The 72089-nt window shown below is 39.6% G+C and overlaps 1 protein-coding gene and 1 pseudogene across 1 annotated transcript; one reads left to right on the top strand and one right to left on the bottom strand.

Annotated features, from left to right (window-relative positions):
• Positions 1-24163: 24163 nt before the first annotated feature.
• SLC19A2 (solute carrier family 19 member 2) lies at positions 24164-49838 on the bottom strand. Its single transcript, XM_029230929.1, has 6 exons — positions 49448-49838; positions 42738-43340; positions 29622-29844; positions 28336-28528; positions 27855-27996; positions 24164-25644 (listed from the first exon to the last, which is right to left on the bottom strand). The coding sequence occupies exons 1-6, from the start codon at positions 49649-49651 to the stop codon at positions 25516-25518; spliced, it is 1494 nt and encodes a 497-aa protein (XP_029086762.1). The 5' UTR covers positions 49652-49838; the 3' UTR covers positions 24164-25515.
• LOC114900181 lies at positions 37646-37751 on the top strand (annotated as a pseudogene).
• Positions 49839-72089: the final 22251 nt, after the last annotated feature.

The following is a 72089-nucleotide window of genomic DNA, read 5'->3' as shown; positions in this document are numbered from 1 at the left end:
CTCTATTTCTGCCTTGCAAACTGGTCCATCTGTACCATTTTTCTAGATTCCACATATATGTGTTAATATATGATATTTGTTTTTCTCTTTCTGACTTATTTCACTCTGTATGACAGTCTCTAGGTCTGTCCACGTCTCTACAAATGACCCAATTTTGTTCCTTTTTATGGCTGAGGAATATTGCATTGTATATATGTACCACATCTTCTATTTTTTTTTTATTTATTTATTTATGTTTGGCTGCGATGGGTCTTCATTGCTGCATGCAGGCTTTCTCTAGTTGTGGCGAGCGGGGACTACTCTTCGTTGTGGTGCATGGGCTTCTCATTGCGGTGGCTTCTTTTGTTGCAGAGCATAGGCTCTATGCACGCAGGCTTCAGTAGTTGTGGCTCATGTGCTCTAGAGTGCAGGCTCAATAGTTTTGGCGCACAGGCTTAGCTGCTCCGCTGCATATGGGGTATTCCCGGACCACGGATAGAACCCATGTCCCCTGCATTGGCAGGCAGTGGATTCTTAACCACTGTGCCACGAGGGGAGTCCCTGTCTTCTTTTTTTTTAATTAATTTTTTTTTAATTTGGGTATAGTTTTTTTACAATGTTGTGTTAGTTTTTACTGTACAGTGGAGTTCCCTGTGCTATACAGCAGGTTCTCATTAGTTATCTATTTTATACATAGTAGTGGATATATGTCAATCCCAATCTCCCAATTCATCCCACCCCTCCCCCTTGGTGTCCATAAGTTTGTTCTCTACATCTGCATCTCTATTTCTGACTTGCAAACCAGTTCATCTGTACCATTTTTCTAGATTCCACATATATGCATTAATATACAATATTTGTTTTTCTCCTTCTGACTTACTTCACGCTGTATGATAGTCTCTAGGTCCATCCACATCTCTACAAATGACCCAAATTCTTTCCTGTTTATGGCTAAGTAATATTCCATTGTATATATGTACTGCATCTTCTTTATCCATTCGTCTGTCAGTGGACACTTCCACGTCCCGGCTATTGTAAATAGTGCTGCAATGAGCATTGGGTTGCATGTGTCTTTTTGAATTATGGTTTTCTCTGGGTATATGCCCAGTATTGGGATTGCTGGGCATTATGGTAATTCTATTTTTAGTTTTTTAAGGAACCTCCATAGTGGTGTATCAATTTACATTCCCACCAACAGTGCAAGAGGGTTCCCTTTTCTCCACACCCTCTCCAGCATTTGTTGTTTGTAGATTTTTTGATGATGCCCATTCTAACTGGTGTGAGGTGATACCTCATTGTAGTTTTGATTTGCATTTCTCTAATGATTAGTGATGTTGAGCATCTTTTCATGTGCCTCTTGGCCATCTGTATGTCTTCATTAGAGAAATGAAAGACTATGGGATTTTACAAATAGCGATCACTGTGTATATGAATAGTGCCATGTGTTTTCCCTCTCCACTGGTTAATTTAATACTAGTTATAACTATAAATTTCAAATGTCCATTCTGAAAAAAAGATCCAAGAAAGAGATAAAACTCCCCCAGTTTTCTGTCATTGTTCATTATACATGGTATAGAAATAAGTACACAAAATGAGGAAGAGAGCAGCATAAAGTTGAGCAACTCTCTTTCCATAAAAAAAAATACTTTGAAGGCTTTGATTTAGAAAAACCAATATTTATTTAACTTAAGTACCCAGAAGAGATTAAATAAATGCCAAGAATTAAAAAGACATGACTGTACATGTCTTCTATAAAACTGTTCAAAGTAATACACTTTACAGACGATATTCAGATTCTGTATAGAGTCACGATATTCTAAATCATTCAACAAATATTACTCAGCACTTAAATGGCAGACACTGTTCTAGATACTTGGAATATATCAATGAACTATCATCTTCCCTGGAAGTCAGAGTTCCAACTATCTCAAACACCTAGAACCCAATTGCCAAAAAAAAAAAAAGGTGCAAAAGTCTCAGAGTCCTTTGCCTTACTTTATTCTAATAAGTTCAGATCTCTGAGTTCCCAGCCCAGAAATTAGAATGTTATCATTTGAAAGGAAGGGAAAAAGAAGAGGTGAAATTTTAAGCATGTATTCTTCTGAATTTTATACCTATACGTTCCACCTTTAAGGCTCATTTATTTACAGAACACAAGGGCTTTATAATGTTTACATACATGTATTTGAAATCGATACATTAACATCTGGATCTTTTGTAAATTAAAAAAGCTATTTTATAATGTAGGGAATATTTTCTTTAGGAAGTGAAAAATTCACCGCCTTTGTGGAGCTCACCTTCTAGTAGGGAGAAAAGACAATAAATAATAAACATACTAAATAAGTAAATCATATTGTATGTCAGAAGGTGAGAAATGATATATAAAACATAAAGCAAAGAAGAGAGGATCAGAAGTGTGGGGCTAGGTTGTAGTAATGGGGCTGCTATTTCAAATAACTTAGTCAAGTTAAGCCTTATTGAGGTGACATTTGATACTTTTAATAGTAGTTATACACAGATTTGATGTATAATAATATTTATCAATTACATATATATTACATATCAGATATATCTTATATCTGGATATAGTTATAATAAAAATATAGCAACTGCTGAAAAAATCAAGACATTCTTTCTGTAGTGCACTATTATGAGTGTGTCACAGTAAAGGCTGGAGAGCTTGAGTTTGCATATGACCCTTAGCAGCAGGACAATCCCTTTTTCAGCTTGTATGCCAGCCATAAGTACATCCCTTTAACACAAAAAAATTATCCAGCACTTGTTTCATGTGTTCAGCACTTTTGAGTGTATGCCCAGCCCCCATAAGGCAGAAGTTTCAAGGGATCTCCTGCTATGAGGCTCTAGCTTACTCAGTATGTGATTAGAAATTCTGAAATCTGGGAGAAGGATTTTATAGAAATAAATTATAAAGGGAAAGAAGCAAAATGAATCAGAGGTTAGCCTTTGAGGAAAAACAGCAAACATAATTTACCTTTTAAATTATTGACAGGAAAACCCTGTGTTTATAAGTAGTGTTTTATTGCCTCATTGAATAATTACTCTGAAACTACCCATATGGTTAAACATTAAGTGCTGTTTGCTAAGCTGTCCTATAGGTCTAGCTCTTTGCAGTTTTATAGCAGAAGTTGCACTTTCTTGACTTCTAGACATACATATTTAATGTGAAAAGCAAAAAATAATTAAATATGAAAGCTAAACTACAAAGGCTCTATTTAAGGTATACAAATAGTATTGATGAGTAGTGATAAGAATGACCCTGCTTATCGTCTGCTCGAGGTCAAATAATTGACTCATCAACATGAGGAAATGCACTTCAGGTCACTCTGTTGTCATAAAAATACTTTTAAATTAATAATCTCTATAGTCCTTCATGTTCCACTTATATTCTTTACTATTAACATCACCCCATAGAAAGGCAAAGTACATTTTGGTTTATTGAAGGTAATATACAATTAGGCATAAAATTTTCCTGTGATTAAGTTTATACTCAACATGTTCCCAAAGGCATTTGAAGCTGCTTGCATTACCATCCTGGATACAATGAATGGTAGATATAGATGAAGCAAATGCCAGTATGCTAACACTAAGAGTCAGTTCAGTTTCTGTAACTGAGTTTTCAAGTTTTAAGCAGCTAATGTAAAAATGGAAATAAAGTACACTTTCTATTTCTTCAAAGAAATCACATGTGTTCCTCAAGAAAAACCTGTTGTCCTGGCATTTATTTTTAAAATAATTTCTTTGGTGGGGTTTTTAGTAGGAGTAGTCAGTGATGAAAGGGCCAAGGCCTTCAGTAGCATTTTTATAGGAAAGGTATAGACAAGTTCCCTAAGGCTGTTCCAATTTTCTTGAGAATAATAATTTTTAAAGCTATACTTCAAAACCATAAACTTAAAAATATTGACTTTGAATTCTTCCAACTTTTTCTCTTCACCTATGCCTGGTGAATGTCTCCTGCCTTAAAGTGACAATCCAATAGCAATGATGGCTGTCTCTCTTCTCTGGGGATGGCAATATCATTAAAGCTCATTACAAAACTTGGATATGCAAGAGTACCTATGCATTAACTGAAAATGGACTCATCTTGTCTTCTGAATCTACATGCAAAGAGTGAATGCCTCCCAAGTACGTATATGGCCACAACCAAGAGGTTCATGTCAGCAAGCCACACTCTTCTAAAAATGTAAATCAGACCATACCCCTCTCTGACTTTCCAATGCTATTAGAATAAATTTCAAATTCCTTACCTTACTTCCAAGATTCTGCATAATTGGGCCCCATCCTGTAATCTCACCTCCTACCACTTTGCTGCTCATTCATGATACACCAAGCACCCTGACCTCTCTGTTCCTCAAGAATGTCGAGCTCTTTTCCATCTTTGCTATTTCCTCTGCCGGGAATGCTCTTCCCCAGATATTTGCACTGCTAAATGCTTCTCATCCTTTAGGTAAGAGTGGACATTCTTGCCTTGTTTTTGATTGTAGGGAGAAAATGCCCAATTTCTCACCATTAAGTATGATGTTAGGTGTAGGTTTTTTGTAAATGTTCTTTATCAAGTTGAGGAAGTTCTCTCTATCCTTAGTTTACTGAAAGTTTTTTTTTTTTTTATCGTGAATGGCTTTTGGATTTTGTCAAATGCTTTTTCTACATTAATTGTTATGATCACATTATTTTTCTCTTTAGCCTGTCGATATGGTGGACTACATTAATTGATTTTTTAATGTTGAGCCACCTTGCACACCTAGAATAAATCCCACTTGTTTGTGGTGTATGCTTCTTTTCACTGCTGGATTCAATTTGCTAATATTTTGTTGAGGATTTTTGCTTCTATGTTCATGAGAGATTTTAGTCTGTAGTTTTTCTTTGTTGTAAAGTCTATTTGTTTTTGGTGTTAGGGTAATGCTGGCCTCATAGAATGAGTTAGGAAGTGTTCCCTCGGCTTCTGTTTTCTGGAAGAGATTGTGGAGAATCGGCATTATTTCTTCCTTAAGTATTTGGTAGAATTCACCAGTGAAACCATCCAGGCCCAGTGCTTTCTATTTTGGAAGGATATTAGTGATACAATTTCTTTAATAGTTATAGGCCTATTCAGATTGTGTTTTTCAAGGAGTTCATTCATTTCATCTAAGTTATCAAATGTATGGGCCTAGAGCTATTTATGTTATTTCTTTATTATTCTTAAGTGTCCATGTAATAATCCCTCTTTCATTTCTGACATTGGTGATTAGTGTCTTCTCAGCCTGGCAAGAGATTTATTGATTTTATTGATATCTTAACAACTGTGTTTCATTAATTTTCTCTGTTGATTTCTTGTTTTCAATTTCATTTTTTTCTGCCTTTTAAAGATTATTTATTTTCTTTGGCTTGCCTTAGGTTTAAATTGCCCTTTTTTCTTTAGTTTCTTAAAGTGGAATTTTATATTACTGATTTTGGATCTTTCTTCTTTTCTAATATATGTCTTTAATGTTATAAACTTCTCTCTAAACATTGCTTTTGCTACCTCCCACAACTTTTGATAAATAGTATTTTCTTTTAGTTCAAAACATTTCTAAATTTCTCTCGAGATTTCTTTTTGACACAGGTGTTATTTAGACATGTGTCTTTTAACTCCAAATATTTGGAGGTTTTACAGTTATCTTTCTGTTATTTATTTCTAGTTTAATTTCATTGTGGTGTGAGAATATAATTTATATGATTTCTATACTTTCAAATTTGTAAACGTATGTTTTACAACTAAGAATGTGGCCCATCTTGGAAGTTGTTTATTCAGGTTTGGAAAAAATATGCATTCTGCTGTTGTTTGATGGAATATTCTATAAATGTCAATTAGATCAGGTTGATAGTGCTTTTCAGGCCAACCATATCCTTACTGATTTTCTGCCTGTTTGATCTATCAATTACTAAAAGAGGGTGTTGAATAATTTAACTATAATAGTGTATTTTTCTATTTCTCCTTTTAGTTGTCAGATTTTGATTCATATATTTCAGGGTTCTGTTGTTAAGTACATTCACACTAAGAATTGTTATGTCTTCTTGGAAAATTGGCCTCTTTATCATTATGTAAAGACCCTCTCTATATCTGCTAATTGTCCTTGTTCTGAATTCAGTTTTGTCTGAAATCAATATAGCTACTTCAGCTTCCTTTTAATGATTGTTAGCATGGTATATCTTTCCCCAGCCCATTGCTTCTAATCTATTCATACATGCGTCTTTAAAGTGGGTTTCTTATAAATAAGTTAGGTCTTATTTTTTATCCACTCTGACAGTCTCTTTCCTTTAATTGTTGTATTTACACCATTTACATTTAAAGCAATTATTGATATGCTTGGATGAATATCCTCCATGTTTATAATTGATTTCTATTTATCGCATTTATTCTTTGTTATGTTTCCCCCCTTTTTTTCTGCCTTCTCTGGTTTTAGTTGAGCATTTTATATAATCTATGTTATCTCTTCTCTTAGGATAGCAATTATACTTCCTCAAAAAAATTTTTGGGGGCGCAGTGGTTTAGAGTCCGCCTGCCGATGCAGGGGACATGGGTTCGTGCCCTGGTCCGGGAAGATCCCACATGCCGCAGAGCGGCTGGGCCCGTGAGCCATGGCCTCTGAGCCTGCGCGTCTGGAGCCTGTGCTCCGCAATGGGAGAGGCCGCAACAGTGAGAGGCCCGCGTACCGCAAAAAAAAAAAAAATTTTTTTGGTGGCTGCCCTAGAGTTTACAGTACATTTTTAACTAATCTAAAATTAATTTCAAATAACACTACTGCTTCATATGTAGTGCAGGTACCTTATGAAAGTATTCCCAGTTCCTTCCTCTGATCCTTGTGACATCGTTGTCATTCATTTTACTTATCCATATGCTATAATCACTCAATACATTGCTTCTATTATTACTTTAAACATTTTAAGGTTTAGTTTTTAATAAATTAAGATTAAATAAAAATTTATTTTACCTTTATTTATTCCTTTTCTAACATTCTTTCTTTCTTTATATAGATCCAAGTTTCTGACCTATGTATCATTTTCCTTCTCCCTGAAGAACTTCTAATATTTCTTGCAGGACAGAACATTTTAATACTTCTTGCTTGCACTGAATTCTCTCAGTTTTTAATTTTCTGAGAAAGTCTTTATCCTGAACAAAAGGATAATTTTGTTGAATATAGAATTCCAGGTTGATGATTTTTTTCCTTCAATATTTTAAATATTTCACTCAACTTTCTTTGTGCTTCTATGGTTTCTGACAAGAATCTGCTGTAATTCTGTAGGTAAGATTTTCCTGCCTCTGGCTTTTTCAAGGTTGTTAACTTTGTCTTTGGTTTTCTACAATTTGAATATGACATACCTTAATGTAGTTTTTTCTTTCTTCGTGTTTTTTTTGTTTTGTTTTGTTTTGTTTTTTATCCTGCTTGGTATTCTCTGAGCTTTCTGGATATGTGGTTTGCTGTCTTTCATTAATTTTGGAAGGTTATTCGGCTATTATTACTTTGCATATTTCTTCTGCTCTATTTGTTCCTTCTCCTTCTGGTATTCCAATTACATGTATGGTACATCTTCTATAATTGTCCCACAGTTCTTAGGCATTCTATTCATTTTTTAATTCTTTTTCCTCTTTGCCTTAAATTTTGGGAAGTTTCCATTGACCAGTCTTCAAGTTCACTGGTTCTTCTGCTGTGTCAAGAGTAGTGATGAATGCCTTTTATAGAGTCATCAGTTCTGTTACAGTGCTTTTGGTTTATAGCATTTCCTTTTGATTCTTTCTTAGAGTTTCCATATCTCTGCTTATATTACCCATCTGTTCATGCATGTTTTCTTATACTTTCCATTAGAGCCCTTAACATAATGACCATAGTTAAATTCCCAATCTGATAACTCTTAATATCTCTGTCAAGCTGGGCCTGGTCCTGTTGCTTTCTTTGTCTTTTCAGACTGTGTTTTTTCTTGCATTTTAGCATGACTTGTAAATTTTTTTGTTGAAAGCTGGACATGGTATATCAGAAAATAGGGACTGAAGCAGATAGGCCTTTAGTGTGAGATTTTATGTTAATATGGTTAGAAGTTGGGCTGTGTTTAATGTTTTCCATAGCTGCATGTGCCAGAGGGTTCAAATTTCTCTAGTGTCCTTTTTCTCTCTCTAGTTTTTGGGCTTCCATAAGAACTCCTCCTCAGACAGCTTGCATCTCCTTCAGCTGTAATTCACTGTTATTCTACTGGAGCCCTATTGGTATGGTGCTAAAGTATGGAAGAAGAGAATTCATTCTATAATCTTATGATTAAATCTCACTCTTTCAGTGGGCCTTGGTCCCTGGGCTGTGACCTTCACAAGTGTTTGTTAGCTTCCCCCTCTATCTATTTAGGTGAGACAGAAAGGCTAGAGGGAACTGGAATTGAAGAAATGCCCTTCCCTCACATAAGATAAGGCTCTGGGAAAGTCTTTTTCCCTGGAGATTAGGCCTTTGTTATGAAGAATGTCTAGGCTTAGATATTCACAATGGTTACTTTCTGCCTCTAGCTACAGAACTTTTTCATCTTCCCCAAATGAATATTTGTACCTGTTAAACATTAACTCCCCATTTTTCCCTCTCCCCAACCCCTGGCAACCACCATTCTACTTTCTGACACTATGTAGCCTTTTGCATCTGGCCTCTATCACTAACATAAAGTTTTTAAAGTTCATCTGTTGTGTAGTATGCATAGTATTTTGTTCCTTTTTAACACAAGATAGTATTCATTGTGTGGCTATACCATCTTTTGTTTATCCACTCCCTGGGTGATGAACATTTGGGTTGTTTCTGCTTATAATGACTATTATAATGTTGCTTTAAAAATGTGTGTAGAAGTCTTTGTGTGGGCCTTTTTCATTTCTCTTGGTTAGATTTCTATGAGTGGAATTATTGGGCTGTGTGTAATTTTTAAGAAACTACCAATCTGTTTTCAAAAGTGGTTGTGCTGATACATTTCCACCAGTAATGTATGGGAATTCCAGTATGGTATTTTCTGCTTTTTAAATTATACCTTCCTAGAGGGTGTGTAATGGCATCTCATTTTGAAACTGCACAACTCAGATGGGATTCGAACCCAGCCAAAACTCAGATTGGTTCTTGAACCCACAGGCTTAGACTTTTACTCAGCCAAAACTCAGATTGGGCCTCGAACCCATGAGCTGAGACTCAGGCCCACTGTCTTTTTTTTTTTTACGGTACGCGGACCTCTCACTGCTGTGGCCTCTCCCGTTGCGGAGCACAGGCTCCGGATGCGCAGGCTCAGCAGCCGCGGGCTGGGCTCACGGGCCCAGCCGCTCCGCGGCATGTGGGATCTTCCCGGACCAGGGCACGAACCCATATCCCCTGCATCGGCAGGCGGACTCTCAACCACTGCGCCACCAGGGAAGCCCAAACCCACTGTCTTTTAATTGAAATTGCACACCTGGTCTCAGGACTTAATGAAGCTCAGGTTCTTTATGTCTCAGCACAGAAGGAATTCAGCGAGAGGCAAAGTGATAGGTAAGAAGTAGATTTATTGCGAGAGATACACATCCCATAGACAGAATGCAGTCTGTCTCAAAAGGCTTGAGAGTGGCCCAAAATACGGTGTGGTTAGTTTGTATGGGCTGGGTAATTCCATAGGCTAACAAGTGGGAGGATTATTCCAACTATTTTGGAGAAGGGGTGGGGATTTTGAGGATTTGGGCTACCACCCACTTTTTGGCCTTTTATGGTCAGCCTCAAACCTGGTCATAGCTCAGTAGCATGCTAATATATTACAATGAGCATATAATGAGGCTAAAGCTCTACTGGAAGTCAAATCTTCTGTCATCTTGGACCTAGTTGGTTCTAACCAGTTTATGTTGTATCCACAATGGCTATGTCATTTTTTTTAAATGCTCCCTTCCTTCCTGTTTCAATTTGGTATTAATTTTCATTTCCTTAATGCTATTAATTTGAAGTACTTTTCATATACTTGTTAGCCATTAGTGTGTCTTCTTTGGTGATATGTCTATTCAAGTCTTTTGTCCATTTTTAAACGGGGTTATTTGTTTTAGTATTGAGTTGTAAGGATTCTTTATATATTCTGGGTACAAGTCCTTTATCAGATATTTGACTTATAAATATTTTTCCCCAGTCTGTGGCTTATCTAATCTTGCTTTTGGTTTTAGGTTTTCCTTTGTTTTTCTTCATTAATCCACCCACCAGCTCAATCTTCAGATGATTCATAAATCAGCATTACCTCTGATCCAATAGGGAATTTTTCAAGGGAGAATTGAACTCCAGAAACTACTACCTCTGGAGCCAATCTCAGCTGAGTTATAGCCCTTCTTACAGCACAGTGGCACCCATCACAACTTGAGGCAGTGTTCTTTTCTAAATTGTTGATATTTGTACATAGCAGACAATTTAGCAGAGTAAGAAATCAAACCATCAGTGGTGGATTGGCATATATTAAGAGCTTCACTAGTATATATTCTATCCCTCCCTGAGAGTAGCTCACAGATTTATCAGTAATAAAGCCAGAATTTTCTTCAGTCACTGGCTTTGAGTGCACAAGATCTAAAGCATATTTCCCAAAGATATTTCTTCCATGAATTCATATCATCTTTAGCAAAAGATATGAACCTTAGAAAAACTTAAAAATCTCCACTTTAATCAATCAATTCAGTGAACATTTATAGGGTGTTGTGCTGGGTACTAAGAGACAAACAATGAACAAAACAAGTTTCTCCCCTCAAAGAGCTTAAAGTGGATATATATACATACAAATAACTGTAATACATAGCTGTATGTATATGTGGTAGCGTAGAAATATTGGAGAAGGCTGCCTATAAAAAGTGGCATTTGAGCTAATCTTCACAAATGTGTTGGATATCAAAGTCAGAAATTGGGATGAGGGCATCCCAGACACAGGGACTAATATGTGCAAAAGCATAGAATCTGAGGCTCCTGAGTAATGTCAACAATAGCAAGTATTCTGGAATAGTGTAGGATGTTGTCGTGAAACAAAGCTGGAAAATCAGGTAGGGAAAGGCTGTGAAGAGTCTTAAATTCAATCCATTAGAGGTTTATTGACCACCTACTGTTCCCAACATTGCTAGGTAATCTGAGGGAATGGTTCACAAATTTTTGTGTTTGTATTATCCCACAGTTACTATTCTATCAAAAACCAAATCTTCCTCTCAATTGTAATCAAATTCTAATTTTTATGAAGACATTAATGAATTCACAGGTACTATATTTGTCATTTATAATTAGTTTAAAAGGTATTAAATGTGCAACGTAGTGTACCTGATAGTAAATTTGTAACTGTGTATTTTTGAAAAATTAGTCTTAAAAATTATAAGGAAAATTTTAATATTTTATGATAATTTCCCAGATTGTCTATAAAGAAGGCCCACTTTTTTAGACATTGATAAAGTCTTCTCTTCACATATTTTGCTAAAGAACACTTCAAACATGTTACTATGAGACTGATTTTAACAAAATCTATTAGATGTGTATCAACTAGTTACATACTATATTCATGGTTTTTTGTGAATCATTAGCTTTGTTTAAAAAGATGGCTTTTGTATAAGTACATTTCTGTTTTTGTGGGGGGGAAAAGGTGACTTTAAAACTGCCCCAGACAGAAAAAAAATGGCTTGTTAGGAATATGTTTTGTGTTAGTATGAGTTACTGTTACTGTATTTGTTTATGGTAAAGGTGGTTGGTTAATATTCAGTGTACTTTACAATAAAGAGTAATAAAAATTTCTAAGTCCTGAAATTCAAGAACATCTCAATGTTGATGAAAAATTAATCAATAGATCAAGAAACAAATGGATAAACACCAAGATCCTACTGTATAGCACAGGGAACTATATTCAGTATCTTGTAATAAACCATAATGGAAAAGAATATGAAAAAGAATCTATATTCATATGTATAACTGAATCACTTCGCTATACAGCAGAAACTAACACAATGTTGTAAATTAACTATATTTCAATAAAATAAATTTAAAAAATAAAATAAAACAAAGCAAAAAGAAAAAAAAAGGAAAGAAATGGAAAATTTTGAGCCAAATTTGATGATTATAGCCCAGGAACAGCATCTCATAAAGCTCTGAGAGGACTTCCCTGGTGGCACAGTGGTTAAGAATCCATCTGCCAGTGCAGGGGACGTGGGTTCGAGCCCTGGTCCGGGAAGATCCCACATGCCGCGGAGCAACTAAGCCCGTGAGCCACCACTGCTGAGCCTGCGCTCTAGAGCCTGGGAGCCACAATTAGTGAGCCCACGTGCCACAACTACTGAAGCCTGCATGCCTAGAGCCCATTCTCTGCAACAAGAGAAGCAACCACAATGAGAAGCCCACGCACCTCAAAGAAGAGTAGCCCCCACTTGCCACAACTAGAGGAAGCCCGCATGCAGCAATGAAGACCCACACAGCCAAAAATAAAAAAAAACAAATTTATAAAACAACAACAACAAAAATCTATTAATAAAAAAAAACTCCGAGAACTGTTCTGCCCGTTAGAAATCAAGGCACAGTTATATAAGTTTGTTGCTACAGAGGGCTACACATTAAATAATGTATTATTGACAGTTTACACAATCTAGATCTAAGCATCATTGTGGCCCCTTACAAGATCAAGAAAGAATGTTATCTTTTAAGGAGTTGTCTTGTTGATGCTAGGAGAATGTTGCTCTTTATGGTTGAGCAAGTATTTCTACCCATGGGGGAGGTTTGGTTGATGCCTAATGCAGATACACAATGCATAGTAGAGGGGGAGAGAGGAGGCCAAAGGGCAGAAAAAAGTATCTACTTGAGGTGTTAAAAAGCAACTAATTTTCAAATAACCAATCTCTAACTCCATTACTCCTGGGTTCAAACATAAGCAGTTGTTGTTTTCTATATACCTGTTCCATAACCAGATTCAAGAATACTGACAATTACCTCATGTGATAAAAAGTTTAATTTTAAGAGTAGAAATTAGTATAAATTTTGCTGTTATAATAATTGTAGAGCACAAAGATAAATAAAATACAGTAGCATTATTAATAAACGAGATTGATAAGAGGTGGCATAGAAGTAGAAATCCTATAGGCTGAGTGCTTGAAATTCGTAACTACTCTTATGCCAATCTTTATTTGGCCTAATATGGCAGTGAACTGAATTAATTTTGATGAGCAGAGAGGAAGGTGTTTTGATGGTTGCCACTCTCCTTTTTTTCTTCTCTTCCTTTTAAGGGAGCAAGAAAAATGTAGAGCAAAACAAATCATTTCTGTCCCAGGCTCTAGCCCATTCACTGATTCTAGACTAACCAACTCTCAGGTAAGAAGTATAAATGAATGACTTCACAAAGAATTACATAATACCTGAGTTGATGCAATAAGAGAAAGACAGTATGAAAAGATGGGGAGAAATATTGTCAATAGGATTTGCTATCCATAGACTGAGGGGAGAGTGAGAGAAAAATAGGAGTCACGAATGACTTAATGCTTTTGTTTAGCTTGTGCAAATGAAAGAATGAAATGGCACTTTACTGAGATCTAGGACAAGCAGGGTACAAATCAAGAGTTTGTTTCTCCAGTTTTGTTGTGATTAGTTAGGCAATCAAGTAGAGATGGAACTGAGCAGTTGGATATAGAGCCTGGAATTCAGAGAATAGGAAAGGGATATACATGACACACAGGGAGGGGATGTAGATGAGGAGGGAAACAAAAGTTCAGAGAAGTAAGCCTGAGAGTGTTCCAACATCTATCTAGCTGTCAGGAAGAAGAGGAAGAGCCAGTAAACAAGACCCTGGTGCAACCAGTGAGTTACAGAGAATCAAGAGAGAGTTGTGTTCCAGAAGCCAAGGGAAGGTCTTGTTTAAAGAAGGGATGTTCACTGTTTCAAATGCTGCTGACAGGCCAAATACAATGAGGACTGGGAACCACAGTTTTGACAATAGTTGTGTTTTTTTTTTCTGTGACCTTGGGCAAGTTAGTAGGGCACTTATGCTCTGGACCCTGTTTTAAAATGGGGATGGACATCTATTAAGGCTGTTGGGAGGAATGACTAATACATGATTGGGGTATAATAGAGGCGGGGCAGGTGCAGGGTTGATGGCAGTGACTGGTAGCGTCCTGCTCAGCCATTGGTCGGCCATTGGTCACAGTGGGCCCCTCCCGGAAGCAGACCACCGTTGGTGAGCAGCCATTAGGGAGCAACCCTTAGAAGGCTACCGTTAGCAGTCCCAGTCAGCCATTGGTTGGCATCGCAGTGGGCCCCTCCCACTCTCCTTCCTCTGTATAAAGGAGCCCGAATTGGGACTGAGGGAAGATTTTGTTGGGGCGGACTCTAGTCTGCCATCTTCTTGATCTGCTAGCTTTCTGATTAATGTCATTATTCCTTGCCACAACAGTTCGTCTCCCGATTTATTGGCCTGTCTGTCGTGCAGCGAGCAGAGTGAGCTCAGTAACAGTTTTAGAGGAATGATGGGATCCTGAACAAAATAGAAGAGAGAAAGCAGAGACAGCAGCATTGCCAGTTCACTTCAAGGAGTATTGTTATAAAGGGAAGAGAAGAAAAGGGACAGGAGCTAGAAGGACATAGAAGTTCAAGCAGAGGAGGATTTATCATGAAGCTAATAAAGCTTACATTTCAGGGCTTCTCATCGGCACCGGCTTCTCCTATGGCCCTAGGAAGGGCCCTAACAATGTGTTTCTGTGAAAATATGTTTTTGTAAAATTTCCCAAGATAAAATATTTTAATGACAATGAACCAGTGCCTCCTTCCATTCTAGCTTCCCTCCATCAAGTGTTCTCTACTTTTGTCTGGCTGCAGACACTGCTGGTATTTGAGTAAAGGAGAGTTAAGTTAGGAATACAGGTAATTTGGGTTCATGTTTTGTTTTAACTCTGAACAACAAAAGTGTTTTCAAGTATAACAAAAACAATGATTGCATTGAATTGAGAATTACATTTCTTCTTCTCTACCACTTAAATCCTGAAGAACTTGAGTGAGAAAAAATACAACTACCTATCCAACCCTAATGTACTGTGAAAATAGAAGTACCAAGAATTGCAGATTTCTGGTCACAAAGTTATAAACCAATGCAGTTATTCTGGGCTCTAGATGCGTTAATTTTCATTTTTTGAAGAAATGTGTAATCATGTGAAGCAAAATAAATTTGAGAAAGAATGTAAGGATTTAAAACAAGAAATGCTGTGAGATAATAATGAGACAGGCTGGGACCTGGAACCTGAGACCCTTTACTCAGTCCTTGCACCTGGACAAATGTCTCCTTGAGCAACAGAATACAAAGAAACTATAAAGGACTAAAGATATCCACACACACGCACAGTCGGGACAGTTATGAACAATAGGATACAAAAGGCCAAAACCCAGCTGCTACTTCTGAGGTGTCAGGAGCAAAAGCAGGGTACTGCCGCGATCCCTGCACACAGCACCACCAAGAGGGTGGTCAGACCACCTAAGCCACGCCTCAGGCCCCACCTACAGATCAACCTCTACCCTCACCCCATTTAAGGAACTAGCTTACCCCGCCTCAGGGATTGTGCAAGTGAACGTGTTACTTGTTTTCACTCCCTCGTGCTGCAGCAGTAGTCCTTATAAAGTCTTGCGTGAATTCCTTGTCTGGTCTCGTATCAATTTCTAGTGATTAAAGAGTCCAAGAAACCAGGTCAGTAACAGTAAGGAAGGTGACTCAGCAAAATATGCATCCTTTTACAGTAAATGCCTACTCGGAGAACCAAACCTCTTCGTTAAATACAGTAAAATAGAAAAGAAGAAACTATCAAGAAGTTATATTTCCATTAGAATTTTTAAGACTTTCTGAAATAACTTGACAGCCACAATTTCGTTAATGTTAATTTGAACCACTCAGTGGCAAACCAGTATCTCTGTAAAATATAGTATTGTGTGAACACTACAATTTGACTACCACTTTGTTGCAGGAAAATGGGGGGCTCAAGAAGATGGTCATGTCCCAGGTTTCAGGCGAGTGAGTCCATGGGGCAGGCCACCAAGTGAGGGTCCTTGGCCTCCTTTAGGAGAGAATCCAAGAGCAAGCCACGGTAAAGTGAAAGCAAATTTAGAGCGATACACATTCCACAGGCAGAATGCAGTCATCTCAGAAGTCGAGAGCAGCCCTGGGCTGAGGGTGTGGTTAGTTTTATGGGCTGAGTAATTCCATACACGAATGAGTAGGAGGAATATTCTAACTATTTTGAAGAAGGAGCAGGGATTTCCAGGACTTGGGCTGCCACCCAGTTTTTGGCCTTTCATGGTCTGCCTCAGAACTGTCTTGGTGCCTGTGGGTGTGTTATTTAGCATGCTAATGTATTACAATGAGCTTCAAGGTCTCCTAGAATTTGAATCTTCCACCATCTTGGGCCTAATTGGTTCTAACTAGTTTATATAGTATCCTCAACAGCTGTGTCATTCTTTTAAAGGTTGTGCCCTGCCCCCTTTCCTCCTGTCTCAACTTGATGCACATTAAGTAGTAATAAATGCGAAACTTTATTTCCAGAAATACTGAAATAAATTTTCCTAAACTGCGGGATTTGTATACAACACTTTCCTAGTGTAATATACAAATACATGGTCGCTCAGCCTCTCCTAGAAGAACATGAGGGACACAGAACAGCCACTTTCACAGGGGGCCCGTATTTTTGTTGCTTACTTACTCTGCTTCACATTATAGCAAGGAGCTTCAAGACTACAAACATGGAGCAGAGTCTGTAACCTTAGAGAGGTTGCTCCCAAACTCACTCTCCTTTTCGTTGTTACTCTTCTCCCTCCTTTCTTCCCAGTTCTAATCTTTTGTTTTGTACAGGCATTTGGGGGGGGGGGCGGGGAGTGAATACTAACATAAATATTTAAAAGAGCATAAAGTGAATGTCCCTTCCTACAAGTGGGCATCTTCGAGGAAATGCATTCCTGAAATCTTGATCACTACGATAGGAGCAGGAGAATAAGACATCTGCATAGCTAGGTGAATTAATTTTGAAATTACCTTCACCTTGCAGTGGTGGGCTTCTTAAAGTGCACCAGACTCCTCCATCTGTATGACACATGTGGATTCTCGATAACCTTACTCAAGTTGTTGCTTTTGGCGTCTCTTCCTTCTTTAGGACCCAATAGATGCATTCTTGAAACAGTTGCAAACCCACAGCTGACGTTTTCCATTTTAAGAATGTCTTTTCATTGTTTTCATTACAAAACAGCCTTTTTTTTTTTTTTTTGCAGTAGTCAGACAAAAGCATAACTTCTTTTAGATGTATTTTTTCACTGCATAATGTTTTTCATCAGGAAAAAAATGAAATCTATATTTCAATACTATTGGAGTCCAAAATAGACAACCAGGAGATATGGATATTTTGTCTCCTTACCCTACAGGATGAAAATACCCTCACTTATTTGCCCACTTTAAGTAATGTGAAGTTTCTATGATTGTAGGTAATTCCACACAAAATTATTTGCCAACTCTAAAAAAAAATTACAAAGATAAAATATTTTCGTATTTTTGTGTTTGTTCAGATACTTTGCAGAATTGCTGCATTAATTGTGGTTTATATTTGGGGGTTAACCAGACATTAGGGAGAAATTAAAAGCTTACAATAAAAGAAGGCAACTATTAGATTTCTCCTACTCAGGAGAAAATGTTTCCTTCAGGGTCTCAACTATAGTTGATTTGAATTCTGGCAAGTGATGCAGAAGGATGATAGAAATACTGATCAAAATTCGCAGGAAGTTGGCAATGATTCTCTCTGAAAAAATATTATATTTGATACACACGAAAGACTACATATACAATATGTATGTAAATTACAGTGTAATAAAAGTCACTTACCAAAATAAGAACATTACAAATATTCATGATCTACCTATACCATCTCCCTATCTTACCAAAAAAGGTAACCACTGTCACAAATTTTTAGTGCTTCGTTATGTTCTTTTAAAAAAATTTGTTTACCACTTATGTATGTTGTTCTTAACCAAAACATTGTTTCATTTACTTGCTTTTGAGCTTCATTTTTTAAATGGTATAATGCAGCATGGACATGCCAGCTATTTGGTTTTTTTCTCACTGAACAGTATAATTATTTTCTAAAATTTATAAATGTTTTGCACATTATTATGTTTGTATTTTTGCCACTGTATAGCATTGCATTAGTACAATATATCAGAAGTTTTCTATCCATTCTCCTGTTAATGGCATTTGGGTTATTTCATGTTTTTCTTTTTATGTTTTGTGTTTAAATTGTCATTTAACAATTTAATAATTCTTCATTTTTCTTTCATAGTTGTGATTTTATTCAGTCATGTTCAGATATTATGAATAATCTGTAAACAAATCTTTAAATTTAAGTACCAAAAATCTAAAAAGTCATGTAGGCCAAGGTTAGGGAGCAGTTTTCTTTAGAAGCAATTCTCTCTCTCCCTCACTATATCTATAAAATGGCTTGGAGACAGACATTAAATAGTTTGAAATATTTCAGGCATATTAAATGAATAACTGTGACTCCAAATTGCCTTTTAGTTATACTTCAAGGTATAGGATGTGAAAACTGCCCTCCTTATCAAAACAGTCAAAACCTCTCAAATAAATATCCCCACATGTTTTGGTTGTACGAAAAAAAAAAAAAAAAAAGAATAGCCAGCATGTGAATTCTTCTTTTAAAAAAAGTATGTACACACACACACAATTGGATGTGGTGGTATTCATTCCTTCCAAACATGTGATTTTAGAGATATTTTTTAAAAACTTGCATTTACAAAGTAGGTGATAAAAATATTTTTCTGGATTGTAAAAAGGACACAGAAACCACCAAGACTTGGTAAATGATATTAATCAGACTGACGTCTCTCTCTCCTGCTAACTCTCCTCATTTCTACTTTCTTCAACGTCTGCAGGTTATTTGTCTTTAGTTTCCTGGATAGACATTTCAGCCTGTTTCCCTTTTGCTCTCTTTATTCATTTGTAATTTTTTGGCAGATGATTTATTCTTTCTCACTGCCCTTTTGAGTTTGGTTTCAATGTCTGCAAGAATTAGTTTAGCTGAAAATCTTGCCAGTCTCCTCTAGAGCTCTTCTTTTACTGTCCCTTCAGCTAAATTGATCTTCACCTTGAGCTACTTTGGCAGTGGTTTGTGGTGGGGAGGGCAGGTGTCTGGGTGCCTATGGCCACAGCACTGTGGGAAACTTTACAAAGGCAGCTTGCATGGTTGTTGCTGCTAAAATCATTCCTGTTTTGTTTGCTTTTACTTTATTTTATTTTATTCTCTCAACTGTTTAGTAAATTATACACTCTAATTTTATTCTTTGCTATCCTTTAAACCTTACTGTGATACCTAATTTAACACAATCTCATCTAATCTGTATCTTAATATTCCTCATGAATAACATAAGGAATTTAGAATACTTCATTTCTAAATATCTCTCATAAGAGCTGTCAGCTGTGTTCTTTTATAGATGATATGTCTTTTCTCTCTGGCTGCTTTTACAATCTTTTCTTTTTCCTAAGTTAACTGCAATTCTACTACTATGTGTCTGCAAAATTCTCAGTCATATTGTAGCATATTGCCTCACCTCCATTCTATCTGCTCATTCTTTCTGAGGCTGTGATGTAAGATCTTCTCATTTCCCCCAACATATCTTAACTTCTTTTTACATCTTTAAAGGGCTGTCTCTTTACTGCATACTAGGTAATTTTTTAAGTTTTATTTTCCACTTCACTAATTCCCTCTTCAGCTGTGTTTAATCTGCTATTTAACCTAGTTATTGAGTTTTTAAAGTGTTTTTAGTGTGAAATTTACTGAACATACAGAAAAGAACATAAAACATAAATGTATAATATAATGAAAAATTATATTGCAAGCACACATATATCATCTTCCAAGCCAAGAAATGGCTGTGTGCCCCTTAATCATACCTCTTTGCACTCCTCAGCAGTAAATACTTGCTAGACTTTTGTAGCAATCATTTCTTTGTTTTATACTTTTTAAAATCACTTATGTATATAGATTTAATCAGTATAGTTTGCTTTTGAAAACTGGAATTGTATTGCTATATTCTTTTGTGTCTTACTTCTTTTGCTCAAAATTATGTTTATAAAATTCATAGAGGACTTCCCTGGCGGTCCAGTGCTTAATACTCCACGCTTCCCATGCAAGGGGCGTGGGTTCGATCCCTGCTCAAGGAACTAAGATCCAACATGCCACGTGGTGTGGCTATAAATAAATAAATATTCATTGAAATTATTTCTTGTAGCTCTGTTTTATTCATTTTCATTCCTGTGTAGTCACATTTCTGTAGGAATGGAATTGCTGGGTCATAGAGGATGCAAAATCTTTGATTTTAAAGGGCCATGCCAGAATGCTATTCAAAGGGGTTGTACCAGCTTACGTTGCACCAGCAATTCATGAGACATTATCTATTGAATTTTTTTTATAAATTTATTTTATTTATTTATTTTTGGCTGCATTGGGTCTTTGTTGATGCACATGGGCTTTCTCTAGTTGTGGCAAGTGGGGGCTACTCTTCATTGCAGTGCGCGGGCTTCTCATTGCAGTGGCTTCTCTTGTTGTGGAGCACAGGCTCTAGGTACACGGGCTTCAGTAGTTGTGGCATGCAGGCTCAGTAGTTGTTGCACACGGGCTTAGTTGCTCCGCAGCATGTGTGATCTTCCTGGACCAGGGCTCGAGCCTGTGTCGCCTGCATTGGCAGGCAGATTCTTAACCACTGAGCCACGAAGGGAGCCCTATCCATTGAATTTTAATTTCAGCATTTCTATTTTTAATTTCTAAAATATATCTTTAGGTTCTTTTTGAAGTCACTCTTTTCATTTTTGTTAGTCTCTTATTGTTCAATTTTGTGATTTCATCTTTTATATTTAAAATTTTATAGATATTCATTTTATACTCCGTATATGATCATTCCAAAACCTAAGTCATTAGGACTCTTATCTGTTGTTTTTTCTGCCAACTTTTATTTGTGGTTGCTTATGTCTCTGGTGGTTTTTAAAATAATGTATTTAATTTTTAATAACTTAATTTCTAAAATAAATATTTTATATATTTATTTGATCTGAGCATGATCTGCCACTAAGTGTCTTATTAACTACCTATGCTCTATTGTGGTTTCCTGGGGGGGTGTGAGAGGATAAAAATCATGCATATGGGATTAGAGTTGACAGATATTAAGAGTAACCATTATTCCTTAAGCTTTTTTACATTTCCCAAATTTCCTACCATGAATACATAATACTCTTAAAACCGGGAAATAATGTTAAAATAACCATGGAACCAGAATACTTGCCAACCACAAATAAACTCAGCTAGTAAAATTTTATCATACATTATGAGGTAGGATTTTAGGTCACTTCTTAGGAGGCTATTTATTGAAGATTAAGGTATCTTCTCTGTGACCTTCTTTCTATTCCATAACTCTGTCAGTGCAGGGGCTTAAAAGGGAATGCTATTCTCTAGAGATTATTTTTAAATATTGTTTTTAAAATTCTAATATCAGCCAGGGATTTCCACCCATTTGGGACCACATTAGCTCCCACCTAGATCCCTAACTTAATGCTGGAGTCCTTTCTACTAGACATAGCAGGTCTTTTTTTATTAAAATGGATATGGAGGAATGGCTTTGAGTAAGTATGAAATGGTTTATACCTAAGGAAAGGAGACCAAAATGCAAAGAAAAAGTCAGGGTAGGGAGTAGAGAATCAAAAAACTATAATTGTTCATGGGATTTAATTATAAGAGTTGGAGATAAAAACAGATCTTTAAGCCAACTTGGTTACTCCCTCACTACGGATACATTCTCTGGCCTACTGCCTCTTAATCAGTCAAACACAAGACACAGGCAGGATTTTCTAGATAGGCTTTTCTGTCCAAGTGTTCAATCTTTAAGTACTGATCTGGAGTTCAAGGTCGATTTCTGGCAACACTCCCAGAATATGGCAGGTGGGTCCTCCAGGATTTTTGGCATCCTGCAAAGAACGATGGTCAACTCTTGCAGTTTGAAAAATTAGAAAGAAAGGGTGGTGGCTTCCCAGCTTGGCTGGGAAGTTCTGATTCATCCACCGTATTCACTAGACATTGCATCTTTGGATTTCCATTTATTTCAGTCTTCACAAAATTCTCTTAATGGAAATTTCCATTCCCTGTTAGACTGTAAAAGGTACCTGGAACAGTTCTTTGCTCAAAAAAAGTTTTGGGAAGATGAAGTTGCCTGAAAAATGGCAGAAGGTAGTGGAACAAAAGGGTGAATATGATGTTCAATAAAGTTCTTGGTGAAAATGTCTTTTATTTTTACTTAAAAACCAAAGGCACTTTTTGGCCAACCCAGTAAATGGTGAGGGGGAAGGGAACTGATTTCTCAGTCCCTTATTGTGTCTGATGTGATAGGTGCTTTCACATATGTTCTTTCATTTCTTCACACAATCTTGTGAGGTAAGTATCATCCCCACTTGCCAATGAGGAAACTGAAGCTCAAGAGTGACTTCCCTAATGTATCAGAGCTTTGAGTGGCAAACCCAGTATTTTGAACTCTCTTCTATCAGCATTACTTAATGAAAAAAGTAGAGAAATTAGTCCTACTACAAGATGCTTTTTCCAGAATCAACGGAGATGATGTTCACAAATACCTTTTCCAAACTAAAACATGTTAAACAAGTAAGGTACTAAGTATGAGGATGCCATAATAAGTAAAACAAATAGATATCCAGTTTCTATCATTTGAGCATAATGCCTTGAATAAAGCATCCAGTGGGCTAGGGATCATTGATAGGCATTTAAATCTTAACGTTTTACGTTGATGTACCTTTTTCAAAATAGTGAGCATTTAGCTGTTGTATTGGCAGGTGGCTATGTTGAGTCCATATCATTTGTATAATTCAATATTCATAGCGCACAAACACATCACAGGGTGTGTTTTGTAACAAAAGACAAAAATAAGGCATGGTCCCTGCTTACAGCAGGCTTACAGTCTGAAAGGCCTTAAGATACAGGGGATATAACTATAGGGAGAGAAAACTTTATCTTTAAAAAACGTTTTTGCATGAAAAATTTCCAAGTCTTTGGTGATAATCAATGAAATGCCTTAATGAAGCAGGTTTTGGAATGGGAATTAAAGAGAAGGTACCCATTTGGATACTGTGAGAGAAGATTGATTTGGTTTCTAGGGTATAATGAACAAGTGATTCTCAACTAATGGCAAGAAGATGCTTCCCTGGGTATCAGAATATTTGGGGTTGGAACAAAAAGGCTATGATTTTTCAAAACAAGATGGTACCTTATGCCTTTGATTCAATTTCATTTCGTTTACTTAAAAAATCCAGTTAACACTGAAGGGAATGTAGGTCTTTTTGGTTTCTAAATGGGAGAATGCTTTAAAAAAGTAAGAGGTACCAAGATGAAGACCAAGAAAAATAAACAGTACAATGTGGTGTTAGAAGAAAATTGGAAAAACAGAAATGAAAGGGAAGAGTCAAAAGTAAAGATCACAAAGCAATGGAGGAATTAACAGGATGACTCTGGGTTAGTTAGTAAGGTCAGGTGAGGGGAAGGCTTACTCTGAAATTTGTCCTAGTCGAAACAACTAAAAGATTTAAAGAAGTAATCCAAAGCTCCTAATACAGCAAAAGATAAATTAAAAACAATTCTGATTAAAAAGGAAAAATATACTGTAAAATATTTATTTAATAAATAAGTTTATAATCTATACAGAATTGAATAAAAAGTACAACAAATTATTTTCACTTCTTTACAAAACTGCATACAGTACAACTTGCAAATTGGGTTCAGCATTCTACAGATAGGGCCACACACCAAGATGTAAACTTATTATTGTCTTAAATAAGTAAAGGCTCTAACTGTGTACCACAAACTTTGAATTAAATTCCAGGGAAATACTGCTTTAGTATTGATTGTACCACAGTCTTTTATTTAAAAAATTAAATAAAATTCCTCAAATACCACTTTTCTACTTGTTTCTGAGTAAACAATTCCCTATGTAGCAAAATAAAACACAACAAAGACAAAATATAAAATTAGAGGCTGCTATTTACGATATCACTTCCTCTTCCCTTACTTAGCTAGTGGTCTTTTCCTTTCCCTTATTCAGAAAGGAAGGTGAGTGGAAACTGACTTATTCTTATCATTCATTTGCTTCTAGAATTCCTGCTTACATAAATGAATATGTCAGTTTTGGAATCTTGACACTATTATTCAGTGTTTACCTATGTCGTTCTAAAAAAGTTAACCTAGTTTTTTGTTTTTTTTTTTTTATGATTAGGCGACAAAATTGGCTTCAAAATAGTTACGTCTCAGGCTAGCAGCCACTTGGTAGACTAACTTCCCAATTAAATGTGCACAGAATAACATTTTTTTCAAGTAACCTGGAAACTGAGTCAATAGCAATTCTTATTTTAAGCAGATATTCAAGATGATCCACCTTTAGAAACAAAGGCAGATTTAATGTACAAAATACAGGAACTAAGTCTATCCTAGTTCCTGTCCCACCAAAATAATTAATAAGAGGCTCAGTTTGTGAAAAAGACCTTGGAATGATCCAACTCTTAACGACATCTTTATCTTGAATAAGAAGGATAAATAATATAAAAGCTATAAATGGAGATGAAGTTATTTTAAAAAAGATTTTCCATTTTATTTTGGAGATAAAAGTGCAAATACAAAATGGGTTAGTTGTATCTTTAGCCCATTTAGTAACTTTTCATCATAGAATTAATAGTCCTTCATATCGAAGAATAAAAGACAAGCAAACCTGCCTCAAGTTTTCTGATTAGGTCACTTAGATTTTTAGCAGGCCTCAAAACTTGCCTTATTATTTAACTAAATTAGCTTCTCTAGGAAGCATATGAATAATGTAAAAATGAAAAATCCACACGAATACATAATTGTCAAGATGGGAATTGAGAATATTTACACAATGAATTTTTTAAAATAAATTAGAAACGACACATATGCCTTATAAAACACCAAACCAGAGCACATATTGTCAGTGATAGGAACAACTTTCATCTGCAGAAACACAAATGCACGTGAATAACACAGAAATAAGAATTAAGTTGAACAGAGGCAGGTGCTATTAGAACATATTTCTGTTCTGACCTGTGACACCTGTGGCCCCTGTGAAGCCCTGGTCCCACCAGGCCAAGCATCTGGCTAATCTGATACAGAAGTACTTGACCTATGAAACACCAGACTCACTTGCTAGCAAGTATACATCACCATGTGCTGCTTGATGGCTCTTGATTACTTGGTTTTCAAAAGCAAGCTCACTTTCAAATCAGAAAAAAGTCATCCTTATATTGGCTCTCGTAAATAATCCATGAAGTACACTTCACTTCTGAACAGTATTGTATTACTCTAGGAGGACAAGGTATAGTCAATTGGCTGCTTTGAAGCCGTGAAATGCACACTCATAAATAGGTGTCTACACTTTAAAAAATTAAATACATCCAGGCACAGCTGCTGTGCAGAGTTCTTGTGATAAGAAGCTCATTAGCAGTGTGTTATGAAGTGGTCACTTGAGAACTTGATTCTGGATCTTGGGGCTTTCTGTATTTCTTCAAAATATTGACTGCACCATTAGTCAGGAAAACCACAGCAATGAGTGCAAAATAACCAGCGTAGATGAAGAACTAAAGAGGGGGAAAGAATAATTTATAGAATTATCAATTAGAAGGTAAGCTCTTTTATTACATATATGTGAACAGACTCCATAATTAAAGGTATATTCAGTTTCTCTATAAAACTTCAAAAAACATCGTGTGCTTAAACAATGTGCCAGGCACTGAGGATACAAAGAGGCAGCACAGCCTGGTGGTACTGAAGGCTGACTCTTGGGTGCAAATCCCGACTTCCCCCTTACTAGCTGTATGACCTGGATTGAGAGACTCAGTCTCTGAGCCTCAACTTCATTTGCAAAACATTTTGTAATTCATAATATTTCCTAATTGCAGAGTTGTTGGGAAAGGATGAGATTATGTATGCAAATGTTTATTAGCACAATGCTAATGCTGTTAATACTATTGTTTTTATTTTTGTTGCTGTTATAACTGAATCCTGGTCTCTACCCTCAAGCTGATATGATTAACAGGCCAAATTCTGAATATCAAGACCTCTACTCTTGCCCAGGAGAGGGCAGTAGAAGGTCAACTATCAATATATTCCATTATAAGATTACTTTTTATAAGGATCTTCTCTAAGCCAATATTTTTTTAATTTTATTTATTTTTTGGCTGTGTTGGATCTTCGTTGCTGCACGCAGGCTTTCTCTAGTTGTGGCAAGTGGGGGCTACTTTTCATTGCGGTGTGCGGGCTTCTCATTGCGGTGGCTTCTCTTGTTGTGGAGCACGGGCTCTAGGCACATGGGCTTCAGTAGATGTGGCACGCGGGCTCAGTAGTTGTAGCTCACGGGCTCTAGGGCACAGGCTCAGTATTTGTGGCGCATGGGCTTACCTGCTCTGCGGCATGTGGGATCTTCCTGGACCAGGAATTGAATCCGTGTCCCCTGCATTGGCAGGCGGATTCTTAACTACTGAGACACCAGGGAAGTCCCTCCGAGCCAATATTTTAATGGAACTATGTTGTTTATCAACATCATCATCATTTTTCTTCTTCAAATAACTTACTAACTACTGATAAGCTAACACTCTGAGCCAGGTCCTTTAAAATTCTGATTCATTTTCCTATAGGAAACTCGTTAATTAATCATGGCAGTTACAAGTTTCAGCACAGCCCACAAAATTCTATTATTCCATGCGTTTAAACCTACCACTTCTATAGCAAGATGACAAACACCTAGTTACTCTTCTACCCTCCACCCCAAATGAAAGTACCCAGCCCTTGAGAGGTCTTCTCAAGGTTTTTATTGCAGGTAGTAACTGGGAAACACTTAAGTAATTCTTACCTAAAAGAAAGTAATAAGTTCCCATTCCTCTGCTCTATCCACCCCCTCCCCCATCCTTTTGTGAGGCAGCATGATGCAGTGGGAGATGCCTAAGCTTTGGAGTCAGATGCTGGTTTGAGTCCTGGTTCTGCCATACTATCATTGACCGTGACCTTAAACAACACAACATCTCTCAGACTCATTTTCTTGATGTCTAATCCCGATAACAACGCTGCACAATTCTATACAAAGTACCCGGCACATAGAAAGCACTCAGTGCACATTACCTATGTCTCTTTTAGACCTCCTCAGTAAAAACAAAGTTACTTACTGCTAACATGTTAGGTCTTTGTATTCTAAGAAAACTAATACGTAAGGAAGGAAGGAATAATGGAGATGGAATCATTTGGGCTGAGATGAGGTAGGGTAGGCACTTTTTTATTCAATTGCCCATTTTGCCGAAGTATATAACAAGCCCTACCTACAACTCACAATCATGAAGGCATATACAACTATACAATTCCTGAGTGAATAAAGTTACTCACACTGTCTCTGAGTGTTTGTGCAGGTGTTTTCTCAGTAGGTCATATGTTAAGAATCATAATGCTATTCAGCACCAGGAAGCCATTACCTTGGTATTTGGGTGAGGGGTGTTTTAAATAAAGAAGGAGGAGACTGAGAGAGCTCTGAGGTGAAGCACGGCATCTCCAACATGAGATGTAGTATTCCAGGCACAGAATTCAAAATGGAGGGAAATAATGGATGAGGAGGCCGAAGGGCTTGGCCTGGAAGGAACCAATATTACCTCTCAGCTCCACCAGCCTGGTTAATTACACACAGAAATGTTCTAGGGCCTCATCAAAAAGATGATATTGTTTGAATTTGTTTCCATGAAGCATGCTCCACTTCTGTTACCCTGATCAACTCATAACATCTTCAGTACCGAAACAGAGATCTTACCTGAGGGGTAATTTCCAAGCCAAGGCCGCTGGCATCTACCACAATTAGAGTGAGCAGAGTCTGCAGTGCCAGAGCGATGAAGGTATTTACACCAAACACTAGGGCGTAGCGCTCCATGCTGAGGTTTGCAGCAATCTGAAAACTTAAAAAATAAATAAAAAGAACGCATAGACAAGAATTACTTCCAGGATAGTGTGAAGAGTAGCCCGTACTTTCTACTGTCAATTCCCTTCCCAACCAAGTGAAGAATATTTTGTTGCTAAATGATGTAAACCTCATGCAAACATCTGAAAACAGCAGGAACATTTAAACAAGGAAATAAAGAACCTTGCCTAAATGCTTCCTCAGGAGAAAAACTGGCAATGCACATATAATGCTTCCTCCCATTTGCCTCTTTTAACCAGAAAATTTAATTTGTAAAGAAACCAAAAAGCTAATCCTGTCAGCTCTTCCTAATGGTTCTTTGAATCAAAATACATACGTTGCTATAGTGATGAGTAACATGTAGATGATTCTGAAGACAACGTAGGATGCGTAGCACACCCAAATGTTACCCACGGTGTCCATGATGTACACTGCAGCAGCAATCAGGAGAGAAAACAGAGACAATGTCAATTCTCCCCAAGTGGACCAGGATAATTTTATGTAACCAACTGCAAACACAGCAACAGCACCTACAAAACAAAGAGAAAATTTGTCATTTTGCTACACAAATACTATTTCAATAAATTAAAAATTCATCTTAGATTATTACATTTTAAGATCTTTTAACTTTTAAACAGGGTAGCTCAAGATTATGGAGGGCCTTGAAAGACAGGCAGAGAATTTTGGACTTGATGGAATAAATAGTATGGAGCCATGGAGAGATGATGAGAGACTGAACTAGGGCAGCTGGTAATGAGAAGGAAAAGGAGGATACAGAGCCAGGGATGCTGCTAAGGAAAAACTACTGAGGCGGACACAGAGGCGAGAATCAAAAAGAACCACTGCTTGTAGCTTGGCAACACGGCAGGATGGCTCATCTCTCTTCCCAACTGAGGGGCAGTTTATCATGTGGTAAAATGATGATGGTTATGATAACGATAGCTAAAATGTATGGAGTGCTTTCTAAGTGCCAGTCACAGTTTTAAGTGTTTACAGAAATCATATAAAGTTTTCCAAAACCTTCTGAGGTGGGTCGACAAATTAGAAAGGGACAACAGAATAAAATGGCCAAAGACACAGGCTCTGAGTTCAAACCGCGACTTTACCACTTACCGTCTATATCATCTTGGCCAAGTGATTAACCTATCTGACCACAGCTTCCTTAACTGTAAACTGGGGATAATAATTACACCTATCTTAGGAATTCTGTGAGGACTGAGTGAACATACATAAAGTCTTTAGAGCAGCGCTTGGCACATATAAACAATATATTTGCTACTGTTGTTATAAAGTATTGTATAGGTTACTCCAAGTTTTTCAACAAGTGGCAGAAGAACCCAGTAAATCAGAGATAATAGAAACCTAGATAAGAAGACAATTCAGAGGACCATTATATCAGGTTTCCCAAAGGTTAAAAGAATTTAAGTTTGTTAGTCATAGCCCTCCACCTCATGTGCAATTCTAAATTGTCCTCCTAAATTATAAAATCAGAGCTCAAAATAAGTAATCCATTCTCTGGGGTTACTTCAAACTTGGGAGGGGAGAGAAAATCTGATTATGGTTGACTTCACTACCAGAGGAATCTCCCCCTCCCAAGCTGCCCTACCACCCTGCACTGCTTACCCAGTAAGGTTGAAACGGCCTCCACGCCACCGTTATAGATGGCAGCATGACGAGAAGGCATCACCTGCTCCCACAGGCCCTGTGCATAGTTCACGACTTGAAAATAGCCGCAGGTGGAGAGGGCCCACCACACGGACCAGCAGAGCAGAGGGCGAGAAGAGTAGCACACCAGGAAATCATTCCACAGGACCTTCAGCACAAGGAGACGGTCTGGCTTGGATTCCTACACAGAAAAAGGGAAGAAGCCAACTGTACAGAAAGCAATTGTATAGACTCAATTTTCTATTCAACAGACTTTTTTCTTGTTCCTTGTGAAAACCAATTGCTTATTTCATATACGTGTGTGTGTGTGTGTGTGTGTGTGTGTATGTATAAACTTCTTAGCAATTACATTTATCCCCACACATTCTTATATAATTTTTGCTTTGAATGCTCTATAAACATTAGTACATCCAGCAAATGATATACTGTTTACAAAATGAAGGTAGAAAGATGGTCAGAAATCGCGTACTTTAGCCAAAGGGAGATGACATTCCATATCTCCCCATACAGTGGCAAGCAACATTAAGAATAAGCAATAATTTGGGCTTCCCTGGTGGCGCAGTGGTTAAGAATCCACGTGCCAATGCAGGGGACACGGGTTCAAGCCCTGTTCCGGGAAGATCCCACATGCTGCAGAGCAACTAAGCCTGTGCACCACAACTACTGAGCCTGCACTCTAGAGCCCGTGAGCCACAACTAGTGAAGCCCACGCGCCTAGAGCCCGTGCTCCTCAACAAGAGAAGCCACCGCAATGAGAAGCCCGCGCACCGCAACGAAGTGTAGCTCCCGCTCACCGCATCTAGAGAAAGCCCACAAGCCCAACGCAACCAAAACAAAAAAAGCGCAATAATTAGCAACCCTAGTAAATCACTGTTCAGGTAGAATCCATGAATGAGAACCTATCAGATTCACTGAAAGATAACGGCTAAGACAGAAATCTTAGAAAGAAATAAATCAAAATATTAGCAGCAGTTCTCTCTGACTGATGGGGTCATCAGTGATTTTAATTTTCTTCCTTACACTTTTTCTGTTACCCAGTATTTATGGAAATATTACTATTACAATGAAGTAATAAAGCTACTATGCATGCAACTGAGTGAATCAAAACATTACTATGTACCATCATCCCTGGACTATGCCAAGAAGTCAATATGAGATTCCGGACATCCTGTGAAATAGCTATCAAAGGTTGCCATAATTCCGGAGCCTCGCTCAGAACATAGGAACTTTTACTTTTGCAACTAACATGGGAAGGCAAAATGAGAGAATCCAAAGGGACCAAGAGGAAGCTAACTGTGAATTAGCATATAAGAGCCAGGATGTGTGACAGGAGCCATGTTACACATTATTAACACCAATGGCAGCAGCATGATTCAACCCGCTTGCTGGCTGGAAGCCATATCTTGCACATGAGAACCTACAGATGTAAAATGACTACTCCCACCTGCTGTCAGCCCTTTCTCCTTTATTTTTAAAAACTGAGGTATAATTGACCTTTAACTTTATACTAGTTTTAGGTATATAACAATGATTTTATATTTGTATACAATGTGAAATGATCACCACAATAAGCCTAGTCAATATCTGTCACCATACAGTTATAATATTTTTTCCTGTGATGAGAAGTTTTAAGATCTACTCTCTTAGCAACTTTCAAATATGCAATATGGTATCACTAATTATAGTCACCATGCTGTACATTACATCCCCAAGACTTATTTACAACTGGGAGTTTTACCTTTTGACTCCCCTTTACCCATTTTGCTACCCCCTACCCCCTTCCTCTGGCAACTACCAGTCTGTTCTCTGTATCTATGAGCTTGGGGTTTCTGTTTTGTTTTGTTTTTAGTTTCCACATATAAATGAGATCATGCAATATTTGTCTTTCTCTGACTTACTTCACTTAGTATAATGCCCTCTAAGTCCATCCACATTGTTGCAAATGGCAAGACTTCATTCGCTTTTTAATGGCTGAATAAATAGTGTTCCAGTATGTATATAAATGTGTCCGTATACCACATTTTCTTTATTCATTCATCCACTGATGGACCCTTAGGTTGTTTCCATATCTTGGCTATTGTAAATAATGCTGCAGTGAATTGGTGGGTGCCTGTATCGTTTTGAGTTAGTGTTTCCATTTTCTTTGGATATATACCTAGAAGTAGAATTCTTGAATCATGTGGTAGTCTGATTTTTTTTAATTAATTAATTTATTTATTTTTGGCCGTGTCGGGTCTTCGTTGCTGCATGAGGGCTTTCCCTAGTTGCGGCGAGTGGGGACTACTCTTCGTTGTGGTGCACAGGCTTCTCATTGTGGTGGCTTCTCTTGTTGCGGAGCATGGGCTCTAGGTGCACAGGCTTCGTTAGTTGTGGCGTGTGGGCTCAGTAGTTGTGGCACACGGGCTTAGTTGCTCCGTGGCATGAGGGATCTTCCTGGACGAGGGATCAAACCCATGTTCCCTGTGCTGGCAGGCCGATTCTTAACCACTGTGCCACCAGGGAAGTCCCTGATGTTTAATTTTTTGAGGAACCTCCACACCGTTTTCCAGTGACTGCAACAATTTACATTCCCACCAATAGTGCACGAGGGTTCACTTTTCTCCACACCCTCACCAACACTTATTTCTTATCTTTTTGATAACAGTCATTCTAACAGGTGTGAGGTGACATCTCATTCTGGTTTTGAGTTGCATTCCCCTGATGATTAGTGACATTGAGCATCTTTACATGTACCTGTTGGCCATCTGAATGTCTTCTTGGGAAAAATGTCTATTCAGATCTTCTGCTCATTTTTAAATTGGATTCTTTTTTTGCTATTGAGTTGTATGAGTTCATTTTATAATTTGGATATTAACCCCTTATCAGACATATGATTTGCAGATATTTTCTCCCATTCAGTAGGTTGCCTTTTCATTTTGTTGATGTTTTTCTTTGTTGTATAGAAGCTTTTTAGTTTGACGTTGTCCCACTTATTTTTGCTCTTGGTGTCAAATTAAAAAACACATTGCCAAGACAGATGTCAAGGAGCTTACCACGTACGTTTTCTTCTAAGGCGTTTTATGATTTCAGGTCTTACATTCAAGTCTTTAATCCATTTTACGTTAATTTCTGTGCAGCCCCTTCTTTAAATAGTTAGGTGTTTATAATACCAATAGCCCCTTCTTTAAATAGTTAGGCGTTTAAAATACCAAATTAAATGCTGCTCTTTTCTTAGCTCAGTTATATGCAGAGGGAGATTTGTCTATTATCAAGCCAATAGCTAGGATGGAAACTTGAGAATAAGTTTGCTTCTTTTATTGTGCTGTTGAAGGACACAATCCTAATTCTTGCTATAAACAATGAACATTTTTTTCATGATGAAAGGAAGACTATCATTATTTTCTCAGATATTGATATTTCATTACCCAAAACATAGTAAAAACATATACAATGAGCCTTAACTAATGGGGACAAATATAGTACATCTGGTTTCAAGGAAAAGGAACCAAAATATGTATCATGGAAGAACTGGTGTTTGAGACAGGCTTTGGGAGATAGATAAGATTAGAATAGAGAAACAATTAAGAACAACATTCAAAGCAAAGGAAACAAGAACAATAGCACAGAAGAAGGCGCTTTCAAGGTGTACTTAAGAATCTGCAATGATAAAGTTCTCTTCCAACATAAAAGGCTTCTGGGACACTCTGTCCTGCTCTGGCCTGCTGTGCACTTATCTTGTTCCAAGAATACTCATTCTTGCCTTTGCCTGGTATCTCGTAGAGCCCTAGTTCATAAGCTCTCGTTCAGGGGCACTGGAAACCTTTTAAGAGTTGGCACAGAGACCTGCCTTTGGCTACTCTTTTTCAGGGGAGATAACACCTATCTGAGCTTCAAGGGCATTAAGCTGCCAAAGGTAGGGGGTACAGCCATATACGGCTACACACTCTCTCCCTCCATCCCAACTCAGACATATCCGTTGGCAGGGGCCCAACTGGAGATATCCAGAGGGAAAGGCTGTGACCACAAATGAGAAAAAAATGGGGAGGGTCAAAAGACAGACTTTGTCCTTCACACAAGTCTTTCTGATTCTGGCTTTTAGTGCTCAGGGCCAGCCTGGTGAGAAAGGCAGAATACTGCCCAACACAAACCTCCCCCCAGTCACTTTCACCATTATGGTTTCAATTCTTTGGATTCTGAAGGCTATTCTGACATGAAAAGAAAGAAAGATAGGTCTTGAATTAACACTGAGTAAAAAACCATAAAGTTATAAACCTACATGTAGGTTATAATTTCATTTACTATAAAATCTGTACAAACAGTGATATTTAGAAAGGGCACTAAAATATTAACAGTGGTCATCTTTGCACCCAGCAGTTCAGATTATTTTGACTTCTTTTTATGTAGTTTTCTGTATTGTTTACTTAAAAAATTAAGTATGAATCTTTTAAATAAAATCAGTAGAGCTCCAGTTCCCTCACCTGTAAAATGGAGACAGTGATACCTGTATCATAGAGTTTTAATAATAGTAGTTTTAATAAGAATGAGATAATGAATATAAGATTTTTGGCACAGTGTCTGGTACCCAGGTCAAAATAAATGGGAGCTGAGATGATGAATCAGCAGCATACTTGTCTACACTCAGATGAGAAAAATTTCTGAATCTTAGGCTTTTTACAGTAAAATGGAAATTAATGCTTACTTCAACAGGTTATTGCAAGAACTAGATAAGCATTATTCAGTATGTAGGAAGTGCTCAATAAATGTTGGTTTCCCTTATATTCTATTTGCCATGACTCATTAACATAATCAACAAATAGGTCCTGAGTGCTGTTATTCAACTTTGGACTTCCAGGCCCCATCTGCCTGTTAGCGTTCACTTCTTAGAGTTTCAAGTGCATGCTGTTTGTCCTCTATCTTGCTCCATGCGGCTCTCAAGCCCTCGTAATATGACCACATTTCTCGTGCCACATGTAAAAATTCTAACATTTTGCAGATACTGAATTAAAAATCTATTATTTACATTGACTTCACCATTTTCATTTTCCTGGTGTGTTCATTAAAAAATTCAAAATTACATATGTGCCTGGCATTATGTATTTTTTGGTGAGCAGTGATCCAGAGGATGGAAATGTATGCCTCCTTCGACTCCTTAAACTTAACCCCACTCTGGGGCAATGTCCCAGCCAGGCAGAAAGTGCAGGTGGAGCCGGAGACCTTGAAGAGTTTGGCTATACTTCCAGCTTAGCCCAAAGCCCAAGGATGATTCTGGACTTTCATTCTGACTCGTGCATTTCAGATCTTTCTGGGTTTGGACCTGGTATATATGTCCCTCCCAGCCCGCCGTGCCTGCCCCTTCAGTTGTCACCCCAGCAGGATCTGGTTGGCTTGGGCACGTCTGGGTTTTTTTTTTTTTTGCACTTCTGTTCTTAGCGGCTCTCTCCTCCAATGTTGCCAGGCGGGAGGGCAGGCGGACGCACAGGCGTTGATGCCAAATCTGCCACCTCGGGCGGCGGCGGCTGAGCCAGGTACCCTGCTCTCCAGCTTTCCCGCTCTGGTGGCCGGGGACCCATCCTGTACAGTTAGAGCCGGCCGGGGGAGAAGGGGCAGCTGCCCTGCCAAGAAGCTCATCACCCTCAAGGCAAACACCTCCAACCCTCAGACCCCCGGGAGATTCAGAAGCGCTAGACGGTCCAGGGGCGCGCATCCTCACCTGTGCGCCCCAGGGCCTGACGTACACGCTACGCATGCGCCATCCCTCCCTAAACTTTTGCGCCCCGCCTACGCACGCCCATTGTTCGCTCACAGGTTGCAGAGTATAAAAAGGCAACAGGCCAAAGAGAGCGCACTCCGCTTTTGGCCGAGTTGGCAGCTGAAGGAGAGTGCTCGGAGCCCAGCTCTCTATCCAAGGACCAACCTCACCCAAGTTCTCTAGGAGCAGTTACTTAGGTAGGCCCTGCCCCTCACCCCCGCCCCAGGCACTGGGGGACCAGCACCTGCCAGGAGGGCTCGGCTGCCCCCAGCCCGCTCCCCGCGCCCACCGACTTCCCGTGGCCGGCCCGGGTAACCCAGCTGTCTATGGCCAGCTATCCACTCGCAGGCCAGCCCACAAGTGTCCAGTGACTCTGCATCTGCGCTTTGCCACAGAGTCTCTTAGACCCCATTCTACCATCCCGCAGACCCTGCGCTCCTTTCTGGGGGTCCTTATCTCCATCTGCAGTCGAGGCCATCGGAAGAAGGCGGTGATGGGTGCTCGCACCTCCACGACATCCCGCAGCTCAGTGTCCGCAGTGGACACAGTCACTGTCAGTGTGGCGCAGGGGCAGCCAGTGCCGCCCACGACACCCAGCTGTGTCCCGAACTACAGCACAGATAAGACGGTGTTGAGGGCCCTGGGAGAGAGTGGGCAAGGGATGGCCAAGGAGGAGGAAGTCCCCACAGTCACAGGGAGGAACGAAGACCAGAGAAGCAGCCCCGATGACACCGGGGGCGCACGATCTGCATTTAGGCCCCTGGGGGGCTCTTTCTTCGTGCCCAGGCCTGGACCTCTGCAGAGAGACCTCCACGCCAAGAGGGCAGAAGACAGAGCCAGCAGGAAACCGCAGACCTCTTGTATGAGCTCCTGCCCCCAAAGAAACGCCATCACGAGCTCATATAGCTCCACCCGAGGTTTCCCGCCAGTGAAGAGAAGGAGGGGTCCCGCCATACCGCAAGGGCTGCCCCAGAAATCTGCAAAGAAAGGGAGCAAGGAGGGCCCTCCGTCGCCCTCTGCAGCTCCGGTGGTTTCCCAGAGGAAAAGCCAGCCTGACAAAGATGCAGAGGCAACAAGAGGGCAAAAACGGCCCTGGAGGAAGGGCTCCCGCACATCTGACAGTCCCAGGCCCCGAAAACGCAGGATTCTTCTGCTGCTGCCCAGGCGAGGGGAGCCTCTGAGGCTCCAGACCTCTTGTATGAGCTCCTGCCCCCAAAGAAACGCCATCACGAGCTCATATAGCTCCACCCGAGGTTTCCCGCAAGTGAAGAGAAGGAGGGGTCCCGCCATACCACAAGGGCTGCCCCAGAAGTCCGCAAAGAAAGGGAGCGAAGAGGGCCCTCCGTCGCCCTCTGCAGCTCCGGTGGTTTCCCAGAGGAAAAGCCAGCCTGACAAAGATGCAGAGGCAACAAGAGGGCAGAAACGGACCTGGAGGAACGGCTCCCGCACATCTGACAGTCCCAGGCCCCGAAAACGCAGGATTCCTCTTCTGCCGCACAGGCGAGGGGAGCCTCTGAGGCTGCCCCCAGCCCCTGAGCTGGGCTTCCGGGTCACCGACGAAGACCTAGACTCAGAGAAGGAAGCAGCGTTCCGGCGCATCAACAGTGCGCTGCGGGGTGAGACCTAGGCCATCGGGGGCCTGGGCGCCATGCAGCCTTCCTATCCCTTCCCGCTGCCTGCCACAGGGGCTGCTTCTCCGCAGAAAATGTTTCATAGTTATTTCTATTTTAATATGATCATGGTACATTAAAATATATTAGTGCTTGCCTGTGAATACTAAGGTCGCTTGACTTGTAATTTTCTATATTGTTCTATATTTTTGTAACTAAAGGCATTACTTGGGTGAATTAAAAGAATATCTTGAAGCGATTTTGGCTTTTGATCTGCCACTAATTCCTATTTAACCTTAATTCAGGGGTCGGATTCTTTGACCCAAGGAAACAGAATAGTATAAAAAGAAAGAATGTGAGTGTCAGATTGTGGCAGTGATTAAGTATAGCAAGAGACGCCTTTGCAAAAGTTACTGTTGGTCCCAGAAGACTCTCACTTAGCTGTGTGACCCTGGGCAAGTCACTTCACCTAAATCTCTGAATTATAGGGCTGTGCTGATGATTTAAAAGTGACTGGGCACGGTGGACGCTCGGAAATCCTGGGTTCTCAATAAAGCCACTGCCCTGCTCCTTGGTCCTTTGGAATTACTATATTAGTAAAATTTATACTTGACAGTAATTTTAGCTTAAAGTTTATTTTGTCTATTTCATCTCAGCCTTTTGGCTAAGATCAGGTGTAGTATCTGTTCTTGTCAATTTAAATAGCAAGAGAAAAGAAAGGAAAATAACGGGCATGCCCCCACACTCTTCAGACAATAGGAGCCTCTTAACCTGTTCCTTTGTCCAGAGACACAGGCCATTTCTCAGTGAAGGCCTCTGCCATCACTGAGGTTGCAGGGGAGATGTGGTAACTGGGGAGAAAAAGACCAATGGGGATGACCCCCTCACTCCTCAACATGCAAGCCCCCCACTTTCTCACTTGTCTGGCTAGAAATAAAAGGTTGATCCCATGGTTTTAACTTTCAGCTGCTGCTGGACTTTGCATGCCTTGCGTAAGCTGGGAGACAGAGGCAGGAAAAAAAAACCCACCATAATCACCCTGTTACGGCCATGAAATTAACTGCCCTGCCCTTATGAAATTAACACTGGAGTAAGAGAGACAGATGATAAACACACACATAAAAGAGAGCTTATAGTAGGAATAATACTATGAAGAAAGTAAAAAGGGTAATGGGCTAGCAAGTGACTTTGGAATGGAGCAATGATTGCTAAGAGTGTTAAACGGCTTTCTGAAAAGCTGATGTCCGAGCTGTGACCTGAGTGACATAAAGGAACCAGCCATGAAGATCAGAATGAAGGGCAGTCCTGACTGACACAATCTCCTGATTTGAAGTTCTGAGGTGGGAACAAGCTTGATGTGTTTCAGCCCAATTAAGAGATAAGGTCAGAGAGGTTGGCAAGCAGCCAAATTGTATGGGGTTTTATAGACCATGATCAGAATTTTGCATTTTCTTCTACATACAATAGGAAAATGTAGGGGCAGGGGATAATTAGGGTTTAATGCCTAGACTATGAAGATTTAAGTCAAGGGCTAATGATTTCAATTAAATTACTTCTATGTATCCCTACATATGTGGAGGACTGGAGAGGAAAGGAGAAGTTGTTCATGGTATGCCTGGGAAACAAAAGAAAAAAGAGTACTTTCACATCAGTCAGCTCACAAAACTCAGGATTCTAGAGTCAAGTAAACCTTAGTGATCATCTGATTTAACACTCTACATTTAGGGGTAGCCTAACTCAGTTAAAGAAAAAGAATTTGTGGGACTTCCCTGGTGGTCCAGCAGTTAAGACTCCGCACTTCCACTGCAGCGGGCACAGGTTCCATCCCTGGTCGGGGGAACTAAGATACCGCATGCCACGCGGTGTGACCAAAAAGTAAAAAAGAAAAAAGAATAGAAAAAAAAGAAAAAGAACTTGTGATGGAATTAGTACCAGACTCTCATAACTCTTCATAAGGCCCAGAATACCTTCAACAAATTCAAAGGGAAGATGAGAAATTATTTACAGCCTCACAAATAAAGATCTACAGTGAAGGTACAAAGCTGTTCTTGATTATTCATATCTAATGATAAAGATAATAATAGAAATTACCGTGTATTGATTACCTACTTATGTATACTAATTTGAAAGCTCTACATGGCTTTATTTAATACTTGAAATAGCCCTATGAGGTAGGTATATGAATGAGGGAACTAAAAGTCACAAAGAATTAAGAAACTGGCCCAAGGTCACCCTGCTGGTAAGTACTAGTACTGGGGACTGCCTCCCTTCTTCAAAATCCGCTATACTCTGCTTCTATAAATGATACTGAGTACAAGATAAAAACAGTTATTTTGCTGCTGTCTGTGTTTTATGGAACTCAAACACACACACACACACACACACACACACAAAGAATGCTTCCTAATAGTAAAAGGTGTCAGTCTACAAATAAAAGTATAGTTATATTAACAGATATTTATTAAGCATTAATCTCATGTCAAGCCCTGTGCTAAAGAGTTGGTTTAATTTACATCATTTCTAATGGATAAGCAACTTAAAAAAAATCATGTCCAACTATATGCCAAGCACAAAATGAGTCCAGTTGCCTGTTTGGGAAAGAAAATCACTGGCTTTGGCAGCTCCTCCTCCTGCAATGTCAGCACCCTCTGCCCCAAAGCAGTAGGACTCATTCTGAAAATCAACTTACAAGTACTCTAAGACAACTTGTGGACTGGGCTATCACTTTGACTTCTACCTCATTTCCCCTCTTTTTAAGTCAAGATAAAACCACACACTGACCTAAAACTCTTCTTTACTGTAATTACCACGATTATCATTTATGGTTCATTGATGGGCTTTGTCAACTTAAGATGGCACTGTGATCTCCAGTATCCACAATCTAATTTTCCTTCAAGCTCATCAAAGAAAAGCAAGCAGTATTTTAGGGCTGTACAGCTGCCAAGCAGCACTGCTTGCCTGTCATGGTGTCGGTAGCTGAGCCAAGGAGATCATGAAACTGACTTGAATCCTAATTTTACCTCACCATGGCCAACATGATGGTTCTGACCATGTGGTTAACCCACTGAAAGACTTCACGGAGCAAGATACAGATTGAAGTGGATTTCATATCTGCTCTAAAATTATGTTTAGGAGTACATGTGTGTAATTTTGCACGACTCACTAATGTTGGATCTGAATCCTTATCTCTAAAATGAAAGGGTGATGTGATCTAAAGTCCCTTTAACATGCTCTGATTGTTATATGATTTGTGGTTAGAATCACTTCTAACTCTAAAAGTTTATAATTCTTCACCATATCAAGTACTGACATTTTGCATATCTATAAATAACAAATATCAAGGTGGTCTAGGACAGAGTTTCTTAAATTTTAGATTTCAACTCATTAGTTGGTAATAAAATCAGTTTAGTGGGCAGTGATCACATTATAAAAAAGTAAACGAAATGTGTCAGAATAAACCATTGTGTTGTAAAACTTTTGTTTCATGGATGACTTTGAGGGGTTCAAGACTTCAGTGGAGGAAATAACTGTAGATGTGGTGGAAATAGCAAAAAAAACTAGAATTAGAAGTGAAACCTGAAGTTGTGACTGAACTGCCACAATTTTATGATAAAACTTGAATGGATAAGCAGCTGCTTCCAATGGATGAGCAAAGAAAGTGGTTTCTTGAGATGGAATCTACTCCTGGTAAAGGTGCCGTGAAGACTGTTGAAATGACAACCAAGAATTTAGCGCATTACATAAACTTAGCTCATAAAGCAGGGTTTAAGAGGACTGACTCCAATTTTCAAAGAAATTCTACTACGGGTAAAATGCTATCAAACAGCATTGATGCTGCAGAGAAATCATTCCTGAAGGAAGAGTCAATCGATGCGGCAAACTTCACTGCTGTCTTATTTTAAGACATTGCCACAGCACCCCAACCTTCAGCAACCACCACCCTGATCAGTCAGCAGCCAACAAGATCGTGGCAAGACCCTCCACCAGCAAAAAGATTACGACTCGCTGAAGGCCCAGATGACGGTTGGCATTTTTTGGCAATTATGTATTTTTAAATTTAGGTATGTATATTATTTTATACATAATGCTATTGCACACATAATAGACTACAGTATAGTACAAACATAACTTTTATATGCACTGTGAAACAAAAAAAATTGTGTGACTTGCTTTATTATAATATTTGCTTTACCTCAGCGGTCTGGAACTAAACCCACAATATCCTTGAGGTATGCCGTATCACACATAGTTTTCAGCACAGATGAGGAAGATAACTTCCTATCCTTACATACTGTGGACTTCAATTCAGAAACTGGAAGTAGATATTCATCATTTATTGGAATCATTTCACCTATTCATTTAGAAAATTTTTTCTAGAGCTTCCTTTACATACCAAGTTCTGAGGATAGAAAGATGAAGAAGAGACAGACATTGCTGTGGCTTCTAAGACATCTCCAAGTGTGAGCAATATAATGTTGTGCCAGCAGCTCAATACCAAAAAAACAAACAACCCCATCCAGAAATGGGCAGAAGACCTAGATAGACATTTCTCCAAAGAAGACATACAGACTGCCAACAAACACATGAAAGAATGCTCAACATCACTAATCATTAGAGAAATGCAAATCAAAACTACAGTGAGGTATCACCTCACACCAGTCAGAATGGCCATCATCAAAAAATCTACAAACAATAAATCCTGGAGAGGGTGTGGAGAAAAGGGAACACTCTTGCACTGCTGGTGGGAATGTGAATTGGTACAGCCACCATGGAGAACAGTATGGAGGTTCCTTAAAAAACTACAAATAGAACTCATATGACCCAGCAATCCCACTACTGAGCATATACCCTGAGGAAACCAAAGTTCAAAAAGAGTCATGTACCAAAATGTTCATTGCAGCTCTATTTACAATAGCCAGGAGATGGAAGCAACCTAAGTGTCCATCATCGGATGAATGGATAAAGAAGATGTGGCACATATATACAATGCAATATTACTCAGCCATAAAAAGAAATGAAATGGAGTTATTTGTAATGAGGTGGATAGACCCAGAGTCTGTCATACAGAGTGAAGTAAGTCAGAAAGAGAAAGACACATAAATGGAATTTAAGAAAAAAAAAATGTCATGAAGAACCTAGGGGTAAGACAGGAATAAAGACACAGACCTACTGGAGAATGGACTTGAGGATATGGGGAGGGGGAAGGGTAAGCTGTGACAAAGTGAGAGAGTGGCATAGACATATATACACTACCAAACGTAAAATAGATAGCTAGTGGGAAACAGCCGCATAGCACAGGGAGATCAGCTCGGTGCTTTGTGACCACCTAGAGGGGTGGGATAGGGAGTGTGGGAGGGAGGGAGGCTCAAGAGGGAAGAGATATGGGAACATATGTATAACTGATTCACTTTGTTATAAAGCAGAAACTAACACACCATTGTAAAGCAATTATACTCCAATAAAGATGTAAAAAAAAAAATCTAAAATAAAGTTTAAGTAAAAAAAAAAAATAATAATAATGTTGTGCCAGTCCCGGAGGTCATTTACTCCAGAGGAAAATACATTTGTCATCCCTAATATAAATCAACGTTATATTGAATGAATGAATTAATGAACCAATGAAGCAACTCAAGATAAAACCAGAATCCAAATGAATTGAGGGACTTTCCTGTCTGCTTTTTCACCACTGGTCTAGCCCCAGAGTAGCAACCACCAGGCATTTAAGGTTGTGCTTACCTGTCCCTCCATGGGAGGCTCCTCTGTATTTAGAGGGATTTTTGATTCAACATCTTCCCACTGCGGAAGGTGGTTAGAAGCTGAGGTATCAGTAGCAATGCCACCATTGTGTACCTTGACGCCATTTGCTCCTTGGCAGGAGGGAGGAACGTGGTGAAAGAAAAGACTCTTCTGTGGCATAGGGAGAAACCAGGCTACAGCGAAAGCCACAGAAACACAGGTAAGAGAGATGACATTCAGGCTGAATAGGGACCAGCCTGCCACTGAGACGAGGATCTGCCCTAGGACAGAGCCCACTGTGAAGCCCACCAAGGTGGCACTTCGACAGTAACTCGTGACTTTCTGGTACATGCTCAGGTCTACCACACTGTAGATGTAGGAGTAATAGGCAATTTCAGTGGCTGTGGCGATGCCATAGAAGAATTCCAAGAACTGAATGGCCAGCAGTCCCTGGGCATAGAGCAGCATGAACCACGTAACAATAAGGCTGAGTCCCTGCAGCAGAACAACAGGTTTATAACGGAGGAAGTCTGTGGCAAGGAACACAGGAAACAACAGCACCAGGTAAGAGTAAGTCCATACTGGATATATTTCATTGAAGACCTGGTAGAAAAAAGATAAAATCCCGTTAGTGATCTCAAAGGACCTGGAACATTCGTAACAATTTATTCTTATGAAAGAATCTAGCAGTACCTCAGAGATCTCATTTTTATCAACCAAAGAAATCTTGACAACAATTCTGATAATTGTTTGGAACATACTTCTCCGTTTCCACGCCACCGTCTTTTTCCTAATAAAATCTTCCCTATTCATCAAAGCCTAGCTCAACACCTTCCTCATCCCGGAAGACTTTCCTGCAGCTGATAGTGTTTGTATCCCAACACCCAAAAAGCTCTCCTGATACTGCTTTGTATGTGTCAGTCTCCTCAGTCACCTCACGGCACTGCTGCTTAACCATGGCTACACATCTCCCAAGGAGCTTTAGAAAATGTGGATGCCTTGCCGCAGGCATTTTTTAGAAACCTCCCAGGAGATTTTATTATGAGCCAGAGTTTAGAACCATTGCTTTATAGGGTGGACTTGACTTTCATTTGCACAACCTAACAGCTCGCACACTGTTTGGAAGATACTTGGCTCAGCAAATGCTTTGGAACCAAATAAATGTTTTGGAATCACTGTCAGTTCTTACTTCTAGAACAGAACAGGGAGCCATGATCCTACTGTTTGATTAGGTTTCTCTGATTTTAAGTTTCATTTCTTTGGGGTAACATGAATAGATAAAGAAGGTAAGTCTGTCCTACAGTCTTAACAGAGTTAACTATCTGTGGATGGTAGCAGTATAAGCAACTCTGTTGTCCTTCTTTTTGTACGTCTATACTATGAAAAAAAATGGAAGGTTTTTTTTTTCATTAATTTTTCATTGGAAGATAGTAGAAATAATATTTAAACCACAAAGACCCCAGCTGGAATTTTCTGTTCCATCATTTGCCGTATGATTTTAAGCAAGTTTTTTTTTTAGTTCCTTTTAGCCTTAATCTCCATTATCAGTAAAAGAGAAGTAAAACCTATGCCACAGGGTGGTTTCTTGCAAGGACTAAATGAGAGAGTACATGTAAATCACTTACTCTTTTTTCATACGTTTAAAGACTTAAGGACTGAAGCTGAAACACAGACCACTTGGGACAATACAAATTAAATTAACTGAACTGTCGTCCCCATTCTTCGAATAACAATCATTGTAGGAGACGTTTCCCTCTTTTTACACCTACCCCATAGCCTAGTAAGTTCCTGGGGCTTTAAGTAAGTCAGTTTTATAAGTGATCATTTCAAAGTTTGGATCAGTGGCCTCAGTTTTTAAGGGCATTCTGAAAGGTAGTCTTACTAACAATCTAAATACTTTGTGATGGAGCAATCTAATCCTTGGGTTTGACTTACTTTTTAACTCTCATGTATACCCCAGTTCACCCAACTAATTGTTTTAAGGTTTTAGAGGAACAATAAAGTAAAAATTTTATTTTTAGTAAATTATTATAAAATATTTGCCAATGCAGAGAACAACTATAAAAGGAAAACATAATCTGAAATACATTCCAGACTTGATTTCTGACTGGCTGAATATCAAAAGTGATTTGTCTAATAGCCTTGCCTTCATGAATTCCGGTCTAATTTGTGTTTGCAAATCATCTAGCAACCTCCATTTACCAGGAAAATTTCTTGTGCCTGAATGTGTGCGTGAAAGAATAATCGAGAACTGTAGAAATGATTCTTATTCACAAGTGTGTAAGTTTTATCAAATGAGGAACAAAGTGCACTCGGCTGACTTAACACAGGGTCAGAGGCTTCTCAGTAGAAAACCAAAGGGGATAAGGGCAACCTTGAGATGAAAGCCGTGAGGAGTGAAGGCTTCCCTACAGACTTTTCACAGGTGTGCTCCATTAGCAACTTCCCACTCCTTTTTTGCCTATAGTTTTATTCATTCTCCTACAGTTTTCTTAAGTGTGAAACTGCCTCCTCTGTTTGACTCTGCATATTTCTTCACCTTCACATTTTCCCCAACATAATACTACAAAGCTATTAGCCACCACACTTTCCCTTTAAAAATACCTTCCTTCCATACCCAGTCTTCTTTGTTCTCCACCACACAGCTTGGGACTTTCACTGATTCTTCACTCCAGTAATACTGTCTGCACTTAGACATGTTATATACCCTTCAATACTAGTTGTCCCCAAATGATTAACTGTGAAGTTTTCGTTATATAAACCTCATCCTTTCAATTATCAATTTAAAGTGTTTACGCTTATGAGTCTAATTCCACTCCTAATACAAAAACCACAGTTTACATAATGAAGATAAGGAAAAGCAATGCCAAGTAGAAACTAAAATAAAGGCAAGCAGGGGAAAAAGACCAGATATGTTCTCTTTAACTTATTCTCAATGAGAAATCTGAATTTACTCCTAGGAGAGACATCAACCCAAGAGGACCGTCCCTCCCACAGCATTATCAGCATTATAATAGCACATCTCTACTGACACCACACACTATGCTAATCACCTCACCTATATGACCTCATTTAATCCAAACAACGCTAAGCGGTAGATGCTTTTATCATCTCTATCTTACAACCAAGGAAAAACTAGGCCTTATGTGAATTGCCCGAAGTTATCCCAGCTAGTCACCAGCAGAGGGAGTATCTGCACCTAGATATTCTGAATCCACCACCCTAAAATGCCCCATTTCTTCAATCAGGAAACTATTGTTGATCATCTACTATGTTCCAGGCTTACTTCTAATGCCATTAAGCAGCTTTTTCAACCTGCGTAGGGGTGCTTTTATGGGGCTTTCATGAAGAAAGAAGACCAGACAATACGCAGAGCTTAGCCACTGTGTCTCCAAAAGTCTCCAGAAGACCCCTTCTCTCTCAATGCCTCCAAGGAGAAGCTGTCACACCAGGAAATGCTTCTTTGATAGATACTCTGAATCCTGAAGGGAATCTTCCTACATGCAAAAATGTACAGGTTACAGACTCTTACTGGCCACACCTGGACGATACCTTCTTATCTCAGGTAAAAATCTGCCGTGTGAGCAAAGGGAACTGGTTTTATTCTAAGGTGCCTTTCACAGTTCTCTGGATCAGAGCTTGTTTGTGCTTTCTTCTGAGACACAAGAAGTCAAGGGAAAACAGCTGTTCAGTTTTAAGCTCTAATTCAGATTTACACTTTATTTTAGAATCACAGTTCAATTAGACAACTAGTTAGTAAGCACTTATTTGCACAACACTGTTTTCAAACTGTATGGAGATTACGAAAACAAAAAAAGAATAAAATGAAGCCTCAGTTCTCCAGGAGTTCTGAACCTAGTGAAGAGCACATACACATAAATTATTGACAAGGGAGTTAGGAAATATGGGGGGTTGCTCCTTTGAGATGGACCTTGAAGGATGAGAAAGTTAGATCCACTGGATTTATGACTATAAGATTAACGTGGATGGAGCTTGGGCATGTAGAAGGCAAGGGGAAGAAGGATGTAGTGGGAGATAAGGGTGTTAAGGAGATAAGAGCCAAATTCTGTAAGGCTCTCAATATTAGGCAGAATAGTTTTAAATTTAATGTCTTAAAAGTATCAAAGAAAGGTAGTGAATGTCAAATCCCACGCTGAAAAAGATGAAAGGATAAAAAATTTTTGGTGATAAAGAGCTCTATTTTATTAAAAGTTTGGCTTTCAACTACTGAAAGACAAATTTTAACCTGTTTAAAATTTATAAAGTGATACAGAAAAAAAAATCCTTTGAGAGTGGAAAAAGGAAATTCTGACCTTCTTTTCCTCCTTTTGTCTTTGGCCTTGGTTAACAACAGCTCTATCTAAGATGACTGCTCTTGGACCTTCTAAAGTCTCCTGAGGGAAATACAAAATTCAACACAAATAGACTGACCATGATTTGGCATTTGCTTTGCCTAAAAATCATGTAATATTAAATAAATAAATAACTGTACCTTGGTAAAAACAAGCAGTCAGAAAGGAGAACAAGTTGTCCTATTTATTTCAGTTATTAGAGATTTTTAAAAACCTAGGGTTCCAGAGAGGGTGGACAGAGCCATACTGTGCACGACCATCAGAATCAGCCATGATTCTGAGGTCCTCAGACACAAACAACATACCTTTCCAGACTTCTGGATTTTTTCTTCAAACCCTGCCCTCTTCCTCATCTAATTTGCAGTAACAGAAGTGTGCTATGTTTTTGTTACACATTCAGCAAATGTTTCCTGGGCCTGGCACCTCTGCTTTATTGCTATACGCCTCGAACATATTTCACTCACCTAGGTAGCTTCCTGATAAGACGGGACACATGATGGCACATCACACAGCAATTCTGCCCAGGGCACTTGTACAAAACAGTTCGGCTTTCAAATACCAACAATGGGAGCATGTTTCTCTCCCCGTGTGCTTCTCTTTCAGGCAAGGTGCACAAACTGTGCAGATCACGTGGCAGTTCACATGAAATTTTAATTGTTAGCAGCTCATAGACAGTATCATTTCTGCTTCAGTGGCTACAATTCAGATTTGGTGTTTGCTGTGGGTCTCCAGAATCATTCTCTCTTGTATTTACTGAAGTAATTTTCTTCTTGGAGAATCATTCTGTTCACAAGAGTTGGCCCTTTCCACTTTATTATTGTTTTTAACCAATACTATAATTCAAATAGGTAATGAGTAACTCTTACAGTTCCTTGTGGAGTGGTCCATAAGACTGAGAAGTAGATCTGAAGTTGGGTAAAAGTCAGTGCCACTTGCTAGGGGTGAGATAATGTGGGAAACTCAAATGAAATCCTCAACCAAGAGTTCAGTCCCTTTCAAGTGCCCTTGAAAATGGAGGAGCAATGCACCAACAAACTGGATTATGAGTAATTACATCCTGCTCTGACCTGTTATGCAGGGATACTCAAAACAGGTGACTACTAATCACAGGGGAGAGAGTAAGGTTTAAATGGGAGGAGTACTTCACAGCAGCTGGGGCAGGAAGGCAGGGTGGGAGGAGAAGTAGACATAAGAAATAAGAAACAGCTAACAACTGCCCACTCAGCTTTCACCCTTTTGTTCCAGAAAGCAATACCAGACCTCAGCTTTCTTGCTTTGTAGTGTTCAAGGAAGAGGATGCTGAATCTGCTTTATTTGGGTTTTGTGGTAGCAGCTTGAGTTTAAGTCCTTTTTCAGTTAATATAATGTCTTTCTTTTTCAAAAAACTGATGTTGAGATTGACCATACACTTTAAAGAGTTAAACACATTTTTAAAGTACACAATGCACTTCAAGTACTTTACTTATAAATCCTCCTGAGGAAGTCAGTCAGCAAAAAGTTCTTGATCATGGACTATGTACTCTTAATTAATCTCAACATCGCAGCAGAACAGAAAGGAGCAAAACTAACATCCGTGAAGCAACAATTCACAACGCAAGAAAAACTATAATTAAATGCCAACTATGTGATACCATCTAAATACCTGCTTTTATCCCGGGAGGTGGGGTTGGGGGAGTGTGTGGGAAGCGTATTCCTGGACACAGTCTCGCCCAACCAAAAATCAAGACAAGATGATGGGTTCTTGTCTTGTACAGTCCTTATTTGAGCACTTCCATCTCTCAAGGGTAAACAATGCAAAGTAGGGGAAGGAAGAGGGTGCAGCAGGTAGAGGGAAGATCCTTTCAGAAAGCAGGAGTTACTCAGCATCTGGTTCCTTACTTTCCGGCAGCAAATATTTATTTAAACCTTTACCATGTCCAAAGTACAACCTGCTGTTTTCCCTTTTATTCTCCAAATATTCTCCTCCCCCCCCCGCCCCCGCCCCCAAGCAGGAACTGCTGGATCAGTCGGAGCAGAGTGGGGCTAAGTTCCATTACAGCATCATCAGCACAGCGCCTGAAGCACACGTGAACTGGGGCTCCCGAACCGCGTTTCGAGCCCTTCACCTAAGACACGGCCTATCAATCCAACGCAGGAGAGAAAAACAGCGTGAATTAAGACAGCGCCCAGCACGGAGCCGCCTTCCAACTGAGAAAAGTCAGCAATCTCTGCTCAGAATGGCTCCCGCGTTTCGAGCGCCTTTCTCACTCCTCCTTTCCTCAGCTACAGCCCCTCCGCCCGCTCTCACCTTTTCCCGCACATCTCGGCGCCCGCGCCCCGCGCCGGCCGAGCCACCTCCCGCCCGCCCCCCGCGCCTACCTCCCTCTTCGTCAGGTTCTTGTCGGGCCCCAGCAGGTACGGGGTCAAGAAGGGCTCGGACGGCCTGAGGCTGGCGAAGAAGCCGTAGGCGCAGAGCAGCGCGGTGGGCACGAACCAGCACTCGCGCGGGACCCGAGCCGTGCGCAGGAGCATGGTGGCCGCCGCCGCCGCCGCCCGCCGTGTCACCGGGCCAGGCACATCCATCTGGGGCGCGAGGGGCGGGGACCCGGCCCGGCCCTTTCCTTCTCCTTTTCCTCCTCGGCCAACCGGAGTGAGGTTGAATCGCTGCCCCAGCGCAGGCACCTGCAATTACGAGTGGCGCCTCCTCCCGGTAGGGCCAAGCAGTTCTGAGACAGCCGCCTCTGATCGCAATGACTCCCAGCCTTTCCTGATTGCGAGAACCTCACGAATCGCCACCCGCCCGCTGAGCGGCAGAATACCATTCACGCCCTAAGGCCCACCCTCCGCCACCACCTCCCTGCTGAGAGCCAATCACAGAGGACGCCGGGCATTGGCTTCTGTCCCATTGGTCGGTGGCTCACAAGATGCGAACCCGCGGCGGCGGTGTCGGCGGCACGCAAGAGCGCAGACGTACGCTGGCTCGGGCGCAGAGGACTTGTAGGACTCAGGTCAGACCGCGGCTGTTCTGGCGTGCGCTGCTCAGGGGGCGAGCCCTCCGCCCCCGCTGGAGGTCGGTTAAGTCATCCCTCGTGCTGCAGCTCACCTGTCGGGAATGCTCCGCGTGGGCCTTATCCCCACCAAGAGAAACGCGCTGTTACACACATTTTCTGATTCTTAACCACGGTCCATTCAGATTTTCCTTCCCAAGTGGCCAGCTCCGGGCAAAGATTTAACCTTGGGACGGGGAATGCTCTACCTTTCTTCCAGCAGCTTTCAGGTTTTAAATTGTATTCATCTGCAGTAAAAAGACATCAGAAGGCCGGGATCTAAACGCTCCGAGGCGTTTACCAAGAGCTGGAGCAGGAAAAAGTGGATAAAGTGCTGTGAAAAGAATGAACGAGCTAGTTGCTTAACAGAAGGATCCTAATGGAGTCCTACTGAAAGGGTTTTAGCTTTATGTCGTTACTTTTTGTAAGCGGGATACAAAGAAAGCAAACAAAACGTAACTGTAGATATAGGCTGTGTTTAAAACGTAAGGGGGAAATCTCGAGTCATTAAAGCAATCACGAAATATCATCGATCTCTTTATTAAAAAAAAACAAAACAGAGGTCTTGGCATAGTTTTCAAGGGCAAAGCATGACAAGAATCCGCAGTGCTTTCTTTAATTTTTGTCTATAAACCTCTTTCTGCCTGACTCAGACTGACTGTAACCCAATCCTTCCACTGCAGACCAGCGGCACCATTTAAAGCAATTTCCCCTGTGCAGTATTTGCAGACTAACAGATCCTACCAGAAGCTCACAGAAAACATTTTTGAACTCTATTTTGCTTTAATGTATGTTACGACCTATCTAGCTCAATTTTCTTCCTGGGTCAGCAAATGACACTTGTTGCAAAAAGGATACTTTTTGCAGTCAGCGACACAACTCTACCAGATGGAACGACATACTAGTAAAGGGAAAGGAGATTTGTTTCTAAGACTGCACAAGTGGATGAACCAAAATATGCGAGTTGATTGACCGCTGAAGAAATGCAGTTGTTGGTATTTACTTCTATCAGTGGGTCTCAAAGTGAGGTCCAGGAAGCCCAAGGGAACCTTGGGATCTTTACAGAATTCCACGTGGTCAAACTACTTTCATAATACTAATAAGACTTTATTTCCTTTTGCATTCTAGAGACTACATGATATGTGATGACATTGTCACTCTAAAGACCAAGAGAATGTATGTTTGTATATTTTTGCATTTAAAAACTTTTCAGATTTAATTTCTAATATGGCAACTATGAGTAGGTATAACCCACAAAAATAAAGTCTTTAGGGTCCTCAATAACAGGTGTCTTGAAGCCAAAAAAGTAAGAACTTCTACAATATACAATGATCTAGTCCTCTAAACTTCAGCCATAGTATCTACCTCTCATTATGACTACAGAGAGAACATCAGTGGTCCTCTTGGTAATTGCTTCCCTTCACATTTATTGATACATTCAGTGCTTTAGTAGAAGAGAAGGAAAGAGAAAAACAAGAGGCCTCAGAAAGAGAAGCCCACTTATTAAGAACAGCTTTCCATCCCTTCCCTGAGTCTTGGAGACCTGAATTGTTTTCATCTGTAAATCATTGGCTCTGAAATTTTTCCTTGGTATTAATCATTTAGGCAATGTTGGGCATTAACAAATAACAATTGTTCTTAAATTAGGTAGAAACTGTTTTATTATTTTTCTCTAAGAGGTCATGGCAGAATTCTAAGAATGACTCCCGGTGAGCCTGCCCTTCTATAATTCCCACCCCTTCGAGTGCGGGGTGGCACCCCTGAATTTAATGAGACAATACAACTGCTTGTTACATTGTATGGCCAACGTGAGATTATCCAGGTGGGCCCATGTTAGATTATCCAGGTGGGCCCATCTAATCACACTAGCCCTTTAAAAACAGAGAATTGGCTCCTGCTGGTGGCAGAAGAGGCGGGGAGAGATATTTGAAGGAGAAAGTTAGCCATGCTGTTGCTGGAGGGAGCTGTGTGCCAAGAATGTGGGTACCCTGTGGCAGTTGAGACTGACTCTTGCCTGACAGCCAGCAAGGAACTGGGGATTTCAGTCCTTCAGTCATAAGGAACTGAATTCTGCTAAAAACCTAAACAAGCTTGGAAGTGGATTCCTCCTCAGAACCTCCAGATAAGAGCACAGCACAGCCAACACCTTAATTTCTGCCTGTCAACTTTAGAGAAACCACCCAAGCCCACCTGAACTTCTCATCTACAGAACTGTAAGCTAACTTGTAATTTTTTAAGCAGTTGAGTTTGTGGTAATTTGTTATACAGCAATAGGAAACTAATACAGAGGTAAATAGAATATATTTTTTAAATTGAGGTAATAGTCACATAATGCGAGATTACCCATTAACCATATTTAAGCATAAAACTCCGTGGCATTAGTACATTCACAATGTTGTACAACCATCACCTCTATCTAGTTCTAAGATATTTCACCACCTCAAAGGAAACTTGTACCCGTTAAGGGATCCCTCCCTTTTCTTCCCTCCCCCCAGCCCCTGGCAAACACTCATGTGCTTTCTGTCTCTATGGATTTACCTATTCTGGATGTTTCCTACAAGGGGAATCATACAATATGTGAGTTTCTGTTTCTACTTTCCTTCATTTCGCATAGCATTTTCAAGGTTCACCCACATTGTAGCATGTATCAGTACTCCATTCTTTTTATAGCTGAAAAATATTCCACCTGACGTAACACATTTTGTTTATCCATTCATAAGTTGATGGACATTTGGGTGTTTCCCTTTTTTGGCTATGTGAATAGTGCTGCTATGAACATTTATGTGTAAGTATTTGAATGCCTGGTTTCAATTCTTTTGGGTAAATAGGAGTGGAATTGCCAGATCGCCTACTAATTCTATGTTCTGCTGTTTAAGGAATGGCCAAACTGTTTTCCACAGAACGTACACCATTTAACATTCCCACCAGCAATGTATGAGGATTCCAATTACTCCACATCTTTGGCAACACTTGGTTTCTTTTTTCCTTTTTTAAAATATCCATCCTAGGGATGTGAAATGGTGTCTCGAGGTTTTGATTTGCATTTCCCTAATGACTAATGATGTTGACCATCTTTTCATGTATTTGTTAGCCATTTGTATGTCTTCTTCAGAGAAATGTCAACTCAAGTCTTTTGTCCACTTTATAATTGAATTGTTTATCTTTCTGTTGAGTTGTAAGAGTTCTTCATATATTCTGGATAGTAGAGCTTTGTCAGGTATATGATATGTGAATCTTTTGCCCATTCTGTAAGGGTAAATAGAATATTGAGAGACGTTTTTCTCTATACACATGGTCTCCAACTTAATGGTTCAACTTAATGGGTTTTCGACTTTATGATGGCGTGAAAGCGATAAGCATTCAGTAGAAACTGTACTTGGAATTTTGAATTTTGAGCTTTTCTGGGGCTAGTGTGGTATGATTCTCTGTTGCCATGCTGGGCAGCTACTGAGGCCACAGTCCAAGTCAGCCAGGTGATCATGCGGTACCCAGACAACCATTATACTTTTCATTTTCAGTACAGCATTTAATAAATTATATGAGATAGTCAACACTTTTATTATAGGCCTTGTGTTAGATGATTTTGCCCAATTGTAAGGTAATGTAAAGTGTCCTAAACATGTTTAAGGTTGGCTAGACTAAGTTATGATGTTTGGTAGGTGTATTAAATGCATTTTCGACTGAAGATATTTTCAACTTACAATGGGTTTATTGAGACATAGCCCCAGTGTAAGTCGAGGAAGATCTATATATGAAAGCATGAGGGAATGTGTGTTTTGCAAAAAGTAGAATTATATTATGTACCCTTTCGAATCTTGCTTTTTCTCACTCAGGAATAATCCATGCAAAACATTCCATGTAATAAGGTTAAGCTCTAATTCTTTCTAAGGTTGCATTGTGTGGGTGTGCTAAAATTTATTCAACTATTCCCTTTTATGACCACTCTGGTTTTAGTTTTTTGGTCACTGCCAACAATCCTGAAGTTAACATCCTCGTACAATATATGTCTACGTATTGTTTTCATTTTATGGGATTTATTCCAAGGAGTGGGATAGCTGAGTCAGAGTTATATATTTTTTAATAGGAATTGTTCAGTCACTTTCCATAAAAGCTATAATAACTTACAGTTTTACTAGCCACATATGAGAGTATTCTTTCTGCACTGCATACTTGCCAACAACAGGCGTAATCAGGCTTTAAAATTTTTGCTCGTCTGATAGGTGAAAATCAGTGGTTCTCCACCTGTAATGATTTTGCCCCAGCCCGACCCCCAGGACACTTGGCAGAGTCTGGAGAGATTTTTGATTGTCATAACTGTCAGTCATAGTTGGGGAGTAGGTGCTACTAGCTTCTAGTGGGCAGAGCCAGGGATTCTGCTAAATATCCTAAAATACTCAAGGCAGCCTCCACAACAAAGAATTATCCAGCCTAGAATGCCAATAGTGCCGAGGCTGAGAAACCCCGGTGTAAAGCGATACCTCATTTTGTCCTCAGTTTGAAAATCTTTATGGATGAATTTGAGTATCTTTCCATATGTTTGTCAGGTATTTGGATTTACTGTTCTGTAAATTACCTGTTCATGTCCTTTGCTCATTTTTCTTTTGGTTGTTTATTCCTCTCATTAATTTATAAGAGCACTTTGTCTTATACATGCTTTATTTATCCTCTTCACTGAAAATATTATTTTTCAAATATAGTTTTTATTGACCTGACATAAAAGAAGGTCTGAACCAGTGGTCAGACATATTATGACCTTGGGTAGGAAAATAACATCACAAAAATGTCCCTTTCCCCTAAGTTAATTTATAACTTTAATGCAGTTCCAATTGGAATCCGAACAATATTCAGTTAAGAATCCAAAACCATTTTAAAGTTCAGGTAAAATGATAAATGTACAAGAAGAACTAATAAAATTTTGCAAACAAAGACTAGTAAGGGGGTACTTGCCTAACCAGGTATCAGAACATACTTTAAAGGCTCTAGAAGCAAATCGATTTGGTAATATAATTGGAATAGAGAAATATATAAGTGAAACAGACTAGGAAATCCAGAAATAGAGCTCACTATATGTGAAAAGTTAATAATTGACAACCATTTTGTTCAATTAAATGAAAAAAGGGTAAATAATTTAATAAATGTTACTGGCCAAACTGTTGATCCATATGAAGGAAATTAAATTTGAGGCAACTTTATACCATGTGTAAAAATAAATTCCAGATATAGAAATGATTTAAATTTAAGTAATAATAATAATCTTCCCCCCAAATCTACGAGACTACATGTATACTCTAGGAGACAATGAAACCCTTTAATTAAGACTATAAATGCACTAATATGAAATAAAATATAAAAAATATAAAGAGAATAATAAAATGATCATACTTACTAACTTGACCTTATTGAGGAGATTTCTGGACTGAAAACAGAAACCTTTTTGTCTTAATGTTTTGTTTTTCTGGCACAGTATCTGACTAGTTGAAGGAGCTTAATGAATCTTGGTGAATGAATGGCCCATCGTTGGTTCTAATCCCTTAGTGACCCATTTCAAAAACATCAAGGACAGCTTCCAAGCAAGCAGTGATCTACAAAGCATGAGTGAGTTAAACATTTAGAATCTGTGGTGTGGTAGCCCAGGCAGGAAAGGAGCATGGATTCATACCCATGGTATGGCATATAGTACCTTAGAGCAAAAACAAGAATTAAGATCAGTTTGCCTATTGCATTACTTTCCAGGGGAAGACTCCAAGTTACAGAGAAGTTAAGAGATGTGATGTGATGAAATTGGAAACATGCCTGTTGGCCCAGTTTGAACTTTGTTCTGCAATAGAAATAATGATGTAATTCAGAAAACATAATTATAATCATAGACTGTTAATTTTGGAAATAATATCAAAGCTGAGGCCAAGAAATGTAAATCAGTCTACCAAGATCACCAAGAGAATTAGAGGCAAAGTCAAAACAGTCTTTGGTTGTGCAGACTAACAGTCCAATATTAATCCTTCATGCCATGCAGCCTTTTAGGTTCTCTTTTATTTAATATTTCTTTACTTTTCAATATAATGTACCACAAATCAGTTCTCCTTGAAAGCATTGAAATGCCTTTCAAATGTATTTACTCCAACTTACAGTCTTAATTCATTCTTATAAGTATGATATGTACAAATAGACGTTTCCTCAGTTTATAGATGGGAACACTGAGGGGCAAGGAATCTCAGTCCTTCCAAGTCACATTTATTCCCTCAACATGAGTTTATTAAGAGCCTGTTGTCCAAGCATTGTCCTTGGTGCCGTAGTAAACAATGAGAAGACAGTCTCAACCTTGAAGCGCTCGTATGACGAATCAGCAGTGAATCAGTCATCCAAGTTCTGCTCTAGGCTGTGACCCTGAATTGCCCCTAAGTCGATGACCTATGTCACAAACAGAAGCATGATGTGTTGTCCTGACAATAATCATAGACTGAATGACTATGCTGTGCTATCCAGTAAAAGGCCAGCTCAGCTCACAAGTGACTCTCCTGCCTGTATGTAGTCATCAAAACAATGCCCTACAGCTCAGCCATGGCATGGGGCAGCCCATCCAAAGGCCTGCCTACTTATCAGCCTGTGTGGGCCCGGAATGTGGTGCCACACTAGCAAGGCCCTTAGGGAAAGTGCTTTGGGGTTTGCCCAGTATATATTTTGTGGAAACATGCCTCCCTCCTGCCTCTGCCTGTCTTCTGCCATCCTTGACATCTAAATGGGAATGCCACCATCACTCCCTAATCTTTTTTTATCCTATTTTTTGGCTGCAATGCACAGCATGCAGGATCTTAGTTCCCAGACAAGGGATCGAACCCTCGCTCCCTGCAATGAAAGCACAGCGTCTTAACCACTGGACCGCCAGGAAAGTCCCCATCACTCCCTAATCTTAAAAAATTCCATCCTGTGTGAAAAGTTAGTGTACCCTATGAGAACAAACCTATCGTTAACCATAACTCAGATATTAGTAAACCACTACCTTTATCCTCTGACTTGCATTTATTTGATTGTAGTTTTCTTGCCTCTAGTCTCTTCCTAGCCCAGGCCAGTTTCCATACCACAGTCAGAATAATCTTCCTGGAATCAAATATTACCCTTGTCCTTAATTCTGATTGTTTAAGAATTTTGGGTGTTTACTCAATAAAGCCAAAACCTCTTATTTCTGACTTTTGCTAACCTCTCCAGTCTCATTCTTCACTACTGGCCTGTGCCCTCCCTATGTTCAGCTACAAGTGGCTCACCAATTTCTCAAGATGGTGTTCAGTTATCTTATCTCCTCTACTACTACAACCGCAGTCCAAGCTATCACCATTTCTTCTCTGAGATACTACACTAGACTCCTAGCTTGTTTTTTTGACCCTAGTCTTCCCCGAGTTGTAGTCTGTTTGCACAGCAGCCAGAGTGATCTTCCTAAAGCCTAGGTCAAATCATGCCATTTTTCTGCTCAAACCCCTCCAGTAGCTTCCCATTCCACTTGGAATTAAATCCTAAGTTTTTACCATGGCCTGTAAAGCCCTGCCTGATCTGCTCGCTCCACCTCAGTATATCTCTGTTCTCATCTCCTATGACTCTTCACCTTCCTGCTCTGGGCCAGCCACACTGGCTTCCTCATTGTTCCTTGTAGATACCAACCACACTCCCACCTCAGAACCCTTGCACTTGCTGTTCCCTCTGCCTGGAACAGCCTCTTCCTAGATACTTGCTTGATGTCCTCTCTCACTACTTTCAGCTTACTGCCTAACTATCACCTTATCCTAATTAAAATAGCACATATCCTCATCCGGGCACCACTCTGTCCCTCTACCCTGATTTATTCATCTTAGTACTCACCCCCACTTGCAATATTATGTAATTATTTGTTTGCTTGCGTATTTCCTAGAGCACTAGAATGAGTGTTCCATAAAAGAAGTGACTTTGTTTTTCTTTGCTGCTCTAGAACAGTGCCTGGCAGCAGTAGGATCTCAATAAATATTTGTTGAATGAATGAATGAGTGAATGAATGAATGAATAAAATGTCAGCTTCTCTCTGCACACTTCCCTAACACCTCCAAGTTACTGGTTTTATCCTCTGTTCCATTGGAGCTATGTATATACCTCTATTAGAGCTATCACATTTTTATTGTAAGTTTTGCCTCTTATCCCTTACAAGTCTATAAATTCCTCAGAGACAGATGTCTTACTTATCTACATATACTTCATGGCATCCAGCACTAATTTGGTGAAAACATGTGGAATGAATGAAAGTGGGAGAAGCAGAATGATACAGCTACATTGGAGGTTCTAGGATTCAAATGTATGAGCTCTTTATTAATCCCATCTTCTGGAGGCTACACTGGGACTAAGGGCAGGCATTTGTTTGAATATAGATGTCCAAGGCAAAAATGTAAAAATATCTCCAGTCTACCATTATTTCCCAAGTTTCTCTTCGTAAGGACTTCTGGTCTTCGTTGGGCCTCCAATAATGGCTTGGATGGTGATTACACCTAAAGCCTTAAAAAAACAAGCTAATGTGTAACAGTCCTGACATGAAGGTCATGTTACAAATACCAGTCACCTGTAGAATTTAATCAGAAAATAAATTTGATGGTCTTAGGAACGAGACTAATCTATCACCCACCTGACTGGCATGAGTCTATGGACCTCATACACACTCTAGGGGCCAATCTAAGGATAAAACTTACTGTAGTAGAAAGCAGCATTGTTTAAGGAGTTGGAAACCCTAAGTTGTAGCTCAGGTTTTTCTACAAACAGGGTCCATGATTTTGGATAAGTGGCTGCACCCTTGCACCTCTAACAGAGGGATTGGGACTAGATGAGCTCCAAAACTTTTTCCAGCTGTAAAGGTCTATTGATTGATTCAGCCAGGAGGTTGTACCCAAGTGGCTGTACTCAGTGGAATAAACTGAGTCTGGGAAAGGAATGTATTATCTCTCAACACCAGTGACTTTGCATGGGGAGGTATAACGACAGAGTGTGACACCTGGCGGAGCCTGGAGACGGGCCTTAAATCCCATTTGCACTCCCGTTCCTACATAACTGCCTTCTTCAACCTTACAGCAGCTGGGCTTCCACCAAGACGGAAGAGGTGGAGATGAGGGGAAGGGTGGGATGCCCCTCTAGCAGGGTTTAAGCAATATGTGTAGCTGAGAAGGGCTTAATCAGGAGACTGCAAACCTATCAGCATTGTGGTGGTTGTCTTAGCTCTGCTGTTGGGTTTTTCTCTGAGAATTAGAATTAATGTGGCCCAGCGCTCAGAGTGTGCCCTGTGGAAATTCCCAGGGGGTTCCAGAGATTACCAGAGGCACACTGGCAGTGGACAGTCCCTTGTGAGGCGGCAGCCCTGGAAGTCCGGTCTGCGACTCAGCCCAAGAGCCTCCTTATGTCAGACCACACAGAATAGATTTCACCTGAGGCCAGAGCTGCCTAGCCTATTTAGCCAAGCCATGCGGTGAAATAATTTACTTTCTGATATACTTTATCTCTAAAGGAATGCATAGAACTTTTAAGAAAAATGTTATGTCCCGTTTTATAAAAACATGTAGACTTTTATGGCAGCCTCCAAAAAACAGCATTCACAATCACATGGGAATGAGCTGTAAGTTAGGAAATCCTGAATGAAGTGAAATAAGGGTGTGTTGATTTCTCTCATCTAATATTCATTTGTGGCAACATAATTGCCCAAGGAATAGGTGAAATGCTTTATGAGGTTCTCACGACCACAGTCAGTCCATATCTATTAAAATGTTTCTGATGTGTCACTCTCCTCTCTGCCTCTCAACAATGTATAAACACATGCAAACACACAATCACACACTTACTTTCTCTCCTCTCACTTAGTTATATAGTCTCCATGTGGTTTGGTGAGGTATTTTTAAATACTCTCCAATGGCAAATTAAGGGCTCAAAGCATTTTATGTAAAGTCTACTCAGATAGAAGCTATTAGTAGGGAAATGCTCTTCCCAACTCTTAATCTGAATACTAGTTCAGGATCTCCTGTCCAGGTTCTCATAACCCCGAACTCCCATTAAGATGTTTACCTTTTATTTCTTCCCTATTCTGTGCTCGCTTTGGCAAAACATGTATTTCCTCCCTATTCTGAGGCTGAGAGTTCTTGGCTGGAATCCTTATTAACAGAAAGGACATTTTCATTTCTTGGTAAGGTAGCCAGGCATAGGGTGCCTAGCACTTAATATGTAATCAGTGAATTGACTGAGGACAGATTTGCTCCTGAGAGACTTCAATTTTCATTGAATGCAAGCTTTGATAGACAAAGGAGAAAGAAACATGATTAAAAGGTCATTTTCTCTGCAAAAAAAAAAGGAAGAGAGAAAATGAAAAAAAGAAGAAAATAAAAACTAAAAAGCTACTAATGTTTACTGGGAGATCCTTAATAGTTCAAAGTCAGACAGATCAAAGGTCAGAGATAGAAAATAAAAGAATAGGATAAGAATTTAAGAAATCAACTGGAACCCTTGGGCTCCAAGTATATATTCTAGGAAAAGCCTGCAATTGAATTTAACATCCCTCCACGTTCATACACATTTAGATTGTAAGAAACTGCAGAACATCATTAGAAAGGGTGTTTTTTAAAATGTGGCATTAGGTTTAAGTAGGACAGTACTTTAAAGGGGGCTAAACGTAGGATGACAAGATGTGTCCTGGTAAAGCAGAGGGTAAAAATGATTATTTTGAAAGAAGTTCTCTTAGTGTAAAAAAGGGAAAAATACTTACATATTGTGAATATTGAAAAAGTAGAGTGAATAAAGTGTTAGGGAAACAGGGTTGTGTGTTGGAGAGGAGAATGGGGGAAGGTAGTTAAATATAAACCTGGGTTTATTTGCAAAGCTTTCATCTTGATAAATGGTACCTTCTTAAAGCAAATACCTCGTCCAGGGAGCTCATGACATTATTTATGTTTCAAAATCTAGGCTATAGTCCAAACGATTTCAAATTCTGGGAGAAACTGTTTGTTTAGAGTCCATTGTACTGAGTGTTAATATAACAACACACCATAAAATATTGTTAGCTCTTAAGAAGAGATCAATATGTAATTACTCAAACCAGGTCTTAATAACTGGGAATTTGTAAATAACTCTGTCAGTTCTTTGAGTTCTATAAATGATTAACAAATAAATATTTGTTTAACTGAATTGGAAGACTCCCAAACATGTTATATTCATTTTCAGGAAAGGCGATTATTAGAAATGATTAATCTGTACTAAATAGACAAATTATGTCTATACTTATGTTTGAATGTTGATGGGTTTACCATAGGTATTCTTCTGTGAGCTAGATTAAGGTGTTCTACTACCAAAATAGAATGGTGGTCTAGTCCAAAATTATAGGAAAAAATTAGATTAATGGAAATCATTTTCTCAATTTACATTTTTCTCCCATTAATTTTTCTGAAATATTTGGCATCTACTGTAATTTGCTTATAATAGAATCTGGTGCAAGAACATAACAACTTTGCAAACAATTTAGTTCAGTGTTTAATCTTGAGGTCATTGTCATTGAGTTGCTATCAAAATCATGACTTAGGAAAAACAGTATTTATGATATAAGCTGTTGTCTGAAGGAAAACAATTTTCCTTGAGGAACTATAAAATCTACCAGACCAGGAGAGAGCAACGCAGTTGGATCACATAGTACTGGCCTCTGTAGACTTGCTTTCGCTGAAGTGTGCTTTGGTGGGAATCCTTCAGCCCCTCCTGAAGGATACACAGGAAACAACCTTATAAAATCTGCTCTTGTTAAAACAAGAGTGCTCTGCACATTATATGGTGGCCTCTTTCTATGGATCTTAGGGCAAAATTTAATTTCAGTATCAAAAAAATGTGCTCTTTGGGGCATTTTTCAGGGACACTGAATTGTACAGCTGATAAGGCTTTTCTTTTTACATTGGTATTTACAAACTTCCTGGTAAACCCAAGCCCCACCCATAGCAAGGTCAAGGGCTTTATGGTATGCATTTTTATACTTCCTGTTTATGGTCCTACCTCTGTTTTTGCTCCCTCTTACTTCTAACATATGTTATCTAGTAGTATTTTATGTTTTCTTTTAAGCGACCTTAAATCTTTTGGAAGAACAAGATGAGAGATACATAAATATATTCATTCATATATACATAAAATTATGCTGTGTTTAGTCATTTGAGTTTTATTTTTTGCTAAGAGCCTGGTGCTTTCCAATTATGTTGCCTCCTGAAGAAGTATGAGAATCTTTGATTTAGAATATTAGCTGATAGGAAGGCAGAGAAGAGTCTTTATAATATCTGGAAAATATCAAACTACACTATCATCACCAGCTGATAAATTTTTAAAGACCTATTTGGTTCATTACAGAAAAGTACAGCCTTCACAATACATGCTACAATCTAGCAAACTGACTATTCTTCCTAGTTTAGCCTCCGGCACGTTATTTACAACTCCCTTTTTCAAGCCTTCTTCATTGGCAACCAATTCATTTTTTCTTGTAAATTTTTACTTACTTCTGTTTTAAATTATCTCAGTTTGTGGATAATTTACAATAATTTCTGAATCCCATACTAAGCCTATGGACTCAGGATATAAACTGCTGTTAAATAGTCTCTATCCCTGAGAAAAACATAATTAGGTCAGTTAAGTCCACTGACTAAAGTCAACTCAAGCTGTTCAATTCTTTGTTTAACCTGGATAATTAAGGCTTGACCTCTGTGTGAGGTCAGAACTCTGGCTAGGTACAGTCGAATGAGACAAAGTCATTTTATCTGCCTGTGTCCTACTGCTTTTCCTATCTGTAGTCTATAAAACCATAAGAACTTGGAAGAATTAAGCATTCAGAATTTTCCATAAAATAACTCTCTATTAGAAAAAAAAAAACCCCACACAATAAAAATGGTAGTATGGAACCTTCAGATATTTTTAAGTGTGTGTTAGGCCCACTGCCTTAGGGCACATGCCAATCTAGAACCAAAACCCACTGCCCCAGAATTTGTTCCTTCTTAGTCCATCCAGAGAAATAAATGGTGAAATGTTCATGGCTCTTCGGAGGATCCAAGCTATTCGGTGAATGCTTTTTCCCCGAGTTTGCCAACATGTCCTGAACTCAAAATAGAGTGATTATTCAAAGTTATTCTAAAAAGAGACATGCAGTTTTTAATTTCTTTTAACAATCTGAAAAAATCATGGAGAACTAATTCCATGTTTCCTATGACCCTTTCATAATTGTGATATACTCACAGCCCCTGTTTTCCAATTCTCAATTAGAATAATTAATAATGTTCAGGCTATTCTCTGTTGGTTTCCTCTTCTGAGTCATGATTCTACTGCAAGTCATTTAACTCCTTTCCATAGCAACTATAACTAGTTGGAAAAGTATGCAGTCAAATAGCAAGCAGTATGTTTGCTTGCTATCTGTTATGTTATGTCAGTGGAGGATGTACTACATAGCAAAGGTTTAATTTTATCTAAATGACTTCAAAGAGAAGAATAAAAATATGGAAATGCTTATGTCAAAATAAGAGGGGTTTTAATATTTCTACACAGCATCAGATATAACCCATGGATCGTAAACATTATAATTTCCATTGTATGGAAGAGAAACCAGACTGAAAGAGAGACTGGGCATCTGATCATCTGGTTTCTGGTTTCAGCTCTGACATAAACAAACCATAGCATCAGGCAGGTTGTTGAAACTTTGTGGCCTTATTTTATTTTATTTTTTTTGGCTGCACTGGGTCTTCATTGCTGCACACAGGCTGTCTCTAGTTGTGGCGAGCAGGGGCTACTCTTCATTGCAGTGCGCAGGCTTCCCATTGTGGTGGCTTCTCTTGTTGTGGAGCATGGGCTCTAGGGCACGCAGGCTTTAGTAGTTGTGGCGTGTGGGTTCAGTAGTTGTGGTGCGTGGGTTCAGCAGTTGTGGCTCGCAGGCTCTAGAGCACAGGCTCAGTAGTTGTGGTGCACGGGCTTAGCTGCTCCACAGCATGTGGGATCTTCCGGGACCAAGGCTTGAACCCGTGTCCCCTGCATTGGCAGGCGGATTCTTAACCACTGCACCACCAGGGAAGTCCCTAGTTTTTTCTTATGTAGAATAATGAAGCTGTACCTCATGCTCCATTCTCATCTCTTCCCCTATCACTCCTATTATATTCTTGCCCTATTATACTTTGGTAGATTCTAGATTGGAAGAGATCCTGCCCATTTGTTCAGTAGAGGGACCCAGGACTAGCTACGTAATTTGTGGGGCCCATTGCAAAATGAAACTGTCAGACTCCTTGTTAAAAAATTATTAAGAAATTCACTGAGGGTGACCACAGAGCATTAAACTAAGCACGGGGCCCCTCTGGGCATGGAGGCTCTTTGTAACTGAACAGATCACACACCCTTGAGGCTGACCCTGGAGAGACCAAAGGAATTTTTCCTTCCCATGTAGACACACTCTTTTGCTCTTAACAGAATGCAAATAAGAGAAATTTTGGTGGAACAGTGGCATGAATCATTAAAGGGAAGCAATAATGAGAGTACAATATTAGAAAGCCAATGTTTTAGACTGACCGAAGTGGCGAGATAGGGGGCTCCAGACTTTCCTTCCTCCCACAGATTCACTGAATATACAGCTACACATGGGTCAGTTTCCTTTGAGAGAAATCTGGAAACAAATTGAGTGACTCCTACACATTGTGTGACTGAGAAAATGCCCACATCGAAACGGGTAGGAAGGGCTGAGAATATATATTCACCATAAACCCAACCCCCAGCAGAGTGCATTTCATTCAGGAGAGAACCCCAAAATTCTCAGCTTCTCCCTGTGAGTAAAGGTTTAGATCACACATCTAGTGCCCCAACTTTTACAACTGCCACCTGAGGAATGGGAATGCCCAAATCACCCAGCTGAGAGAGCCAGTGGAGTTTGGCATTCACAAGTCCCACAGGACCATAGCAAACAGAGAAGGAATGGTTAAAGGAGCGCATGAGCACTCCCTGCAGTTATACCCCAGGGCTCAGTTCAAAGGGAGCAGTCAAAACTCCCTTCTCCCAATTTCTGCTAGAAGGGATTTGACTGCATGCTTTCCTAGCTGCTGCCTGAGGGTCTGGCTTCTAATCAGCCTGTGTCTGGATGCTGACTGGGATCCCAAGAGCCTGAAAGAGCTGGTGGGCACTTCCCCTACATTCTTCTTCTGGCTCACAACAACAACAAAAACCAAGTTAACAGCTTCTCCCTTGAAATTTGTGCCCCAGCTTTTGAAACTGCCACCTAAGGAATGTGAGCTCAAATCACCTAGCTCTGATATCCAACAGAGCTTGGCAGTCAGAGTCCCACAGGACCATATTAAAATTAAAAAAGCAATTTTCTAACAGGCATGCAAGCACTTCTCATAGCTATTCCCTCCCATGGCTCAGCACAGAGAGAACAGCATTCATTTCCCGGTTTCTCCCTAGAATGGATTTGACTGTATACTTTCCCAGCTGCTTTTTGAGGTTCTGGCTTCTAATCAGCCTGCATGTGGAGGCTGACTGGGATCCTCCCAGGAGCCTGAAAGAGTTGGTGGGCATGTCCCCTCCTGTATCCCCTAGCTTGCTACAGTGGTAAACCAAGTCTCCAACTTCTCCCTGGAAGAAACATACCCACCCATGTTAGCACATCAAATATCACAGCTGCCACATGAGGGACTGGCTCGCAAATCACCTAGCTCTGGGTACTGATGAGGCTTGGCATTTACGAGTCCCCCAGGACCACAGAAAACAAAGAGGTGGCTCTGTATGGGTGCACAAGTCCTACCAGAGACTGTTGCTTCTGGCTCAGCAGAGTGAGTAGGCAAAAACAAACACCCATTTCCAAGTTTCTCCCTGATAGGTCTATACTGCATATCTAATGTCCTGACTTAGCTGCTGCTCGAAAGTCAAGCTTCCAATGAGCCTTCATCAGAGAGCTGTTGGGGCAGGCAGTTAACAGTCCTCCGGGACCCTGAACAGCCGTGTGGGCATTTCCCATTGCCTTTTGGGACCGTGGCAGGTCTTGGCACAACCTAATGTACTGGGAGCCACTAGAAGCAAAGAAGGTGGCTTGGGCAATCACAGAGGTTTGAGAGGCAACCAGGAGCTCAGGTGGGCTGACTGATGAGGTTAATCCCCTACACGAGGCAGCCTGTCAAGACTGGGAGAGGTGGCTGTTTTATCTAATGCACAGAAACAAATGTAGAGAGTCAAGAAAAAGGAAGGAACAGGAAGATATATTCCAAACAGAAGAACAAGGTAAATATCCAGAAACTGACCAGATGGCTTCACAGTTGAATTCTACCCAACACCTAAGGAAGAATTAATACCAATCCTTCTCAAACTCTTCCAAAAAAATTGAAGAAGTGAGAATATTCCTAAACTTATATTACAAGGCCAACATTATACTCATACCAAAGCCAGATAAGGACACAAAAGAAGATTACAGGCCAATATCCTTGATGAACATAGATACAAAAATGCTCATCAAAATTTTAGCAAACTGAATTCAACAGTACATCAAAAGGATCATACTCTGTGATCACATGGAATTTATTCCCAGTTCAACATATGCAAATCAAAATATGTGATATACCACATTAAAAAATTAATGATAAAAATCATATCATCTCAATACATGCAGAAAAAGTATTTGACAAAATTCAACATCCTTTCATGATAAAAACTCTCAAGTTGGGTATAGCTGAAATGCACCTCAGCATAATACAGAGCATATCTGAGAACCCACAACTAATATCATACTCAATGGTGAAAAGCTGAAAACTTTTCCTTTAAGATCAGGAATAAGAAAAGGATGCCTACGTTCACCATTTCTATTCAACATATGGAAGTTATAGCGGGAGGAATTACACAAGAAAAAAATAAAAGATATCCTAATCTGAAAGGAACATGTAAAATTGTTATTTGCAGATGATATGATCTTATATGTAGAAAATCCTAAAGGCTCAACCAAAAAACCTTTGGAATTAGTAAATGAATTCAGTAAAATTGCAGGATATGAAATCATTATACAAAAACTAGTTGCATTTCTATACACTAACAATGAACTATTGAAAAGAGAAATTAAAACAATCCCATCTATAACAGAATCAAAAAGAATAAATATTTAGGAATAAATTCTCTCAAATAAGTGAAAGATCTGTACACTGAAAAGTATACAACATTGAGAAAAGAAATCAAAGACACAATTGAATGGAAAGATATTTTCTATCATGGATTGCAAGAATGTATAATGTTAAAATGTCCATACTATCCAAAGCAGTCTACAGAGTCAATACAATCCCTCTAAAAATTTCAATGGCTTTTTTTCACAGAAATAGAAAAAGCAATCCTAAAATTTCTATGGATCCACAAAAGACCCTGAATTGCTATAGCGATCTTAAACACAAAGAGTAAAGGTGGAGGCATCACACTTCCTGATTTCAACTATATTATAAAGCTATAGTAATCAAAGCATTATGGTATTGGCATAAAAACAGACACATGGACAAATGGAACAGAATCAAAGCCCAGAAATTAACCCATGAAGATATGATCAATTAATTTTTGACAGAGGTACCAAAAATACACAATGGGGAAAGGATAGTCTCTTCAACAAATTGTGTGAAAACTCAAAATCCACATGCAAAAGAATGAAATTGGACTTCTATCTTACACCATACACAAAAATCAACTTGAAATGTATTAAAGACTTGAATGCAAGATATGAAATCATAAAACTTCTAAAATAAAATATATGGGATGGTTCCTTGACATTTTTCTTGGCAATGATTCTTTTGGATATGACACCCAAAGCATAGGCAACAAAAGCAAAAGTAAACAAATGGAACTTACCAAACTAAAGAGGTTCTATACAGCAAAGGAAACCATCAGCAAAGTGCAAAGGCAACCTATGAAATGGGAGAAAATATTTGCAAACTACATAATCAACAAGAGATTAATATCCTAAATATTTAAGGAACTCATATAACTCAAGAGCAAAAACACCAAACAACTCAATTTAAAAATGGGCAAAACCTGAAAAGACATTTTTCTAAAGATGACATACAGATGGCCAACAGGTATATGAAAAGATACTCAATGTCACTAATCACCATAGAAACGCAAATCAAAACTATAAAGAAATATCACCTAACCTGTTAGAATAACTATTATCAAAAAGCTAAGAAATAACAAGTATTGGTGAGGATGTAGAGCAAGGGAACCCTTGTACACTGTTAGTGGGAATGTAAACTGGTACAGCCACTATGGGAAACAGTATGAAGATTCCTCAAAAAATTAGAAATGAAACTACCATATGATCCAGAAATCCCACTTCTGAGTATATATCCAAAGGAAAGAAAACCACTAGCTTGAAGACATATCTGCATTCCCATGTTCCTTACAGCATTTTCACAAAAGCCAAGGTATAGAAACAACCTAAATATTTGTAGATGGATGAATGGATAAAGAAAATGTGGTCTGTATATACAATGGAGGATTATTCAGCCATGAAAAAGAATAAAATCTTGTCATTTGTGACAACATGGATGAATCTGGAGGGTATCATAAGTGAAATAAGTTAGACAGAGAAGGACAAGTACTGCATGGTATTGCTTATATGTGGAATCCTAAAAAATGTCAAACTTATAGAAACAAAGAGTAGAATGGTGGCTGCCAGGGGCTGGCTGGTAGGGGAAACAGGAAGAGGTTGGTAAAAGGGTACAAACTTACTGTTATAAGATGAATAAATTCTGAGAATCATCAGTATAGCATGGTGACTACAGTCAATGATATTATGTTGTATAATTGAGATTTGCTAATTTTAGATCTTCAGCATTCTCATTTTTTGAAAAAGTAACTATGTAAGTTGATGGAGGTGTTAAATAACTTGATGGTGGGAATCCTGTTACAATGTACACATATATCAAACCAACACGTACACTTTAAATATATCTCTATTTTATTTTTCAATTATGCCTCAAAACTCAAACATTTAAAACATAAAAAAAGAAAAAGAAAGCCAGTGTTTTGTGGATGTTTGAAACTCCTGTATGTATTCACAATGCTCAGCCCACCCATAGGTGCAATAGGAACTCTGGTAGTTAGTATCTAAAGATGCTCCCAAAGATTTATCTCCCCTGGAACAACCTTTGTGTCATTACATCCTACATTGCATCTAGACTGGCCTGTGACTTGTGTGAACCAATAGAATGCAGCAGAAGGGAGGCTCCAGTTCTGGGCCTAGCTTTAAAAGGACTGGCAGCTTCTGAGGTGGAGTCAGGATGGTGGTGTGGGAAGACGTGGAGTGAGCATCTCCCCGCAACTAGGGCACCTACTGGCTGCTGGTGGGGGACTGTGACACCCAAGGAGATGGGAGGAACCCCAAGATGAGCCAGTAGGACATATGGGGACTGAGAGGGGAGGAGAAGTGGAGGCCAGACAGGATTGGCACCCCTGAAGCCGGGGAGATCAGGAGAGGCAGGTGGGAGGGACTCTCCGGGAAGAGCGGGAGAGGAGTGGAGGGCGATCGCCTGGCCCACTCTGGCCGGGAGACTGTTGAGCTCCCAGGTTGGTACCCCCCACTCCAAAGCCCCATTCAGGATGCATGGGTCCTGGAGGCATAGGAGAGAGTCTGGGAGATCAGGAGACACAGGCAGGAGGGGCCCTCCAGGAGGAGCGGAAGAGGAGAGGAGGCCGATTGCCCTGGCCACTCGGGCATGGGGAGCCTGCTGAGCTCCCAGGCCAGTCCCCTGCCCTCTAAAACCCCCTCCAGGCTGCATAGGTCCTTGGGAGCATACAAGGGAGGCTGGGGAGATCAGGAGAGGTGGAGGGAGGGGCTCTACCATACCGGAGGAGCAGGAGAGGAGAGGAGGGCGTTTGCCCTGCCCACTTGAGCCCAGGAGCCTGCTGGGCTCCCAGGTGAGGTCCCCTGCCCTCTGAGACCAGGGGTGGGGGGCACGCCTGGGCCCCTTCTGTTCTTTGAGCATAAGCCCCACCCCCCACAACCCTCAGGGTCTTTTCCAGCCCTGTGGGTCCTGAGCATTGGCCCTTCCCACCACCCAAACCTCACCCTTACTTAGGCCCCGCCCTCCACAGCCAAGGCCTTCCCCCAACCCCCCCTTTTTTTTTCCCTCCTCCTCTTTTTTACTATTGTGGTACTGTTGTACCTTGTGGTTGTTGATTCATCTATATTTTTATTTTTATATTCTTCCTAACATATCTGTTAGTTTCCTGGTCTAATTTTATTTTTTACTTTGTTATTGTTTTGGGGGTTTTTTTGCCACCCGAGGCAGGATCGTGGTTCACAAGCCTGGGGTTGGGCTGAAGCTCCTGCAGTGGGAGCTCCAAGTCTGAACCACTGGACTAACAGAGGTCCTCAGACCCCAGGGAATATTCATCAGAGTGAGGTTTCACGGAGTTCCTCATCTCAGCACCAAGACCCAGCTCTACCCAATAGCTTACAAACCCCAGAGTTGGAAACCTCAGGCCAAACAACCAGTAAGAAAGGAACATGGTCCCACTCATTAAAAAAAAAAAAAAAAGTGAGATGGCCAAAATATATGTCACAGACGAAGGAGCAAGGTAAAAACCTACAAGACCAAATAAATGAGGAGGAAATAGGCAATCTACCTGAAAAAGAATTCAGATAAAGATGATCCAGAATCTCAGAAATAGAATGGAGGCACAGACTGATAAAATACAAGAAGTGTTTAACAAAGATCTAGAAGAACTAAAGAACAAACAGAGGTGAACAACATAATAACTAAAATGAAAAATACACTACAAGGAATCAATAACAAAATAACTGAGGCAGAAGAATGAATAAGTGAGCTGAAAGACAAAATGGTGGAAATAACTGCCGAGGAGCAGAATAAAGAAAAAAGAACAAAGAGAATTGAAGACAATCTCAGAGACTTCTGGGACAACACTAAACGCACCAACATTTGAATTGTAGGGGTCCCAGAAGAAGAAGAGAAAATGAAAGGGTCTGAGAAAATATTTGAAGAGATTATAGTTGAAAGCTTCCCTAATATGGGAAAGGAAATAGTCACCCAAGTCCAGGAAGCACAGAGAGTCCCATACAGGATAAACCCTAGGAAAAAGACACCAAGACACATATTAATCAAACTAACAAAAAATTATTCAAAGAAAAAATATTAAAAGCAGCAAGGGAAAAACAAAAAATAACATACAAAGGAATCCCCACAAGATTATCAGCTGATTTTTCAGTGGAAACTCTACAGGCCAGAAGAGAGTGGCAGGATATACTTAAGGTGATGAAAGAGAAAAACCTACAACCAAGATTACTTTACCCAGCAAGGATCTCATTCAGATTCCCTGGAGAAGTCAAAAGCTTTTCAGACAAGCAAAAGCTAACAGAATTCAGCACCACCAAACCAGCTTTACAACAAATGCTAAAGAAACTTCTCTAAGCAGGAAACACAAGAGAAGAAAAACACCCACAAAAACAAACCCAAAACAATTAAGAAAATGGTAATAAGAACATACGTATCAGTAATAACCTTGAATGTAAATGGATTAAATGCCCCAACCAAAAGACAGACTGCCTGAATGGATACAAAAACAAGACCCATATATATGCTGTCTAAAAGAGACTCACTTCAGACATAGGGACACATACAGACTGAAAATGAAGGGATGGAAAAAGATATTCCATGCAAATGGAAATCACAAGAAAGCTATTTTATCTGATACTCATATCAGATAAAATAGGCTTTACAATAAAGACTGTTACAAGAGATAAGGAGGGACACTACATAATGATCAAAGGATCAATCCAAGAAGAACTTATAACACTTATAAATGTTTATGCACCCAAAATAGGAGCACCTTAATACATAAGGCAAATGCTAACAACCATGAAAGAAGAAATTGACAGTAACACAATAAGAGTAGGGGAATTTAACAACCCACTTACACCAATGGACAGATCATCCAAACAGAATATAAATAAGGAA

The sequence above is a fragment of the Monodon monoceros genome, unplaced genomic scaffold, assembly GCF_005190385.1.
Source record: "Monodon monoceros isolate NGI ecotype Baffin Bay Population unplaced genomic scaffold, NGI_Narwhal_1 Super_Scaffold_18, whole genome shotgun sequence".
Classification (NCBI taxonomy): domain Eukaryota; kingdom Metazoa; phylum Chordata; class Mammalia; order Artiodactyla; family Monodontidae; genus Monodon; species Monodon monoceros.
Note: the sequence above shows the minus strand (reverse complement) of the source record. Positions and strands in the feature narration are given on the sequence as shown.

What these genes read in the sequence shown, in the direction of transcription:
- SLC19A2 (XM_029230929.1), bottom strand. Translation starts at nt 49,651, where the DNA reads ATGGATGTGCCTGGCCCGGTGACACGGCGGGCGGCGGCGGCGGCGGCC. An exon ending in GGCCGTTTCAACCTTACTGG is followed by an intron (nt 28,529 to 29,621) that starts GTAAGCAGTGCA and finishes TTTGTTTTGTAG; the next exon opens with GTGCTGTTGCTGTGTTTGCA. An exon ending in GCTTGGAAATTACCCCTCAG is followed by an intron (nt 25,645 to 27,854) that starts GTAAGATCTCTG and finishes CCCCCTCTTTAG; the next exon opens with TTCTTCATCTACGCTGGTTA.